Genomic DNA, 70822 nt, shown 5'->3' with positions numbered 1-70822 from the left:
GAGTCGCTAACTTTATCTAAACGTCAGCTTTCAAGAGCTTCATCAATGAAATGAGACATAAAAACGCACCGAGGAAGAATCCCAGAAAACAGACGTGAGCGGAAATAAAACAGGCGAATCTGGATGAAACAAGCTGCTTTTAAAGGATCCAGAGTCCAAACAGACAGTCTGAACCGGATCAGGTCTGGAGCCGCTGTCGGACCCGGCAGGGCTGCGTTCAGGATCATCCTCAGGCTCCAGTGTCAACAAACCTCATCACTCGTAGTTATTTTACCTCTTAAAAACACAAGCCGAGCAAATATTTGACTGTCAAGTTCCACCTCAGCGCGTCGCCTGCAGGCTTCTTCTGTAAACTGTGTGAACGCTGGTCTGAGGTCAGCGTGAGGCACAGTCCTCTTTTAGAAATGGCAGTTTATGGAGAGTAAATGATGTGTGCATGGTCTGTGTGCAGGTACGGGTTGCACACCTGGTCCAGGTGTCAGTGTGGTTCGTTCATTTCAATGAAAAACAGGTCGACATTTACAGTTTTTATCTTCTTGACTCTGAAGTTCGATCAGGTTCATGATCACGTTTCCACAAACATCCAGCGGTTTACACTTCAAGGCCACGCCAGCTGCTTCCTGTGAGCTTTTCCTGGTCACATGACGTTTTCCTTTACCTGTCGGGGGGCCGATCGCTCACCTGAGGCCTGTCAGTCCCAGCGTGCAGAGGAAAAACTTCCCTCAGTTATTCGGAGACAAACTTTCCTCGAGTTCACGGCTTCTTGTGATTTTCTTAAGTAGACAAACGAGCGATGTTTTGATTCTGAGATCTGTTGGTTTCCCGTCTTTTAACGTACGGTGAAACATGAATTATCCAGGAAGAAATGGGAGAAAATGTCGAAAAATGAGCAGTTTAAGACATTTTCATTTATGAGAAAAACAAAACAAATTCATTTTCAGCTTTACAATTTTCTTATTGTCTGCTCACGTAGCGCACCATCTGGCTGCAGACAAACTTCTCTGGTTTCCAGTTGACAGTGTGGGAGAGCGACGAGGCCTCGGCAAGTTTCCTCCTCGAATCACAAAAATTTATGTTCTGATGCCACGTTAGGAGCGTTTCTTTCTGCTGCAGGAGAGGTTTGTTCTTCCTCCGCCGAGAGAAAAATAAGAAACAACAGCTGGAAGAGGGCAGAGAGGAGGCACGCACGCACGCACACACACACACACACACACACACACACACATTATCTTTCTTCCTTCATACTCACAGTTTTTTCTCTTTTCACACACACACACACACACACGCACACACACTGCACTCAGTCACACTTTGCATCTCTTTCACACACAAATTCACACGTTTGTCATTGTCACATTCTTTGCCTACACACACACACACACACACACACACACACACACACACACACACACACACACACACACACACACAAACTCTTCCATTTTTCTCAATCTCACAACATGAACACACTCTTACTCACTCGACACATCATGCACACACACACACACACTCATTTGCAGCCTCTTGGCAGATGCTGGAATGTCCCGGGGGAAGGGGGGGGGGGGGGGGGGGGAGATGTGGATCTCTCTGTCTCTCTCTCCTTCCCACCCCGGGGCGAGCAGGGGCCGACCTGAATCTCTAAAACCTGATACTGGACGTCCAAGTCGAGTGTGTGTGTGTGTGTGTGTGTGTGTGTGTGTGTGTGTGTGTGTGTGTGTGTGTGTGTGTGTGTGTGTGTGCGTGCGTGCGTGTGTGCGTGTGTGTGTGTGTGTGTGGTGTGAGGAGGTTCTTACACTGAGGACAGTATCTCTCTCACACACACACACACACACACACACACACACACACGCTGCCTTTGTGTGTATTTCGTGGACTTTTCCGTGAGACTCGGTTCGTTTTTCGTGGAGATGATCCAGTTTCGAGAGTTTTCCAAAGAGGCGAGATTCTGAATCAACGCAGCACATCTCACCTTTCCTCACACCTGGCTCTGACATGTGATCACCTGCACCTGCTTCATGACGTGTGATCGCAGGTGTGTTCTGACGGAGAGGGAAGACGACCACGTCAGCTGTGTTTCACTTCACGTAACTCTGCGATGAGAGGAGGGATACTCACAAAGCTTCCACACCTGACTGCAGCCACCTGACAGCCTGCTCGCTGCACCACCCGGCTGCCAGCTCCACCTGCTTCAGGACCACAGGTAAACTCATTTTACCTCATCGGCCTCATTGATTTCTGTAAATATCTGCTTATCGTGAATCTGATGCAGCGACGCGTCTCACAGACTGAAAGATGTGGAACGCTCCAGAAACACCTGTTTGGATCGTTCCGCAGGTAAACAGGCTGATTGGTGACAGGTGAGATTCAGAGAAACTGCACATACAGGAAACATCAACAACATCCAGAAAGTTCTCTGAGACGCACTGACGAGTCCACACTTCAGACTGTTTCTGGACGTCGTGGACGAAGAAGGAAAAAGGATCATCCGGATTGTTCGTGGTCAAAGGTCAAAGGGCAGCATCAGTGAAGGTCCTGAGTGTGTTCGTGCTCACGTTAACCTGCAGATCAGTGGAGGCTCCATTAATGCTGAACGGTCCAAACTGGTTGTGGAGGGACACGCTGCCATCCAGAAGACGTCCTCTTCAGGGACGTCCTGCTTATTCCAGCAAGACGACGTCAGGCCGCCTCCTGCAGCAGCTCAGAGAGAACCAATGTGGTGGAGTGGAGGTACAGCGTGTAGTACAACTCAAGTACAGTGTAGAATGACAGTAAAAGTACCTAAATATCCAGTACTTGAGTAAATGTACTTAGTTACTCAGTCCCACCTCCAGCTGCTCTGAACACTGACCACTTTATTTTTGCCTCCAGTTCAGAAAAAATCGGCTCTGAATCTCTGAACCTTCAGGATGACGATCGCCGTCATCGTCCGTGTTCAGCAGCCTCACGCTCTGATTGGCCCTTTGGAGCAATGAGCTCTCTTATGATTGGCTGCTACGCTCAGAGACTTATGAGTGTGTGTGTGTGTGTGTGTGTGTGTGTGTGTGTGTGTGTGTGTGTGTGTGTGTGTGTGTGTGTGTGTGTGTGTGTAAAACAGATAAAAATGGCAACATGTATGTGTGTCAGTGTGAGTGCATTCAAATAATAGTCGAGGTGGAGCAGAAACTGGATACCCTGCCAGAAAACACACACACACACACACACACACACACACACACACACACACACAGTAACATCAAACGGACTCACACTCCCTCTCTCTCTCCATCAAGGTCGTCCAGCAGTTCTTCACAGCAGAAAGTGATAACAAGCTCAGAGACAAAGAGACGGACAGAAAGCACCACATTCCTGCTTTAACAAGCGTCTTTCCTGCCTTAGTGTCCTCCAGCAACGCAGCAGACCCCAACCGGCTCCTGGTCTGTGCGACCTCTGACCTCCCTGAGTGTGGGTTGCGTATATTTAGACAGCTTATCTACTGAATCTGCAGCTTCGTGTCCTCATATCACTGGCTTCGTTTACACGCTGAATTTCCACCATTATTCCCGATATGACGTATTCTGTCATGTAAACGGCGTTTTAGTGTGAATCAGGCTGAACGCAGCGCTTTTCATGTCGAGATTATTCAGGTTGTAGCAGACATCTGAAACATCTGAAGACTCAGACGTCAGCAGGTTTTTACACATGTACAAATATCACAACGCGACCTTTTCAAGACGTGGTTAACAAATGAAAGAGGGCGGCTGCTCGTGAGTGCAAACATTTGAAGAATATTATGTTACTGCATGCGTCAAATAAAGCCTTCAGCAGCTCCTCAAGTGATGTCACTCGAGTCAGTGTCGGTGACGAGTCAGAAAGAAGTGAGCTGATCCGACCTCTGCGGGCTGCAGGCTACGTTAGCAGCTGTTAGCATTACACAGCCCAGCCTCAGACTAAGCTGTCTGCTGCCCAGTGCATTGTGGGTAATGTAGGCAGCAGACACAGAAGAAGAAGTTATTTGTTAAATCTCCTTTAAAGTCCAGAATATAAACGACTTCTGAAAATGTCTGAGTTCATGTGATTTTACTGGTGGTGGAAGTAACTAAGTGCATTTACTCAAGCACTCTAATTAAGTACAACTTTGAGGTACTTGTACTTTACTTGAGTATTTCTATTTCCTGCCACATTCTGCTTCGACTCCGCTGCACGTCAGACGGACACACGTGACCTCCTGAAATGAAATTCACTAATAACCCTTAAATTCTTTCATCTTTTCTAGAAGCATAAAGTTGTACAAGGTTTCACGAAAGAAAACTGCAGTTTTGTGTAAGTAAACGTGTTTTTTTCTGATTTATTCTGGGACCTGCAGGGAACAGAGAGCACCTGTGTGAAGTCCATCCCTGATTGGCTGATTAGCAGCAGGTGTGAACAGCCACATCAGTGTGTGACACACTGAGCAAACAGCTCTGGATTCACCTGAACGCTGTCTGGCCTCCTTCCTCCAACGAACAGGTAAACTGTGAATACCTGCGCTGCTCCTTTCAGCCTCTGTGTGTTTCCTGTAACTTGCTCTGATCTGAGGTCAGCTTCACACGATCGAAGCGGTCAAATCATTTGTGCAGTTACACCTTTTTCAAGTGGATGTGAGTGTTTTTCTGAGCACCTTAAAGAACAGCAGAGATCAGACTTTCAAGCAAACCAGAACAAATCAAAACTAAATCCAAACCCAGGTGTGAAGCGGCGCTGATGGCTTCGCTTTAAACGTCTATTTTAGTTCATTAACTCAGGAAATAAAGGAAATAAAACAATGAGACGGAAAGACGAAGCGGAGTAAATCAATCAGGTGACTTTTCTTTCTTCTACCTGTAAAAGCAGCAGGAGAGAGCGTCCTCAGACGTACACGGTGTCATTGAACGCATCTTATTATAAACTCAGAATTTAATACTGTTGTCAGAACAGAGGAGAGCAGGCCGCCGCGTCTCAGAATAACTTTAATCGTACAAACAACAAACTAAGTGACACGAGCACATTCGGGCTTTATTTTCCTGTTTGTCAGCCGTCCCCACGAGGCTCCTCAGCTCCTTCAGCTCGCTTCTGTGAAGTACCTTTGACTCGCTGTTTTATTGTTCCTCCTCTAAACTTAATGAAATCAAGCTGAAACTAAATTAAAAGTGAAACGTGGAAATGAGAAAACAGGACCTGGAAGTGTTCAGCGTGTGAAGTTTGATAAAACTTGGTGTCGTTTCGCTTCAGTTTGAGTCCGCTGAGGACGTTTCGACCTTCGTCTGTTTGCTTTTTACATCAGGCGGCAAAAACGTGTTTCATCATCATCATCATCATCATCATCATCATCATCATCATCATCATCATTTGGACTCTGCAGGAAACATCATCATCTGAAATTCAGCCTCAATGCAGCAAAAGCACAAAGGTGGAGGAGCCGCAGCTTCATCTTCATCCTTTTTTCTCGTTTCTGTTTAATTATCTTCAGGTTTCTCTCGACTTAATCTTCATTTTTAAAGAATAATCTTAAAAAATTAGAACAAGACTGAGAGTGTGCAGCTCTGCTCCCAGGAGACGAAATATTACACTTCAGTTACACTTTTTGAAGAATACACTGAAGAGAACACTTTGTGCTGTTTTTGTCACCTTTAAGTGTACTCAAGTAAAGTTTGTAAAACTTTAAGTGCTCTGAAGTACACCAGTGAAACCCAGGAGCAACTTCATTTATATTTAAAAACAACCATAGCTGAAACAAAGTGCTGAACATATATAAAACACACTTGCAGTACAACTGTATTATATGACCAAAGTGTTGGAAATATACTTAAATATACTTTAAATTTACTTCTAAATACACTTTTAAAAAGTTTCTGTCAAACATACTTTAAGCAAAGCACAGACAGTAAAAATGGACTTTTCTACTCTCTGATTATATTTGTAGTGTAGTATATTTGTAGTACGCTGAAGTGTACTACGTTTTCACCAGCTTTGAGCTCAATGCTAACAGGCTGATGTTAAACAGACAGAACTGTCTTTGTTAGCACACTATCATTTGCTAATTAGCGCTAATCAAGAGGCTGCTGGGGGCGTCAGTCCTGCAGGTATTTGGACACATTAAATCATCACCAAAGTGGCTGTAATTCATCCTCTGAGGGCGGATTTTATGTCAGCCCATCAAAAAGTTTGTGGATAAAAGACATTAAACCGGATCAGGATTGATTAGCATAGAGGAACTCAAACTAAACTGAAGGAACTGAAACGCGTCTCTCGTTCGTCTGTTTGTGGCTCGAGGAGGTGAAATATTTGGCTCTCAGTAACCAGAAAAAACCAGACGAACCGCTGATGTCACCAAAGTGCAGTTACGCTCCTGGTTAATGGCTTCGTGTTGACTGATAGATCAAACAAACACACCCAGACTTCACGCAGAACAAAGACCCGTTGGGGCCGACGGTTGCTTTTTTAAGCTTGTGGTATTGAACTCTTCCCAGAATGCATTTCAGGCTGCCAGGGAACCACAGCTGACAGGTAGAACCAGATCTGGAGATATTGAAACAGTGTTTGAGCTCCATCGCCAAAACGTTTCAGGAGCTGACGAGCTGAAGCTTGTTACCGGCTCTGCGTTTCTTTCCTCTGACTCTCTGTATCGATAGCTTTAACTCAGCTGATGGAGCAGAGCCGCGTCGGCGTCCTTCATAAAGGGGACAATTATGGCCTTTTGGTCGGAGAGACATCTGGACACATCTGCCTCTCTGCTCTCATTTCCTCTGGTTTTCATCGACTCTGTAGAGTTAAAGCCAAAGAGAACCGTAAAAGCTTTTAACGCTGCTCATCGCTGCCACGACGACCCATTAGATCCGTCCTTCACCCAAGAGACCACTTTTTCTTCTTCTTTTCCAAAAACCGTGAGCGTTTCACGTTAACCACGTTTTCCAAAGGCTTTCTGGCAGGAAGACTTTGGGCGGACTAAAGGGAACCTCGTGCAGCCGGCGAGGAGCGCGACGCGGCGGCGTCCTGGGCTGAAAACATGGTGGATATTTGTGTTGAACAGCAGAATAAAACTGCTTACAGGTGTTAAGATGTGGTGTATTTAAAGCAGCAGGTGAACATGGCCGACAGGATCACATGACAACACAGAATCAACAGAACCAACAGAAACAACAACAAAACATAAACAGCAACCGGCAAAGGGGACAAAGAGAAAAGAGACGGGGGATGTGGGACTTGTAGTTTCCCACAAAGGGAAAATTAGATGGAGCTTTTTGTTTCTCCAGTGAAGGTGTAGAGGAGTCGTATCCGGGCGGAGCGATAACTGGGTCAGCAAGGAGCGTCTGGCAGCAGCCGGGTACAAAAACACAGCCTCCGTATCTTCGCCCGGCATCTGAAATCACATTCGACCTCCATCGACCTTCATCGACCCAGATACGACGCCACCGGAGGAGCATAAATGTCAGAGGCAGCACGAGGACGCCTTGTCCTCATTTGACGAGTTAAATCGACAAACGAGCCGCTGTCCCGCTGCTTTTATGACTCCAGTGTTTACTGGCCTGCAGGCCGGTTGTCAGATACAGACCAACACTGAGACACATGAAAATCCACAGCCGGTGCTTATCTGATGCGGAGCGTGGAGCGGCGCGCTGCCCCGCTTTGACTCGTCATTGTTCCCTGACTGGAGAGCGAGGCAGCGGGTCTGCCAGCTCGTTGTGCGGCTGCACCATTTTGTTGTGTTCAGATTGTAAATGAACTGTTCTCTCATGATTATCAGATCATGAGAGAGTTATTTTTGGATGTCGGGATAAAAGCTTGTTGTTTTGAGGTCACTTAGTCATTTTCATGTGATCACCAGTAAATAAACTTAACCAGTAGAAAATCTAAAGATGCACAAACACGGACTGTGTGGCGTGTTTCCTCTGGATGAGGCGCGAGGTCACGGCAGCTCAGCTCTGAAGGAACGTTCAGGGACACTTTTCATTTCTGCTGTTTTTATTGAAAGAGGAACTTATGCAGATTTATTCGTTAAAGCTCGTGAAAGCTGTTGTTAACTTTGACTCGCAGACAAAACGACTCGAGTGACATCATCGGAGTGAAGTCTGATGTCGTCGGATTTAAAGCAGCGAGTCGAGTTTCAAAGATTTCACCAACCTCTCCGGGAAGACGTTACCTCGAGCTTTAGCACTGACGTACGAGCAGATGGCGTCTGGAGCACGTTGAAAACAGCGAATGCATCAGAGCATCAAACCCCTGAATGAAGCTTTTTATTATCAGAATTGGATCCATTCAGTCTAGAAGAGCCACATTTTATCCCGTTCATGTGCACAGAAGACCAACAGGAAGTCAATCTGATTGGCCGCAGGAAGTCTCCACTGAGCATGCCCCGTTTTCAGCACGTGCTGCAGCTCACCTGAAGATGGAGGTCGTCCTGTCAGCATGTTGCGTTGTGTTTCTGAATTGTCTTCCAGTGTCTTTTCACAGCTTTAGGATAAACGTCCTCTGAGCTGCACGCCGTCGTCCTCTGGCCCGTTTGATGTGTTGAGCTGTCTGCGGTGACGATGCAGCTGTCACGATGTCGCTGTTTTCGTGACTTTGCACTAATCCCTGACTGAGGCCTCGGCCTGTTTGTGCCTGAACCGTAGGCTTTAACAGAGGACAGAGACGGCGCGCTCCAGCAGACTTTGTCTTCTTACAGATAACGAGCTGCACAGTTAATCCTATCAACCGTGTCATCATTAAAATATACAGCAAGTATGCATCAATTCATGGTCGTCTCTAAACGTATGAGCCGACACAACGTGGAACTGTTCAATACGAATCTGTTGTTGCATTAAAAAGTCGAGAAAATGTTCGGCCAATCACTGTCCTGCAGCGCTTTCGCTGTAGATGTTAAATCTGACGATGCAGGAGCTCTGAATGGTCTTCAGTGGACGCAGCATCGCCAGCCTTTACTAACCTTTTGACAGCAGAGAGAGAGCAGAGGAGATGAGGAGTGTGGCAGACTCCTCAAGAGTTGCCTGAGCAGTGAGGAAGAGGAGGGCAGAGTCGCAGCAGCTGGTCAGATTCAAAGTCAGACCAAAACCTGAGCGAAGCATCGGCGACATGCAACCCAGGATAAGACTCCTTCACAGCGTCAAGGCTCTTCTTTTCTGAGGGCTTTAGTGGAGTGAGAGCTGAGATTACTCTCATTTTGCTTATTTTGAATCGGTGTTGTGAAAGTCGGCTGTGTGCACCTGACTGGAGCCTTTTGTCAGAGCACAGTGTCGCCTCTTACCTCTTCTCCTCCGTCTACTCTGAAATAACCTGAAAATGGAGCGAGAACCAGAAAACTCCTCAGATTTCAGCAGCTCAATTGCAGAAATTTTAGCAGCAATCTCTCTGAAGCTGTGTTGTGGCTCTGCGCAGACGGAGCATTGTCCGTAAGCCATCAGCAGCACGTACTTTGGCGAACACGGCGTCGTGTCTGTCGGCGAGGAGGTGGCGTCTCCTCCGTCGCTGCAGCTCTTTCAGTCATTTGAAGGTTTCAGATAAAACTGCTGCTTCATTCTGCTTTAAGACAAACAATTTAAACTCACTGCAAGGAGCGAGAACTCATTTCCCTTTTTAATTGCATCACAAATTGTTTGAAGAATTTATTTTTTGGTGAAGTGGGTGTATTTTAAATGGAGTGTGAGCTGCTGATCACAAGACGTCCACACTTAATTTAAAGCAACCTGAAACGAGCTGAGCTGAATTAAAAACGGCCCCTTCGCTTCTCAGTTACTCTGAAAGAGAAAATAAGCCTGACAAGCTGAATTTATACTTGGAAAACAAATGTGTGCTTTTGATGATTTTATGTACAGTGTAATGTGACAGAAAGTTCTGGAACAAAGATGGTCTTCAGCTCAAGAGGCCTCTGGGAAATCTGAGGAGTCATGACGACAGCAAGGAGGTCACGCAAAGCACACATAAAACGCCCACACAGCCAGATACAAACACATATTGTATGTATCCTACTGTATGGTCTTTGTTAGCTGACATAATCCGCCAACCGCACAGCGTGACCCGAAATGTCCTCTGGGTCAGTTAAACTGGAACTGACTGCAGCTTTGAACAGCGAACGTTTTGATGTTGAACAGATGTTGAGTCATCTGCCCGCTCTGAAGAAAAAGATCCGCTAAGGATGAAAAAGATCACACTTGCGATCTGAACCTTTAAAGCCGCGACTGGCAGCTGAACTGATTGGCCTCTCGAGCCGTCCGTCAACTCATCAACAGACCTGCGGCCCGCTGCACCAGTGATTCATCTCATATCTCTATAATTAATGTCATGTCTGCCTTTAAATGTAGACGACTGAGGCCTGCAAGATATCCTGTTATCTGGCTTCACGACGTCTAGAGGCCGAAATCACGCGCTGTGGTCACGTGACCAGCTCGGTAAATCAACCCGGGTTTCCTGTACCGAAGAGCAAACTGTATGTTATGGTGGCTTCAGCCTCACTCTTTCAGCTGCAACTCTGGTGGCGTCAAACAAACTTCAGTGCAAATAAGACGGAAACATAAAAACCTAATTTAAAACTTTCATGTAAGAGAGGCTTTGCTGCCTCTTTCCTCCTGAGAGACCCCCCCCATCACCGAGCACCTCCAAGTAATAGTGACGCCATTTTCCACTGGAAGCAGTTGGTCATTTTATACATGAACATCATCTCGAACATCAGCAGGTTACCATGGCGATGTACCGCAGTAAGACATGAACCACCATCATAACCCTGAAAACCCAGGGTAATAATAATATGATAACACTTTATTTGTATGGCACCTTTCATCCAAGAAATGTAGCTCAAAGAGCTCCACAGAAAAAGAAATCACATGCACAGTGCTTCACATCGAGACATGAAAAAGAAAATTCATGCAAAGTAAGATGGAGAATAAAACCCATTTCATGATGACGGCAACCGTGAAAAAACACTTAATTCTAACAAAGTTAAATGTAGAGAACATTTTAAAAGGAGTGAGAGGAAAACTTTCAGCTCTGCATTGAAGCTGAAGTTTCCTCGTTAATCCTGCTTCATGATGCACCTTCACCCTCCGCTGAGCGAGCAGACAGCACAGGAAGACTCTCAGGCCAAATTACTATAATCAGTAGCAAATAACAATGTCCAGTGTCTGTGTAGCATGGTTTGCTTATAGGAAGTACAAACTGCTTCTGAGCTTCCACAGCAGACTCAACAGGTGAGTTCAGGTAGGATAACATACATTGGTGATGTGTTAGCAGTGCTAGCCTAGCATCAGACAGCCAGCTGCTCCGGGTGCTTTCTTTGAGCAGCAGGAACCGAAGGCATGGTGCCCACAGCGCCCCAGATGGGAATCGAACCTGGGACCTTCAGCTGTGAGGTGATGGTGTTGGCACTCGTTCCACTGTGCCACCTTCAACAGCTAACATGCTAACACAGCTCATAGCTGCTGAGCGCCTGTCCTGACTCTAACAGGTTTTAATGCACCAATGAGAACATCACGTTACTTCGACCTCACAGACCGCAGACGTGAGTCACACTGCCGCTACAGGCTGAACCGGGGAAGGAAAACTTGACTGCCGCCTGTGTCGAAGTGTCCTGGCCAGGGAAGAAGTGTCGAGCGAGGTGTCAGCGGTGCCTCACAGACATATTTCAAGTCATTTACTTTCATCACAGAATTTTTAAGCCTTAGGACATAATAGTAAATTTCTACACCTCACTGTGGCGTATGCTCTCAGATTGTCGGCCCAGGCCTTGGACTCCACTCCGATGACACATCTCAGTGGTCAAACTGAGCTGTAGAGGTGTGAGAGCTCTCCACTTATCAGCACAGTCATTACAGGTTTCAGCCGTCATCGCACTGCAGATACTGATCCAACACGCTGACGTTTCTCCGTCTCTTTGACCTCTTCGTGGGGCTGATATTGATGGACAGATTTCTCCTCTCTGGTGCTGCCTTCAGGTCATGTTTGGAAATGTCAGGGTGTACAGGAGTGAGCCAAGCTAAAGGTGCAAACAGGAGGTGGAACATTGATTTCTTGTTCACCTCACACACTCCCACTGTGGAAATAGTAAATCTCACAGTCTGTGAGGCCATAAACAGGTGCAACGCTCCTCATCGACGGTTCAGTTTCATACTGAAGCAGTAACGTTGAATGTTTTCCTGATAGCGAGCTCGGCGCTGGAACTGAGAGCTTTATTTGTCCAAACCTTCCAAGAACAACTCGGTCAGTGGAATCAGACGTCCTGAGGGAGAGGAGGAGCACCGGCCAGTGTTTGTTGATGAAGTACTTTTGGTGAGACATTAGTCCTGTTGTTGTATTTTTGGACGGTGCCCTATATTTCCTCTTGTTGCGTTGCTGGTTTCCAGGTGCGGAGGACTTTTATCCACACAAGTCAAAGACTGTTCCTCCGTCCCTGATCTTTATCGGTCTTCATCGTCTCTGTTGACGAAGATCAGTTTGGGAAACATGAATGTTCTCACAGCTGTGTTTAATTTTACACTCGCTGAACATGTGACTGAATTTATTCTGAAATGTTTCTAAACCCCAGTGATGGTATTCAGATCCTTCAGTAAGTCTGTAAGGACAGTCAGGAAAGTGTACTTCAAGTATTCAGAGTAAAAGTACTCAGGTGGAGTAAAGTGTCCCCTGTGACTGTCCTCTTCTCAGATTACTGTGACTCCTGCATTCACGTCAAACTGTTTTATAAATGAAAGAACTTTGGAGGCTTCAGGTAAACTGAAGGAAGATCAGGCTCGTTGACGTCCTTGCTTTACTCGGGATGATGCAGAACGAACGTGCAGAACGTTTTTTAAAACGTCCGTTTTTTCCATCATTTAATAGTTTTAAGATGTCTTTTATCTCCTAAACTATCTGCTGCTGTGTCACATGTGAGCTGCTCTTAATCAATAATCCAAAGCTCGTGTTTCCGAGCACCAGCTGCCGGTGGAAGAGTTCTCAGAAGTAAACGTAGTAATACCACAAAATACGTCCTGCATTTGAAGTCAAACGTCAGTAAAAGTACAGAAGTATCGACGTCTGTTTCAATCTGACGTTTTTAATAACTAATACTGAAGCTTCAGTGTCACAGCAGCTTCTTACTGTTGGAGCTTCTTTCAGCTGCTCCGTCTGCAGTAAGCTGGTTTAGTCCAGAGGGTCCAACTCAGGGTTCGACCCCCTCCAAAGGGTCTGAAGACAAGTCTGAGGGGTCGAGAGATGATCGATGGGAGGGGAAAGAAAACTCTGATTTACAAACAGATTTTAGGATATTCTGCTTTTAGTAAAACATTCAGTTTGACCTCTTTGGCTCTTGACCTGGAGTCCCAACCTTTTTTCTAAGAGGTCACGATCCAAAACGTTCTGGTTCAATGCGTCGTCTTCTAGCAGCTCGTCATTTGTTGCATTTCATGTAAAGTGAATGTAAAGTCAGATAAATGTCATGGAGTAAAAAGCCCAATGCGTCCCTCTGAGATGCAGCGCAGGTGAAGTGCAAAGTTGTGCAAAATGGAAATACTCAAGTTACGTACAAGTACCTCAAAATTGTACTCAAGTACGCTGGTACTGTACTTGAGTAGATGTACCACTGTTGAAAACCATCTGAGACGAGCTGAAGCATCCTCCATTCAGCGGCGTACAAGAAAGGCTGTTCAGTAATTTGTGAAGAGCTTGAATCGGGTCCTTTATGAGCTGACAGTAAAAGTCTGGTCGGATTTTAAGTACCAACATCCAAAGAGGAAAAATATTTCAGTGGCTGCGTTTGAGGTCGCAGGTTCAAGTTTCCTTTCCAATTCTTAATTTGCAAATGTGTTTTCAAAGCTTACGTGTGGTGAAAATGTTGAAAAGCTTTAAGAGAGGAGGTTTGTGCAAAGCATTAACTCAGTGCAACACACAGCTGCACTGAGCCGCGGCGTTTTTTGATTTGACACACCGCTTTGCTTTTGACAATCAAGAGACGGCATCTAAAGGGAGAAACTTGAAAAAGAGCTCGCACATGAAGACTCAATGGCTCAATCAGCAAAGCAGATAGGTTTAGAGGTGATGGGATCGAGTCACGTCTCTTCCTCTAAAAGGCTGTTTGAAAGCCAAAAACAGTGTAAAGACTGAAAAGATGCCAGTGAAGCAGCTGCAGAAGTCTTAAGACTGCAGTTCAATCAGCTGATAACACCGAGGCTGCGGGTCTGAGTCCCATTTACAGCCTCAAACTCTGAGGAAGTTTTCCAACAAGCAGCCGGAATAAAGGCTGAAAAGCTCAAACACAGCGTCTTCTATTGTGAGGGAGAGCTGAATGTCTCGAGATGTGGAGCCGCAGGTTCGATTCCTGCTCCGTCTCCAAGAACTGATGCACCCAAAACATAAAGACGCTCTTCAGTCAGGTACCAGGAAGACCTTTGATGACGGGGTATTTTAGATGAAAGGAGAAATAAATTACGCCTCTGGGGTGCAGTGCAAGAAGCAACACTCTCACCTCACTGTACCCTGCACAGGCTTTTGATTGGTCCCTGACTCGCATAACAAAATCACTGTTAGCTGAGGGCTGTGTTACGAAATGTCACCCGAGTTTTTATTAGAGAGCAAATGACCAAAAGCAAACTGCAGTTTAGCTTCTGGCCACCGGTGGCAGCGCTGAGCACAATGCTGGAGTACGGAGGAAATCTTTGATTTAACGCGATTTCTGTCGATGTCAGCATTTGTTTTGATCTGATGAGCCTTTAACCTGAAACTGTATTTCCTGGAAGACTTAACACAGCATGAAGCATCGAACGCAGCATCTGGCCTCAGAAGCGTCCATTAGTCACATTTACTTAATACAGTTTAAGTTGTTTTACGGCATTTTTCGTGTTTCACCAGCCTGGTCTCAACGAATGCGTCTGCATTACCTTCAATCATTTTCTGTGTTTATCAGAAACTGTTTTTTGGTTTTCGTGTCAATTTCTGTTCAAATGTAAGACAAAAATATGTTGCCATAGTGTAAAGAGCAAGAGAGTCTGGAGGAGGTTTAGGTCAGCGTTGACTTATTTCAGCTTAAGTTAATAAAATTAAAATCAGTTATTTGCAGACGTTTTATCCAAAGTGACGTACACATGCCTTCACACCGATGGCGCAGCATTGGGACAGGTCTGGAGTTCGGTATCTTGCACAAGGATACTTCGGCATTTGGACTGCCGAGGCAGGAGATTGAACCACCGACCTCCTGATTGGTGGACGACCGCTGTACCTCCTGAGCCACAGCGTAAGTAGCCACTAGCTCACGTAACATATTTAACTTCACATACGTAACACAACTTTAACCCAAACCATCTTTTCTTAAACCACGTCTGACCGAACAGCCACTGTTTCCTAACGTTAACCACGTGTTTATCATTGTTACCATGACGACAAAGGTCACCTGACTACCACGATGGACGACGGTCGCTTGGCTTCGTCCTTTCCTGTACATGAAACTCAACGTGAATGCTGAAAATGCGTAGACATGGTGAAATGTCTGCGTCGTTGACGCATTATTTAGACGCCATCCCGCGAGGTTTCCACAAGCATAAACTCAGCTGTGCATTGAGACGGTGACATGTTACGGCTGCGCTTTAACGTGATAAATGTGTGAATGAATCCAGCTGCATTACAACATAAAACATAATTAAAACACAGTATTTATAATCTGACTGAACGGAGGTTTAAGGGGTCTCCCTGCTTCCCTCCCTCCTCTCTCATCAACAACAAACATGGAAAAACTAGTTTTACTGTGTGAAATGCATAATTAATTCAAAGCTAATTGCCAGTAAATACAGGCATTTACATGAATCCACAGGCAGATTTCGCGCTTCAGAGGCACAAGCTGCTCCTGCACAACTACAAGCTGTCTATTTAAAACGCCTGCATCAGCGTTCAAGTCAAAAAACCTGCGACAGCATCAAATCTCTGCTCGGAACAGTGTCACCAATCTGTAAAGACGACAGAGGAAACCATTTTTGTTAACAGCTGCAAGCAAAGTACAGTTTGTGATGAAGTGTGATGGAAACTGTGGCAGCTGAAAGTCGATCTGTTGTTCTGTCTCATCGCTAAGATGTCGTCCTTCCATCCGCTTTGCCTTCTCAACGTTCTGCCTGAATCTGTTTCCTCAGCAGGCCGAGAAGCTGCTGGAGGGATTCTGTGCGTCCCATCTGGATCCATCAGGAGGAGCTGACGCTGCCGAGGTAAGCAGGGGGAGATGGATGAATGGATGGATGGATGGATGGATGGATGGATGGATGGATGCAAGGGTCGTGTTTCCATCGAGGGGTTTCTGAGCCGCAAAATTCAGAAAAAATCCTCAATTTCTCAAAGAAGTCTTTACGTTTGAGGTGGTTTTTGCCTTTTTCTAAAGTGCTAATGTTCAAATGGGAGCATCACCTTTGCTGAATGCCGTGGGGACAAAACTCACGACTGATCAGCTCTTAATCTTCACGAAAGATCAATCACAGCGTTCCCAAACGAATAACTTCCTGCACACCTCTCTCCGTTTCCCTCTAACTCATGTTGCTTCCGGGGTTGCGTATAGATGGAGGCGGCTAACGGTGATGATGATGTGCTTTGTGTCGCCAGTCAGGCTACAAACAATGAAACAATGCTTCTTCAAACAGTCTGACACAGTGCAGAGCAGCTCGCGTTAGCCTGAATGCTGTTACCTGTTCCCACCTTCTGCTGCTGGGATGAATGTGAGGTACAGTTTATCTGAGTAGACGCTGTCTGCCAAGGTCAGTATTAAAAATGAAGACAATCACACACTTTTTTTTACTGATATCTGCACTTTTCTTGTTCAGGGTTTGTCCTCTGTTTTCAGTATCTGCAGTCTTTTCATGTATTTGTTAAACTCCACCAGCAGCTCACCTGCTTCAGCTGTAATACAGTATTGATCAGGTATTGTCTGAACATGGATCAAAGCTGTGATGAAGACTCCGTTAGAAATCGATCGCTGAGCCTGTTGTTAGTGAAGATGTTTTTATGATTCATTTCACTTTGAGTCCTTCGGTGTGTAACGCAGATTGTGTGTTTTCGGCATTTTGAAGAACCGTCACCTTCTCTGAATAAATAAAAGCTGAGTGAGAATATATTTTCCTTTCAAACCTCCATCAAACGTTCCTAAAGAATATCAGAAAGTTTAGATTTGACAAACAAAGCGGATCCTTTAACCTTTAATTCAGCTTTAGTATCACACAGCTGCAGCGTTTAATGGATGTCCTCTAATGTGTGTGTGTGTGTGTGTGTGTGTGTGTGTGTGTGTGTGTGTGTGTGTGTGTGTGTGTGTGTGTGTGTGTGTGTGTGTGCGCGCTCTCTCTGTTAGCTGGACTGATGTTTTTACCACATGAACTAACCCACCACAGTAATAACGCTCTGTCCCTCGTCGGGGATCAAACCGGTGACAAACGCTGCTGCTGAGCGTCTCAGAGCTCCGCCGCTGCTCCTCTTCTTCTGTGGTAAGTCAGTCATAAAGCAGGGCGTCTTACATGGGTGGGGTGTTGATTTCTTGATGTGCTTAAAGTATCTGGTTTATCTGGTTTTTCTCTCTGAAGCTTTCTCCGCTCATTGTTTTGAGCATCTGAGTGCGAACAGACGAACGTCCAAACCACAGTTTGATTTTCTCTTCGTCCGTCAGCTTCCTCTTCTTCGTCAACAGCACAGAGCTGATTCCTCTTCAGAGCTGTTTTACCGATGTACAGATAGTTCTGCATTTGGAGACACATCTGCGTTAAAACATGCACATTCGCCACAGATTTTGCCAGTAATTTTAAGATTTATGGAAATTTAAAGGCTCCATACGGCCTTTTAAAGGAAACATGCTGCTGCAGCGCCACCTTCAGTTTAAGCACGATGCCACCAAAGAGTTATGGCTAACAGTGATCGAGCAGCAGTTATATCAAAATATGGACCAAAGGTGGTGAAACAGGCAGGAACTACACTGACAGATTAGTCTTGAAATAAGTACTAAAAAACTGAAAATGAATCTGCACCAAAAAAACAAACTTGCCTGCTCCTTCATCAGTGACTTTCCTCCAAATACCTTTAATTTTGACAAGGTCTTTGCTGCCATTTATTACACAAAAGGGACTAAAAAACATAAAATGCCTGTGATATTTTTTGGATCTCCGTTAGCTTCTTGGGATCCAAACAGCACATAATTTGAGCGTGAAAGCTGATTCTTGAGCTTGGAAATAGTGAAATAACTCGACGTCCTTCTACTCACTCTTTCCAGAGGTTTCAACCACATTTCATTGTTTTCATCCACAGTTTGGAGACTGACTCAGCGTCAGTTTCTCCATGACAACTGAACAAACTCCAACCACTGACGAGGTGGAAAGGCAACAAGTGGATCTTGAGGTAAGTGTTTGTGCAAAGGAAATAAATGAATTCATTATCACTGAAAAAGAGAAAAACCTGCTCGACGTGTTCTGCAGAGCTGGAGGTTCTGTTAGGAACCACAGACGTTTGTTTTACTCACCTCGACGAATCTCAAAAATATGATAAGATCGTTTACCAACACTGATGAGAGCAGTTTGTTTCATCACATCACACTTGAATACTTGGCAATGAGACAATCATAACGTCAATGAAATAAATTAAACTGAAACCAAAAGTGAGATTTTAAAAATACATCAAGTAACAAAAAATAGAATATTACCACCAAATTATCACAACGTCAACATTAAGAAAACAGCGTCCAAGCAGCTAAATGTCAGCAGTCACATGGTCACGACGTATAAAATGAGCGGGAAAATAATGTGGAATGAGCGGGAAAATGATATGCTATGAATCTGTAGCTTTATGGAAGTTTTTGTGAGTTTCAGCTTCATCAGTCCAGACATGAGTTTGTGTCATCTCACCTGGTGTCGCTTCACATCCTCAGGTGGGGTAGTTGGAGGCTCTGGTCCAGGTGTTGAGCTGCTGTCATGTATGCTAGCTGAGGAAGCTGCTGCAGCGCTAACTTCTGACAAAACTACACTTTGTGTAGCCCAGTTTATTCGCTCCAAACTAGTTTATGGAGGTGCGTCTGATGTGCATTTTCTTTGTTTTTTCATCTTTGCAACATTCTAAAATTTAGCTTAAAATTCATTCAAGAACAGATGGAAACAGCTGACGGTGATGATGATGTGTTTTGCGTAGGAAGGTAGGATTGGGAAGGTAAACGTACCTGATGCTGTGAGTTTATCACATGTTCCTTTAACTGAGGAATCTGTTTGCAAATGAATAGTTTTACTTACGTATTTTTGAATACATGTTTCATGCATGTCATATATTGAGTATTTTGGGGGCTTCTGAAGCTCATTCGGACCCGTGCGGTCAGGGATTTGATTGCAGTGGAGTTGAGATTGTGCACCACCTCCTGAGAGGAGCTGAAGGTGGAGCAGCGTGAGGTGAAAGGCACAGGTGCACGCAGGTGTTCCTTACAAACAGCATGAAGGTAGTTATCGTAGCTCCACCCTTTGATTCAAGCTGCAGCAGTGACACGAGACATTTCCAAACCCTGTGACGGTGCTTTACCACCCTCAGCGCCCGATCGCTGCTCTTTGCGCCAAACACAGACGTTTTAAGTTTTCTTCAGTATCCAAGTGATCCGGTGATAGTTGTACTTTTAATTGTTCTTTTGTCTCAAAATAATAGAAACTTAAACTTATGTCAGATCTCCCCCCTGGTGATCTGGTGGTCAGGGGCTGCTGGGATTTCTGAAATCTTTGCTGCGGCCCTACTAATTGATTCTGATGCTGTTTGCTAACTTATTACAGACTATGGAAGCTAAACACTGAGCTGCCAATTTATTCCTTTTCACACCAAATCAGCCCAAAGCCCAGCCATCTAAAGGAATCAAACGCGACCAGCAGATAAACTTTACAAATGTATTCTTGTCAGAACAAGACGAAAACATGTTTTCTCGCCTCCATCAAACTGCTGACAAATCGCGCCACAGCGTGTGTGAAGAGGTGAGGATGAGCCGTGATGAACGAGGCCGACCTCCAACCTGCTCCGTCAGAGTCATTTAAAGCAGCGTCAGGCAGCTTTCATCGCGGCTTTCCAGGAATAGACGGACACGTTTTTGTCACCTGCGTTCATGAGACAAATGTGAACTGATTTGAAAGTACAGTAAAGTGAACTGAGAGGCATCGTCTGACCCCCGCCTGTAGCTCCCTCAGCTCCTCCCCAGGTGAGCCGGCGGCGGGGGAGGGGGAGATATCTCGAGCGCCTCGAGGACATGCTGTAATTTCCTTTGACAACATCTTAAATGGCTGCTGCTGATTTTTTTCGGCTGGTGCAGAGCGTGGAGGGGGTGGTGCTGGGGGGGTGGTGCTGAGGGAGGGGGGGTTGATGTAACCGGGCTGAAATCACAGTCTTAACATCCCAATCTGTCAGAGTATCTGAAGACGAGACATCTGACAGGCTGCGGCGCTGCAGAAGGTGTCAGAAACGGCGAAAAGAGAAAACACACACACGCACGCACACACGCACGCACACACACACACACACACACACACACACACACACACACACACACACACATATTTACTGTGCTGAACTTGCTGATTTTAGAGGTTTTACAGGATTATCTGTCCCATACTGCAGCAGTCATTTCTCTATATTTGGGGATTTGGTTAAACGTCTTCTGCTCTGATCAAATAGCCTTTGAAAACACTTCTCTATGGTTCGTTTCATGTTGCTCAAAGACGACTTCAGTCTGTCTCTGTTTGAGATCAATGGCACAACTTATGTCCCGTAAAATCATCACAATGCTGTTTGTGTCTTTTCTTTGGGCTGAAAGCAAATGAAAGCTCACGCCGAGTGACTAGAAAAACAGAAATATCTTGACAATATAATGTAAAAAAAAGCAGCTTTACCTAAAATATTCGTTTATTGTTGAGACGAGTTGTTCATCAGTGTTGACTTCAGGGCTGTGGCTCATGATTTTGTTCATTATCGATTACATTCTCCAATAACTGATTAAGTTTCTGGTCTCTAAAATGTGAGAAACTGGTGAAAAATGCCCGTCACAGATCCCTAAAACCAAAGGAGGCGTCGTCAAATGATCCAGGATGTTAAGCGAATCATCATATGACGCCCGATCAGGAAGCTGGACTCGGGGAAGGTTATTATTTTTGCTTTAAGATGATTTAAAAGATTCTTTTCTGCTGACTGGCCGATCATGTAATCAATCATTTAGGGCTGAACTTAACGGTGAAGCTGCATTGATTACATGCACAGTAGTTTTAATCACCTCATGATTTAAAGCAGCGACGCCACAAACTGCAGCTTCAGTCAAAGAAAACATCTTTCTGTGGAAACGTTAAGAGTTTTTAATGATTGTGCTTCAGCCGATGAAACAAAGCTGCAGCCTTCAGGACGAGGCCGCCGTCTCCTCTGATGTGTCACAGGACTTCTCCTCTTTTTAACTCTGCAAAGCTTTTTGGAGGCCTTTTGGATGCACCTGCAGCTTTTGTTCGATGCTCAGACCTGAAGTGTCTCCTTCAAACTATTTGGGTCTCATTTTGGATGAAATGAGCTTCGGTGCAAAGATTCAGAACGTCCACTTACATCCAGTCAGTGTCAGAGAGGGGAAACATGTCGCACCTGGACAGAAGAAAGACGTGCTGCTTTTGGGCCCCCGTTGGACCTTTTTTTGCCTGGTTGTTAATCCAGACTCGCTGACTGTAGCCATGAAGTTTTACATGAATCTCACAGTGAAATACTTTGAATATTGCAGTTTTTCTGGACTAAAACTAGAATCAACCTGCAGTCAGATCAAATGTTCAGCTTATGTTTTTGCAGCAGTGGAAGTACAAGCGAGTGAGTAGAAATATACAAGAAAAAGTAACACATCCAGAACGGCCCATTTCACAAGAACATGTCACTGGATTAGAATTACTGATGCATCAGTGTCTGACAAATACTTAAATACATCAAAACGTATTAGCTGATTAGATTTTGTTTTAATAATCAGAATCTGCAAAGTAAATAGAAATACTCAAAGTGCAAGTATCGTAAAAACTGCATTCACTATAAGAGCTTTACATTCCAGTGTGAAAACGCTGCTTAAGCTTCTGCAAACGTTTGCTTTTCAGATTTCAGCTTCGTGTTGAGGCATCGCTGCAGCTGAGGTCTGTTTATGTTCAGGCTCTGAAACCTTTTGGTTAGAAAAAGGTTTGTTTTGCCTTTAAATACAAGTCCTGGTAACCAGAAGTGCATCTCTTTGACACCTGCTGCAGAAGCGTCACGGTGTGGACACGACAGACGAAAAGAGGCCCAGCTTTGTGCTTCGTCTCTTCATCTTCGCTGACCTTCGTTGTCACGAGTAACCAATGACAGACGGCCTCTGAGCCTGTTTGGTTTAGTGTCCTGACCAGCTGTTTAAGGTACAGAGGCTGAGTTTGTTTTGTTTGGGGAGATGTTCATTTTGAACACATGTGGGAAACACTGAGTGAGCCCTGAAAGCCGCTGAACAGACATTTAAGCTGAGAATCAAATGACAGAAACATCCTGAATGAATGATTTTATCATCAGGCAGCATCACTGAGACTGAAGCACAGCTCAGGCCCTGGAGCTCAGGTGTGTTCTTGCAGCACTTAAATGGTCCAACAGTGTCACACTTCACTGTTGGCGCAGAGTTTTCCTGACGCACTTTGGCGGAATGCTCCTTTAAGCACAGCGCGTTTGTCTTGGCGTGTCGAGCCGCGCCCATCTGCTGCCCCGCGAGGTCAAAACAAAGCTGAGAACATTATATAACGTGAGTGCGGCGCACACATCTGCACACATCTGCACACGTGCGCGCCTCCTGACGCAGCGCTGCGCTGCGAGAGTCCCACAGGGGAGTTTGCACGACGACCCGCCGACGCGCGGGGAATGTAAAGGAAAACACGTTCGTCTAGTTAGAAGTGACAGACTCAAACGGCTGCGGGCGGCTTTGATGCGGAGGAGTCAGACAGTTAGCGCGCGCCGCTTCGCGGTGTTAATATAGGTTAATACGACAGCGGCACATAAAGGTATACAGCCGAGAAGAAACATGACAGCCAGACAGGAGGGAGGCGCTGACGCACATGTCCAACCGTGGCCCGACAAGAGGAGCAGAGCTGACAGGAGCAGCGAAACGCACTCACGCACGCACACACTCTTATATATATATATACATGAATACATATACACATACATACACACACACACACACACACACACACACACACACACACACTGAGCGCAGCTCTGAGACTCTGCTGGTGTGACTGTCTGTGACAACACTTTCATTTTCAGCTCTGACCCAAATAGACCCACATGGCTGGCACTGTGTGTGTGTGTGTGTGTGTGTGTGTGTGTGTGTGTGTGTGTGTGTGTGTGTGAAGAGGTTTGCTCAGTTTGTGAGGTCTAGCAGCTTGAGGTTAGAAACAAGATTTGCTTAACATCAAGGTGAAGTGTGGAAGAACAAAATGCACTTGCAGATGTAAATGCAGGGTCACTGTGTGTGCGCGCGCGTGTGTGCGTGTGTGCGCGTGCATCACTTAAAGGTGCACGGCACTTCATTTTCCCGGCGGTGTCCCTTTTTTTGTTCGGTCATCGTTGATTGTTTCAGAAGTTTTGACCCGTCAGATTTGGCTTCACTGTTGATTTTGAATGAAATCTGTGTTCAGGTGAGACTCACACAACACACACACTAAATACACACTATGCACACGCACACACACACACACACACACACACACACAGCAGATGGTGAGTGTGATTCTGCGCTGAGCCCCATTCCTGAAAAATAGCACAGAGGTTTGAATACAGTCTTTGTGCACCCAAGACCTCAATAGCCTCGATACAATTGTGTAACGGACCTCCTTTCACCGAGATGGAGGGAGGGAGGGAGGGAAGGAGGGAGGGAAGGAGGGAGGGAGGAGGAGGAGGAGGAGGAGGAGGAGGAGAGAGATGTGGCACAGAGGAGAAAACAGGAGAATAAGGGAAGGAGATCGATTCAGAGACAGAGGAGAGAGGAGGAAAAGATTAAAACTGAGGAAAGAGAGGGTGGACAAAGGAGAGTGGAGGAGAGGATTTAGAGGAAACCACTGAGGACAAATGGACAAAGACGAGAGACGGAGGGAAAGAAAAAGAGAACCGTGTGGCCAAAAGTATGTGGACACCTGAACATTGGCCTCTCACCAGGAAGCTCACACAGCAAACAACACTCTCTGGTTTCAGTCTTTCCAGCAGAGGTTGAACCTTCAGCAGAGACTTGATCAGCTCTGAGGATCAGGCCTGAGGATCAGGTCTGAGGATCAGCTCTGAGAATCAGGCCTGAGGATCAGGTCTGAGGATCAGGCCTGAGGATCAGGTCTGAGGAACAGGTCTGAGGAACAGGTCTGAGGATCAGGTCTGTGGATCAGGTCTGAGGATCAGGCCTGAGGATCAGGTCTGAGGAACAGGTCTGAGGATCAGGTCTGTGGGTCAGGTCTGAGGAACAGGTCTGAGGATCAGGTCTGTGGGTTAGCTCTGAGGATCAGCTCTGAGGAACAGGCCTGAGGAACAGGTCTGAGGATCAGGTCTGTGGATCAGGTCTGAGGATCAGGTCTGAGGAACAGGTCTGAGGATCAGCTCTGAGGAACAGGTCTGAGGATCAGGTCTGAGGAACAGGTCTGAGGATCAGCTCTGAGGAACAGGCCTGAGGATCAGGTCTGTGGATCAGGTCTGTGGATCAGGTCTGAGGAACAGGCCTGAGGATCAGGTCTGAGGATCAGGTCTGAGGATCAGGTCTGAGGAACAGGCCTGAGGATCAGGTCTGAGGAACAGGCCTGAGGATCAGGTCTGTGGATCAGGTCTGAGGAACAGGCCTGAGGATCAGGTCTGTGGATCAGGTCTGAGGAACAGGTCTGAGGATCCAACAGAAAAACAGATAAAGTGAATATGAATACACACAGAATGAAATTAAGGATGAAAACAGAAACGAAGCTCAAAACCGCGTCGGTTTCGTAGTTTTTGTCGCCTTGTTGCAGAATTTGAATCTTGGATCTGAATCCAGGAGAACACCAAGATTTGTAACCTCAGATTTAATCCAGGGAGTTAATCTTCCAGATTATAACATTATCACAATTATTATATAATATATAATCATGATTATAACAGCATTTCTCTGTTTGTTTTAATGCTGATTTCAGTTTCGCTCTCATTTAAGAAGTTATTGCTCATCCATTTATTCAAAGAACGATCAGGTCTTTTCTTTTGAGACTCCTTCAGGATTCCCGAGGCTCCCAAATCTCACTGCGTGCTGTTACATTAAGATAAAGGCCTTTAAGAACAGCCTGGAATCCAGAGAGAGGTGTCCACATACTTTTGGCCACAGCGGAAGAGGAGAAAAGAGTGAGCACGCAGCAGATACGAAATTATCAGACGCTTGTCTCACCTGGAAGGTGTTGCACTGTAGCACTCTGATTTGCTTAAATAAGTCACATGCTCAGGTGTCTGTCAGGTTTCCCCTGAATAAAACACAGAAAACACCTGCACAACGTAAAGTCAGAAGAAGAGCTCTCTCATGGTCGCTGGAACCTGTTGGGTCGCAGAGAGAGCTGAAGGCTTCAGAGTCTGTGCCAAAGGAGCGCAAATCAGGTTTTGGTGCTCGGATCGAAGCGAGCGAAGCCTCCGATCTACCCACCATTTCACTGAAGCATTGATTTTCAAACCTGTGAGCGGCTTTCAGGGAAATTGGAAGCAGAGGAAACTAATTTTGTCACCTTGTGTTTTGGTTAAACTCTGAAAATCTGAGCGTCGTGTCAGAAAAACAGCCGGCGAGCTGAAGCGAAATGAAAGGTTTGAGAATGAGGGCAGACGGAGAGAGAGAGAGATCAGGTTATAAGACGGGAGGGAAGAGACGAAGGAGCGAGGCGGGAAACAAAAAGAATGCTAATAGATGAGCTATGACTGAACACACACACGCCCGCGCGCGCACACACACACACACACACACACACCCTGGAGTTTCTCAGCATGTTTGAGCTCTTTACATGTCGTCCTATATTGAGGTCATATGTGTGTGTACGTACAGAATGTGTGACAGGTTATCATCCTCCTCCTCCTCATCATCAGCTACAGAAATGAGGAAGTCGAGACTCCGGCTCCGAGTCACCGTTTCCGCTCAGTCGCGTCACCTTCAGCCGCTCCATCAGCCATCAGGTGTCGGTCTGCTAGAGCGTCGAGTTTAGAGACATGTTAGCATCCGTATGCTAACGTCGCCATGCTAACATGCTAATGCGCTGGTGTTTAGCAGATGTAACGTAAATTTAGCACGTTAGCATGTAAACATTTGCCAGCAAGGGCTGATGGGAAAGTAGTTCATTTCGCCTGAATGACGCACACTGACCTGATGGTGGCGCTAAATGCAGCAGACGTTGAGCTACTTTAACCTCCACGCTGAGCCCGGACACCCTGCGGGGGAAACTCATGGTCGCTTGTACCTGAATCTGCCTGAAGCTCGTCATCAGGTGATGGATGGACGCAGGTGAGCTGATGAATCCAGAGCTTTACCTTCAGCAGTGATGCCACCAACCAATGGCAGGCCTGCTGCCGCCTCCCGCTGTCTTACAGCACTTTGAATTGTTAGCGAACGGTGTCGCACAGCTCACCTTTCCTCATGTGTTCACACACGCTTAACAGTCATGTGAACGCGTCAGTGCAGGTCTGACTGGTTCCCAGTTGGTCTCGGAGATAAAAGTGTTTCTATTTAAAGCTGCGGTGCAGCAGCAGCCGACGCGGGGTCGCCTGAGGACACCCGGCCGGCCGGCCGGCGGTCGCTCTCAGCGGAGGATCAGAGTATGTTTGTGCGCTCATGTGTGGCTCTCTGCCTGCATTCATGCATACATGTTCGCGTGGGTGGAGAGTGTGTTTGCTGATGTAGTGACCTGAAAGGCCGAGGTGGCGGGCGGATGGTTTTCAGAGCCCGTGAATAAACCGCAGTGACGGTATATGAAAGTCTCCTGTGAGCAGGTGACTCACTGGCTGCTTTATTTATTTATTTATTCATTTATTTATTTTCTTTCTCGGAGGGTCGTATAGCCTCGGCGACGGCACACGTGCCAGCCGGGGGTGTGCTCGCCCGCTCAAACGTGAGAGCGCTGGCCTGCGTGAGCCGGTGTGTACATTCAGCCACTGCCTGGTGTCCTGGGAAGACCCGTCACACACGCCGGGTTTCCAGCACGTCGCACACACTGCGCCTCCTCCTGCATCGGAGAAGAGCTGATCAGTCAGCTGATGGCCGCAAGCAGCCTGTCGCTCCTCCTCACGCATGACGAGTCCACAGCTTTTAACCTCCTCTTTGGATTAAGAGCTGCATCAGTTTGCTGCTTTTTTTTGGTTTTGTTGTTATTAACTTTGCAAGATGAGGACCAGTTTTTGGTTTTGGCCACAAACAATCAGAAGTACTCAGAAGATGACATCAGCAAAGTGGATACCACACTGTGTGAGCATGTTGGCTCTTTAATGTCGATACTTCATGTCTGATGAAGACTTGTTCTGTCCAAAACACTCACGTCTACCATCAGCAGCTCTTCAGACGCGCCTGTGTGTTTAAATGCTGGATTCTCTCGTCTATGCAGAACATGTAATGATTAAGAGTAACAGACCTTGAGTGTTACCTTAATATTATGAGCAATTATTCATTTTTCGTTCATTTCTTGTGCATAAAAACGTCGTCAGCAAAGTAAAGTATCTGCTAACTGAAGCTGCAAAACATGTCTGGTGGAGTAAAAACTGCATTTGCTTCTGAATTGTAGTCGAGTAGAAGTATAAAGCAGCATACAGCGGAAATACATAAGTAGAAGTACCAAGAAGTAAATGTACTCATTCACCTCTGCCTCACAGCGACTAAATCATCAGCAACTGAACTGAAAACATCTTACACTACATCAACAAGTACTCAGACCCTTTACTTCAGTAGAAGTATTAATACCACACTGTGAAAGTGTCCCCTGTGACTGTTGTCCTCGTCTACCTTCAGATCATTGAGAGGAAACATCCACAGCAAAGATCACTGAAACCATCATCTTTCATTTTCTGTCACTACACTCAGATCGATTCAGCTGAACTACAAGCTGCTCAGTAATGTAGTAAAAGTACTTGAGTAGAAGTACTTAGTTACATTCCAGCTCTGCTGCGGTCGCACAAACCGTCGTCCCTCCACATGTCATTGTTTTCCACGTGCAGAGGTTTGAGCAGGAAGTGGAAGCCGTCAGGGGTCTCATGAGGACGCGGCGGTCCAGCCAACCGATCTGTCAGAGCTGAGGCATCCGAGACAGGCGGCCATTAGTTCATCTGTGTGTGCGTGTGTGTGCGCATGTGTGTGTCGGGGGGGCGGTACACGGCAAATGTTCTCATGTTAAAGGGATTATCACAGAACAGAGGCGGGGAAACACCCAGACTGACAGGTCATCTACTGACAGCCTGCAGGGACTATTTCTCACAGCGGCGGGACACAGACCAATCAGGAATGAGGAGTATTTATCTCCTCCTGAAACGAGGCTCCGTCTCAAGACGAGTCAGGAGGCCGCCTCCCTCCGTCAGCACACAAATCGAGCATGTAAACTTTAAAATCAGGGAGGAGAAAACACAAAAAGCTGCAGGGACGTGGCTGCGAGCCGACAGCGGTGAATTATTTATTCTCATGTTGGAGGGATTACCAGCAAACGGAGGAGGAGGAGGAGGAGGAGGAGGAGGAGGAGGAGGAGAGCTGGAGCACTCTGACAGTTAATAGAAGGCTGGAGAGTTGTATTGTGGAGCGACGGAGGACAGAAATGTCTCGTTTTTTCCCCTTTTTTCTGATTGAATAGATGCAGAATAATGAGAGGTGTGATGCCTGTTAGCAGGTTGCCAGGCGTTGGTGTGAATAATGAGATCTCCTATTTAACAGGGAGATATCCACCATTTGGAAAAAAAGAAGCAGAATTAAAAATAAAACCTTTTTTAAAGGACAGCCGCCAAGTGGAGTCCTTGGTTGACAAAATGACGAGGAAGTGACTTTGTTCTAAAACGCTGTAAATGATTACAACCAATAATTAAGCTCACGAGATGCTTCAGCGTTCACATCAGTCCTTCACCCGCGACACGTAACACGGCGTGACGGAGGCAGGTTTCGTTACACAGGGAGGTGGGCGGGGCACGGCCGGCGCCGCAGACAGTGAACGCAGCACGTGCCAGCCGAACAGAGTTCAAAAACCATCAAAAGTCAAACAAGTACTCACGTCCTTCGCTCAAGTAACAAAACCTCAGAGTCACAAGTTCAAGTCCAGCGTTCGTACTGATCAGCCAGCGAGCGTCAAAAACAAGGAACCATCGAGGAGATAAAGACATGTAGGACAGCTTGGTCCTCTGTCAGCGAGAAGCAGAGTAACATAACTGGATTTACAAGTAGAAGTACAAGTACCTCAAAATGGTACTCCAGTACAGTTCTCGCTACCGACAAGTTAAATCTTTACACCAAACAAATCAGTGAAAATGTGAGAACATCAACATATAAACACACTGTTTGGTAAGTTTCCATGAAACGTCCGCAGTTACTCATCCATCCATCCATCCATCCATCCACTCATCCACTCATCCACTCATTCATCCATCCATCCATCCATCCATCCATCCATCCATCCATCCATCCATCCATCCATCCACTCATTCATCCATCCATCCATCCACTCATCCATCCATTGATCCACTCATCCATCCATTGATCCACTCATCCATCCATTGATCCGCTCATCCATCCATTGATGCGCTCATCCATCCATCCACTCCACTCCTCCATCCACCCAGCCATCCATCCATTCACCAACTCACTCATCCATCCATCCATCCATTAAGCTTGTTTTGTGTACTCTTACAGATGTTGTAGTATTTTTGATTCCACTCACAGGAAATTAAATACTTGGATATTTAACTAATACTTCAAACTTACTGTATTTCGACATGGCAGCATTTGAATTGATATATATTTTATTTATTTAGATTTCATACACAGATATCAGATCCACTCTAATACAGCGGTCCACATTATTCTTACTGGAGGGCTGTTGTGTTAGTTTGAGCAGGGTGTACCTAATAAACTGGCCACATGTATATCAACTCATGTTTTTTAAATTCTCCTGTGTTTTCTGTTGTTTTCTCACCTGGACACTCACAGGTGTGATAAACACATGTGGGTCACATGACCAATGATCAAAGGCCAACGTGTATCAGAGAACATCACACTGTAAAAAGTGACGTTTTTCAAAAACACAGCACTGTAAATATAACAGTTCAAAAAGATGAAGACTGAAATGTTTACTGCGCCATGCTTTTTATTTAAATGTTCACCTGTTAAAGGTGAGTGACCATGTGACCCACAGGTATCACCTGAGGAAGATGGAGGCGTTCTGTGCTCCAGATGTGCTGCGAGCGACCGCCTGAGCTCGTTGTTCTCCTTCAGGCTCGTTTATCTTTGGAAACTTACAGAACAGCGTGCACCTGTACGGTCTCACAGGTGAGTCACTGGCAGCCTCGAGTGTCCGCCTGCACCAAACTCACAGTCTGCTGTTCAATGAGGCCCCAGTTCGCTGTGACTGCAGCACGTTCGCATTCAGACATAAAGAGCGGCGGCTTCGCGTGCAGCCACTCATCCGGCGTGTGGATATGTAGGCCGAGGCAGCGACCGCGGGCACAGGCTGCAGATGCATGAGACGGGCGGGGGGAGGCGGGGGAGGAGAGGGGTGTGTGCGGGGTATAGGAGGAGAGAGAGCGAGGGCAGGGTATAGGAAGAGAAGAGGAGGAGGAGGAGGACAGAGAGGGAGGGAGGGAGGCGTGAGGTGAAGAGAGGAGAGTTGTCCTCAGAATGACCCACAGCAGCAGCAGCAGCAGCAGACAGCCCCCCCTCCCCCCTCCCTCTCTCTCTGTCTATAGCTCTCCATGCTCGCTCGCTCTTTGCTGCGTAATCGGCTGAAAACAGGAAAAAAAGAAAAGCCGGCCGGCACTCTTAAAAAGCCTCTCATGAAAAGGTTCAGCCAGGACCCGCAGAGTTCAGCCCCCCCAACCCAAAACTGTTCACCACGACGAGAGAAAACAGCCGACTTGAACCAGAAACTCAGCTTCAGACCATTTCATACATTTCATACAGATTCGGTGGAGTAGAAGTACAAAGTTGTATCTGGAATTTGTACTTAAGTGCAGTACTTGAGTAAATGTACTGTTACATGCCCCCACTGGGAAACACCCGGCCTCGATCTGTGGACAAAATCCACCAACAAACACCAGATCTGTCGTTTTTCCACTTCAGTTTCACATTAAAAATCTAACACAATCCTCCCAATTATAATCCCAATTTTAATATTATTTATGGTCTGCAGTGAATATGTTTGCATCCTTGTTGCATATTTATTTTTATTGTTTCTTATTAACAGCGGCGGAGTCCGCCATCCCCATGCAGCCGGTGACTCTTTAATCCTGTAAAGTACGTAAATACATGACACATTTCGTCCTCATGTGACATGATACAACAAACAGTTTCTGTAACATTATTAGCAGATATGAGGACATTACGTGTCGACAGTATTTTCAGCAATTACAGCTCTATGAAAACACACAGTGGCCACTTTATTAGGCACACCTGTGCAATCCAAGTACAAAAGCTCTAATTTTTTTTTTTACTAATTAATTCAAAGGTTTTATCACTGAGGTCTGTCCTTTGTTTTACTGGACTGTATTATATTCAGAGGCGTTCCTAATATTCTGTCCCCTCATGGTCACCTTCAGTAATAAATCCGTAACTGCATCCAAACATTTCCAACAAGGTCAACAAATACTGAACATTACAAGCTTTGAAAAGATGGACGTCAGATCGTACGTGTGTCAAATAAAGCGTGTTTACGATCACAGCTGTTAAATTCATCGACCGCCTTCGTACAAATTAACAATAAATTATACGAATTATTAGAAATGAATTGCTCCACCTGTACCAGCTGCAACGTTAAACGAAGAACACATTAATGCACTGATAGATTACTGTTATTTTTATTATTATTATTAAACATCTGATTCAGAAATAGAGCACTTTTACCTGTGCTGCTGTCAGTCAGGCATATTTCTGTGATATTAAATGAATGATGAGTCCTTCCTCCATCACTGCACGTGTGTGCCGAGCACCAGAGAGGTTCAACACACCACCAGTTGTTTTAAGAGTGTGCTGCCAAGATGGAGTGCGTGCGTGTGTGAAGCATTAAACATGAGATTTAGTCCTCATCGACCTGCCATATAGACCGAAACACACACACCAACGCCGCTGTGTGTGTGTGTGTGTGTGTGTGTGTGTGTGTGTGTGTGTGTGTGTGTGTTAGTCGAAGTAGGTCAGTAGTGAAAGGGTTCTCGGCTGTCCTCACGCGGCCTCTGTTCGGCCCCTCACACCGCTCGTGTCGACTCTAATTTTCTCTTCCTCATCCTCCTCCCCCTCCTCTTCCTCCTCCCTCCTCCCCCTCCTCCCTCATCCCTTTCTCTGCGCTCTGATTAGGAGGGGAGCAGGTCCCACCCCTGGTTCAGACGGGTCTTGTGCAGGTTAACTCTTGAGCTGCCGCCTCTCTTCCCTCTCCCTGCTTTTGTTTTCTTGATTTCGTCCTAAAAACGCTCGCCGTCTGTCCGCCGCGAGGCCGGCGGTCTGCTCGTGTTTTCACAGAGGCCCTGCCAGACCATTTGCGGCGTGTAACTGGTGTTTTCCAGGGAGACCCGACGCCACAAAATGGGGCAGAGCTTGATGTTGTGAAGGACATGAATCAACCTTTTCCTCCTGATTCACTGACGGAGGCCCAGAGAAAAAGCAGATAAAGTGGGGAAAAGCTCGGAGCGGCAGCAGGTCTGCAGCCAGCGAACTTCCAGGAAGGCTGGATAATGCCCAGATCCGTGAACAAATGGTGTATTACCTAACCTCGGCCAGCTTTACATGATTTACAGTAGAGCCAGGAGAGGCGGGTGTTTGGGCTCACACTGCCATCTGCTGGAGGAAGCAGCAACAAGACGCCGAGCCTCTCCTTCCACCACACACACCAGCCAAAACGCCCCAACATGGCTCCCGAAAATGTCTCTGCAACCTCACGGACGAACACGCCCCAAACCGGGCCGAGCTCAGCCAGAACGCCAGCAAACCGCCGCCAGGCTCTGCAGCTCGCTGCGTGCAGGCGAGCGGTGAAAAGGTGGAGCGGAGCGTGCAGAGGCAGGGCTTTGGATCCGGAGGACAGCGTGTTCCCTGGACTGGGTGTACTGGTTTCTATGGTGCTGCTGGTTTCTATGGTAGATCACCAGGCGCACTTGGCGATGGTGCTGAATACCTTGAATGACTGCGGCGGCGCAGCGAGCGAACGAGGCTGTTTACAGAGAAACAAACACAAACGAGGCTCAAACCGGAAGAAAAAAAAAAGCTTTTTTTAAACCACAGACTGAAGAAAACCTGTAAACTGGTTTCTGTGGGAGTCCACTTTCTAAGAGCATCACTCACAGCGCAGAGGTCAAAGGTCAGCAAAGGTTCCCTCAACAAAAGTCCTGCGCTCAGAGTGTAGAAGTACTTCACCTTTCATTAGATTAATGGTACTGCTGCATTAAAGCAGTAAACGTACTGTACAATGAAAATACTGCAGTAAATTCATGAAGTTCAATCTGAAACGTGTCATTTCGATTGTCTGTCACAGTTACAGGTTGAAGGAATATTAGAAACACCTGAATGACGCAGAGCAGCACGACCTCTGACCTCAGCGATCACACAGACACGGGTCGACTGTGTGTGTAGTATTACAGTACAGTACTGCAGTAAGTGTACTGAGGAACACAGCGTCCATGTTTTCAGAGGATTCTGCTCCTCTGAGCTGCAGATTTATTTTACTGATGTGAATCCAGACGTGACTAAAGTATGAACCTCGAGTCGATCAGGAATCGATGATCGATCAGCGAGTTCAGTCAGTTTTCAGCTTATTGAAGTGAAGATTTGATCTTTGACTTTTATGTTTCAGTTATTGTTTCTTTTTCGTAACTTTGAAATGTTTTTGCACGTTTTGACTGAATGTGATCAAACGTGGATGAATCCACACTTTCTCCTCCTCTTTGGTTTCAGTCGCTGATTAATCAGCTGATTGATTCAGCCAATCAGCTCGTTTCATTTACACTACAGGTTGAAGGTTCACGCCGGTTTGTCCGCTCTGGGCTTCTGTAGCTCATTCCAAGCTAACGAAAACACAACAGTTCTTATTTCAGGTGACTAAACGCTGGTGAAAAACATCCTAATGAATATTTTCTGCCACAGATCCCATCAGTCGTCCACACATCGACCTTTGAAGCTGCAGCTCCGAACTCATTTATTTACGTTAAAACAGCTTTTTGTTGTCTGAAATGTCATGAAGTTTGTTTTTGTGGAATTTACAGACGTCACATTGGACTCGAACTGGAGCCTGAATTCAATCAATCAAGCGCTGGAAACAACAAGTATCTCCCATTTTTTCCATTTCTAATTTCATTTTTTATTTGCTAATAGTCAATGATTAAAAAAAGAGACAAACAGATTAATTGATTCTGTCAGCACGTTGAAAAAAAGTAAAATATTTCCTTCTTTGTCAATCAAAATTAAGCAACAAGTTTGAGCCTTCAGTGGTTTTTCACTCATTCATCCAACAAACAAACAAACAAACATTTGCTGTTTTTCTTCGTAATTATTGAACATTTTGGGGTTTTAGACAAAACGAGACATTTGACGACGCAGTGAAAATATTTCAAACATCGATTCATCTGCGCCTTATTTTCCATCTTATTTATTAACCATTTTGTCCATAAAATGCCAGAAAATAGTGAAAAATAGGCGTCATACATGTTTAGATAACAAGCACCAACAGTGAAAAACACACGATATTTAATCAATAATCATTAATTAATCACTGTGATATAAACAGAAAAGATGTAAGAAACTCGTTGGCGGCTGGTTTTCAGTTTGTTTCACGATGTTCAGTCAATGAGCTGAAGTGTAAAAATACCTCGTCACAGTACACAGACTGAGTAAATGTACTGCGCCGCAGTTTCAGTGAGTACAAGCAGGAAAGATCAATAAAAAGCCGCTGAATCAAACCTCTTTTTCCACTTTTTATTTTTTGCTTGCAGACAAAAAAGATATCCATGAAAGTCCAGATATAATAAATAAATTAACTACTAAAACCGTTTGGCTATTAAAGCAGTTTAAAGATGGCAGAGAGGCGTAACTGTGCAACACGACAGAGCTCATACAAGGACCCGCGTCGCCGACCAATCGTTGACAAGCAAATCGAACAGACGCCGGTCCGACCGCCGACCCGCTGATTGTTCGTTGATGTTTGCATATTCTAACAGAGTCCTACGTGGTTCAGTAAACACAGGAAGTGAGCAGAGAAAAGCAAAACAAAAGCTTATTTCTTCGTTTTTTTACCCCGCATATGAAAAGTTAAAAAGTTCCCGTGGGAACCAAGTGCTTGTGGTTTCTCGCCCCTAAAATATTGTCTGTAATTCTCGTGGAACACCTGAAGAGATTGTTTGCTAGTTCACCCGTATCTGAGCAAGGAAACGCACTAATAACTATGTCTTCTTCTTCTTTCTTTTTAAAGTGATTCTTACTTTGGCGGCGAGGACAAAAAACAGAAACGCCATCTGAAAGACATAATTATTATTGTGTACTCGTGTTTTCATGCATACAGTATTGAATTCTCCCGAAAAGAAAAACTGTCATAGAGTGTAAATGTCACAATCTTACCGAGTTCGTAGCTTAACTGACTGAGGTAAAGTTGCCTGTTTCCTGAAGAAGAGCACACATGCCTTGTTTTTTTCTTTTGGACACACAAACAGTGTTTGGGTTCATCGTCCTTTCAAGCCGATCGACTCTGACGAGCGTTCGAGAACGCCCTGAAGCCGAAGGCCGTGTGAGAAATGTCTGAAAAGTTCAGTCTGTAACAGAACGTTTTGAAACCTTCAGGCTGCACGTCAAAGGAAAAATCCACCTTCGTGTATCGAGACGTCGTGAGCTGCTGCGTTTTCCATCATCAGCTGCTCCTGCTGTCCCACCAGGTTTCCTACGTTTCCCAGAATGCCTTTCAACAAGCCTCAGAGGACTCACTGACCTCCGTCAAAGAGGAACAAGGATTCACTCTTTCATCACGTGAACAGTGAAGGTTTGACGGAGTAAAACTTTCCCAGAATTCCTGCTGTGGCCCCGTGTGACGCCGTTAGCTAGCTGTTCCTAATAAACTGGCAACTGGGTGCAGACAGCGAGTCCACGTCCAGCCGTCGTTCATCATCGGACTAAAACACAGCCAATGAAATCAGCTGATTTTAGCTTGTCACAGATTCTACGAGCGTTCGCATCGATGATACGAAACAGGAAGCGGCCCAAACGTCAAGCGTGTGTTTAAGGTCATTCAGAGACAGCAGGTCGTCTCTGGATACTGTCAAATGTCCAGCTCAACCTCAAATATCGCTCTAACATCCGTTTGGCTCTTTTCAGCGCTGCTTTTTATCTGATTGGACGACACAAAAATACACCGACTGTTAATTTTAAGGTGGATTTTCCCTTTAAGTGATGAATCGACGTCACTGAAACTGAATGGACCCAAACCTGCTGACGTGGAAATTATCACCATATTCAAAAGAACTCAGAACAGCATAATAAGAGTAGAAGAAGAAGAATGGATTCAGTCCCCATGAATTTGATGTTGTTCAGACTTTAACAAATCACTTGAAAACAAAAAAAATAAAATACAAAAAAGGTGAAAATGTCAACGTGGAACTGATCCCAGCGCTGATTTTCTGATTGACAACAAAACCTTAGAAAACAAATGGCACTAATTTGAGTTGTCTATTCACAAAAAACCAGAGCGGCTTTAAAAACCTTTTCTTTCAGAACAGCAAAACGTTGATTTTTGGGGACGATCCCTTGAGAAAAAGGTCAGATGGTCCATTATTGTGAAAAAGTTTTTATATTGATGCGAAATCCATGCGAGGTCTCACCTTAGAAATGTTTTACTGTTTTTCCTTTATACAAAGTTAACCTTAAAACATTGATTTTTTTTGTTTTTGTAAGAAAAATGACATAAAAGGCCAAAATAAAAGCCCTGTCATTCTCGCCAAAATAAAAGCCTTGTTATTTGTACAGGAGCAGAGCTGGAACTTACTCTGGTGGTGGCGTTTGCTGAGGAGGCGTCGCCCTGCGCGTTGGTTGGTCCCACAGTTCATCGCAGAAACAAACATCCTGAAGTCGTCCGGACGTCAGCGCCGTCGTCTCAGTGCTTCTCAGCTGCATCAGGACCCAAAGTTTATCTCCAAGGCACAAAATCGTCGTTTTAGTGACGCGTCGTCCGTCTGAGCCGTGACTCTGCCTGAGCTTCCCGTGGCCGCCTTTGGGTCCCGACCCGCCAGCTGAGAAACACTGATGTGTGTTCGGTCTCCTCCGTGTTGTCTCGGCAGCGGGAGGAAGGACGTTAATGCTGCGAGTGACAACGAAGACATGAAAGAAAAAACTGACGTGACGTGTTTGGAAATACGACTCAAAGAAACAAAGATCTCAATAAATCCTGATATCAGTCACAGCACGCAGTCCTGGCTGGCTGTGATTGGCTGAGTCCGTTGTCGGTTGAGTTCTGGCTGATTTTCCTTCTTTTATTTTGTAAATTTACTGAGTGAGAGGCAGGAAAACGGTAACGTCACGAGGGTTAATGTCTCCAGTCTGAATGAAGCCAGTTTGACTTTCAGCTCGTCTCACTTTGGTGACTTACGGTTGAATAAGTGTGAGAACGTTTCCATGCGTGACTCTCTGAGAGCTTATTTGGTGTCTTAGACCAATAAAAGACAAACTCTTTTTTCATTTAACCAGAACAAATCAACATTTTGATTTGATTATTGATTATATTTGCTGTCAATCAAGTGAAAGTCTCATCAGTGCTCACCTGTCTCCTCATGTCTGCTCCTGAGGCTGTGATTGGCTGACACCTTCAGATTCCTCCTGAACCATTTTGTCATCCTCGTCTTCCTCCTCCTCCTCCTTCTCCTCCTCCTCCTCTTCCTCCTCCTCGTTGCAGTCATCGTCAGTGGCCTCCTCTCCTTGTTCTTTCACCTCCATCTCTCCCTCGCTGTCCACCTGCTCCGCCGCTCCCGCCTCCTCGTCCTCCTCCTCCTCGTCCTCTTCCTCGCCCTCCTCTCCCTCGGCCTCCTCGTCGCTGAAGGGCTCCTTGCCCTCCTCCGCCCTCCTGGCGGTCTCGGAGAACCAGTCCCTCACCTGCTCGTAGCTCATGCTGGACTTGGTCACCAGGTCGTCCAGGTCTCTCTCGCTCAGGGCTCGATGTTTGAGGTAGTAGTCCTTCAGAAACGCCTTCCCGGACTTCACCTGGCAGAGGAGACGTGACACACCGGCCTCAGAAAGACAACATGCGCACACACAGGAGCACCTTCAATCACGACATCTAACTTACAGCAACATAACATTTACAAGGTTTGTGCATCGATGTGATGGAGCTCCTTCAGGTTGTTCCAGTCACTGCATTTGTGACCTGCAGTTTCCTCTGTCATGACACTGTGACATAAAGCAGGAGGACGCTCCCCTCAGCGTCCTGTGCTGCAGGTGCATCAGCTGAAGTTTAAAGTACCACCAGCTCAGTTTCACTGCAGCACAGAGAATCGGGGGAGGGAAGGTCAGCGCTTCCCCTGCACAACTCGCCGCTGTGCAGCCTTTGTGGGACAGTCAGACAAAAACATGAAAGCTTTGCCGCCTTTGTCTGGAAAACAATCCGTGAAAACCCTGACGGCGTTTGTGACACTTTAACCATGAAACGAGCACCTGACTTCCAGGGAACTCAAGCTGTTGTCTGAAATGTCACGACTTTTGTATGTGCTGACATTTTCACAACAACCAAACCGCAGAAGCTGAGCGGTGAGAAGGTGCCGTCCAGCCCTTCATGTCTGATTAGCATTATTATTACTGCATTAGCTTTAGCTTGCGTACTCTGCATACACTGACCTTGATGGCAGTGGCGCCCCCCTGTGGTGACCGTTTGCAGGGATACGGCCGGCGGGTCCTTCTGGACCAACCACGGAATCGTTTCCTGGACTTCTTCTGGCTCTTGGCTCCACCGTTCAGCGCCTCGTCCACCTTAAATCCATTACATTGATTCAGTCCAAGTAACTGTGAGTCAAAGTACTCTAAAGAGGTACAAATACACTGTGGTTGTTCTTTTAACAGACGCTAACATCACATGGTGCTTCCCTGAAAACAGAATAGCTTTGGACACAGAAAGCGACTTGTTGTATCACTTGTTGTTCAGTAAAGCGCGTTACCTTCCCGCTCTGGTAGAGGTAGTACCACTTCAGGTTGCTGTTCTTGCAGGCGTAGCGCGTGTCTCCGAACCAGTTGACGATGTACGTCCTGGGCAGACCGCTGTCCTCCGCCATCTGGTCGTACTCCTCGGACGTCGGCCACTGCGTCCGGACGAAAGCCTTCTTCAGGATGTGGAGCTGCTCTGGCGTCTTCTTCATCGTCTTCCTGCTGGCGGGTGGAGTGGTCTGCCGCTCCTGAGTGGCGGACGAAGGCGCGGCAGCTGGCTTCGCCTTCTCGGCGTCCCCCTCGGGGTCGCTCTCCTTCGACTGCGCCGCTGAAGGCATCTTCCGCCTCTCAGTGAACCAGGCGTCCACCTCGCGTCGCGTGAGCTTCGTCTCTGCGCGCAGCCGGCTCAGCTCCTCGTCCGAGGGCGTGTCTGATTTCTGGAAGCTGGCCTCCAGGACGAGCAGCTGGTCCGGAGTCTTTTCCTTGAACTTCTGCGGCGTGAAGTCGGGGAAGGCGTGGCGGAATTTGACCCGCGGGTCGCTGGTGGAGCCCGACGACCCCGGGGCGTTGGCAGAAGTTGGGGAGGAATCGCTGGCGTCGTCGCTGGAGTCGATGACGATGGTGGCGGTGTTGTCGCTGTTGTTGCTGTCGTTGAGGCTGCCGCTGCTGCTCCTTCCTCCTCGGCCTCCTCCCGGCGCCGCCGCTCTGCCGGAGGAGGTTTCGCTCAGCAGGACGCCGTGGTAATCCTTTGAGTTCCTCTGGTTGTAGCGCGTGTCGCTGAACCACTTCTTTATTGCTCGTTTGGAGAGTTTGGTGACCTGCATGAGTCGTGATATCTCCGCCTCTGTGGCGAACTGCCTCCTGCCGTAGCTGGCCTTCAGCTCCGCCAGCTGCTCCTTCGACTTCTTTGGTTTGGTCGCCGACGCGTCCAAACCGAGCGCTGAGCCAGCCGACATCTCCGTCTTTGATTCCGACGTCGAAGGTTCGGCGGCTTTGGGCTGGTTGCCGGGGACGCCAGCAACTGTCAGGGTTATGGGGGAGGCGACCGGCACGGCGCTGCCGTTACCCGCTACCTGAGTGAGGACGAGCCCCGGCTGACCGACGATCTGGCAGGTCTGAAAGATGGACTGCAGGCCGTTAGTGGCTGCGGCGATGTTGGCGGGGATGACGGTGATGGTCTGAGGGACGGTCTGCACTGTGCCGTTAAACTTCTTCCTCCTCGCCTCCTCCACCTGCAGGGAGCGGGAACAAAGAGGAGGCCGTTAGATGAAACGCGTCGGTAAGCCTGAAACTTAACGAGGGAGCTGGTCTGCTCTCAGCTGGATCAGCTGATGGTGTCATAAAGTCACTGCACGCATCATTAAAAAACTCATGCTGGCTGCTGATGAAGACCTTCTTTACAAACTGTTTGTGTGTACTGATGTGTACAAGTCTGTACTTCTAAACCTATTTTTTGGCATTTCTGTTTCATTATGGCGGCTGGAGAGAGAGAGGAGAGAGGGGACGACGCGGCGAAGAGGCCGGGCGGGAATCGAACCGGGGCCACCGCGGCAAGGACCCGGCCCGACACGGTCCTCACTTCTAATACATTTTAAGGCGTTTTCAAGCACACTTACAGAACTGAAAATGCTCGAGAAGAATGTACAAATACACTAAAATCCCAATGCTGATGTATTTTCATGATGCATTATGTTGATGTATTATTATGAATAATTATTCTATTATTTTAATAGGCAGTGTGTGTTTAACCTGCTGCTGCAACAAAAGAATTTCACAAATTAGGATCAATAAAGTCTAAGTCTCTATTTGTGAACTTTTAATGTTTGATTTTATGGATTTTATTTTACACTATGAATGTGTTTCAGTTGTACTTTAAATTGAAGGATAGCATGAGCAAATACAAAATACTTCATATATTTGCAGTATATTAAGTACTTAAAATAGTCCCATTTTAGTACAGTTAAGTGTACTTAATAAAAGTTTGACCTTGTAAATAAATTAGTCCAATTCAGCACATTTTACAGTATTTCATATTCTGGATACACGTATACATGCTCAGTATACTAATATTCAGTGTATTTTAGTGTTTTCTTTTCCACTGAGAACAGTTTATGCGAACCAACCAAAATTCATCTGGAGGCACAAAATGGCGAAAGCTGAAAATACTAAATTATGACTAATTTCAAGAAACTGGGAAGAGACGAGCTAAAAAGCAGTGAAAGCAAAGCAGCACTTAAAAAGGTCACGTCATCAATAAAGAGATTATCACATTACGCGAGTCCTCAAGACGGACTTTCACGAAGCACCGTGATGAATGAGTCAGAGTCTGCCAAGTTCAGGCAGATCGCTCCAAACTGAGCCTGGATCAGCCAGAAGAGGACACTCACAGTGGAATCTGACTTTTGTGGGATTAAAAGGTCTTTGAATAACAGGCTGAGTCATGTCTCATTTGATTGGATGATCCGTCAGACTGAACTTTATGTCTGAAGCCAAACGTGCACGTTAGAAGCTGGATGGAGCGGACTCCTCTTCAGGCTTTGTGTCTGCTGCTTAAATTCAGACTGATCACTGGAATAAAGCGTCCGTCTTATTAGAGACACACGAAACGTGGCGTGGCGTGAAAGCACCGACCTCCTCCGGCGTCCAGCTGACTCCGTGTTTCAGCCTCTGAGCAGAGAACCAGACCTTAATCTGCTCCTCGCTGAACTTGGTCTGCGAAGACAAGCCCATGATCTCCGACACCGAGGGATACGGAAACCTGCGGCACAAAGTCAGAGGACGAGCCGTTAGAGACAGAGTTCACGCTCAGCTGACCTCCGCTGACCTGAAGACACACTGAGCAGAGTTTACCTGCTCAGACATACAGACTGCGAGCCTGCAGGCAACGACAGCTTCACAACTTACCTCACGTTGGTAAATAAAAAGAGAAATCCTGACTGAAGCCTTAAAGAACACATGCTCATCACCAGAGAAGAGATCCACAGAGGGAGAGTAAGGTGTTGCCCCGCCCCTCCAGGTGTGCTTACCTGTTGTAGGCGCTGACCAGCAGGACGTTGTTGTCCATGGCCGTGTTGTAGGTAGGGATGCTGCTGATGGGGATGAGGAGCTGCGTCTGTGTCTGAGTGCTGTTCTGCTGGTTCTGCAGGGCCGACAGAACCTGAGCCAGAGTCCCGGGAGGCAGCACGGCGCCGCCGCCGCCCGAGCCGCCTTTGATCTGCAGCACGTTGGGGCTGTTGACCACGATGCTCTGCGGGACGGCCTGGACCTGCACCGGCGCGGAGACGGGGAGGAGGCGAGGGGCAGCGGCGGCGGGGGCCATCGGGGCGGGAGACAGCGTGGGCGGCTCCTTGTTCTCGTCGTCCTCGTCGTCGCTCTCCACTTTGATGACGTCATCGATGGCCACTTTGTGCAAGGCGGTGAACTTCTTGGGTTCTGGTCGGCTCTTGATCCTCATGATGGGGGTCTTGCTGAGGGCGATGCCTTTGCGAAAGGTCTCCTCTGCCTCGTCGTCCTCCACTTTGACGAAGCTGCCGTCGAAGGTGAGGTCATTGACCGTCTGCTGGAAGATGGTCTCGTTGTTTCGCTTCACCATCGTCCGCGTGAAGTTGTCCTCGCCGGGGTGGAGGCGAGCATTGTGGGCCAGCAGCGTGTCGTAGCTACGTGAGGAGACAAAGTCAAAACGATGAGGAGTGCTTCAAGGCAGAAATATCAAAAACAGAACTTAAAGGAGCTGCTCAGATAACTCATCACAACCCTGACGGTGGCCAAACCTCAGGAGCTCCAAGTGAACCACGAGAGAAACCCGGAGGCTGTGGAGCATTCTGGGAATGCTGAGTGGGTTCTGTGTTCAGTCAGAACACGTGACAGGAACTGATCCACAGCCAGTTTGCATGAATTATGACCACAAGCTAGGAGAACTCCCAGATAAGCTGGGATGATGATTAGAGGTGTTTCACCTCGTATCCATTCAGACACCTAAGACATCAACACGTTTACAAACGAGCACGTCTGCAAACACACAGCCGCCGTACCTCTTGGTGTGGTAGTCGCACTCCATGCAGACGTAGGAGGTGTTGATGACGACATCGGGATGCTCTGTGTCCACATGCATGGTGAACAGGTTGAGCTCCGCCGTCTGGAAGCTGCAGTACTTGCACTCGTAGCCTCCCTCTGCCATGTTTGAGTCCACATAGTGGTCCGACACCAGCCGGACGTCCGGGTCCTCGCCGCGCTCCTCCGCCAGGCCACAAGCCTCCGAGGAGACAATCGCCACGCCGTTGCTGTCCTCTGGTTCGGCTGTCTCGGCGACGTCCTCCATCTCCTGATCTGAGTCGACAGTTTCTCGAGGAGGAACCATGCAGGGGGTGGTGGACTTCCTCCTGCTCGCCATCCTGAGGTGCGGTGAGCGCTGTGTCTACCCGAGTGTCAAAGCTGTCTCAGTTCAAGCCGTCCTGTTGTGGCTCCATAAAGCAGGACGTCATCAGTCGAAATGTTTCCTCTGTTCACTTAATCCCTGAAGAAAGACAGAAAGACAGCATGAGCGCACGTGTCTGCAGCACCGACACGTCCACTTTTCAGGTGGTTTTTTAGGGCCAGGTTCAGAGGTTTAGATCAGCTGCATCTCCTTTTGCTCATTTGGTGCGTTCAGGTGCAAACGGACAAAATGAATACTGGTGTCACAACATGACACTTCTGACAGAGATGCCTTCAGCTCACCTTTTAAACAATTATGATTAGGTTTGTTAGTGCTCTTAGGTGGACAAATATGCTTCTAGATGACCTCAAACATGTCCTCTGCGTATCTGCAGACATCTACTCTCGACAGCTGTTTCTGTTTCTTGCTCTCTCTGCTTGTATAAACACTATTTTTAGCCAAACTATGCATTTGTTTTCTAATACTTCTTGATACTGTGACAGTTTCATTTCCCTGCTGCTGGGCCAATAATGATTATCTTATCTTATCTTATATTAACATTCCTGTGGCCACTTCTTATCTGGCTGAAACTTACTAATACGAAAAATCAGAGTGTGCTTTCGAAAGAGTGTTGTGGGTTGCACGTGATTGTGGTTAATTGGACAAACCATAAATAAATAAATAAATAAACAAAAAATCAGGGGAATGATCTTTTAAAGATGAACAGATTAGATGGTAGAATAACTTTTATGAAGCTTGTGTGAAGGTCCTGATGCCTGCAGCCCTGAGCAACATGAACCCACTGATCCTCTGTGCTGTTTATTTTAAGTCCTGCCATCAAATGCACTTCCTGTCCACACACACACACACACACACACACACACACACACACACACACACACACACACACACAGAGAGAGAGAGAGAGAGAGAGGAGAGAGAGAGAGAGAGAGAGAGAGAGAGAGAGAGAGAGAGAGAGAGAAAAGACACAGAAGTGTCCAGATTCCAGCCACAACATCCTGTGTCTTCCCAGCTAAAGCTAACAGGCTGAGAGACAAACGGAGAAAGAGGAACGATCACAGCCTCACAGCCGCAGCAGCAGCGGCAGCATCCTAGCTAACGTTAGCTAGCTGGACGTTGTGTTTTACGGGTAATTTCACCACAAGTGGCAGCGGAGAGGAGGCTGTGTGCGCGAGCGCAGACACCGGCGGGAGCCTGCTGTCAGCTCGGTGTGTGTTTACCTGGTGAATCGGCTGTGGTTTGCCCGCATTTTGCGACAAATAGTTAGCAGGCTAGCGGCTGTAGCTTCGTAGCATCTCTGGTTCGGTCTGTTGATACGCAGTCTTCCGCCTTTTACCCAAATACACCGTGGATCCCATCTGCTTCAGGCACTCACAGAGCCACTCCAACGGCCGGGAGCGAACGAACTACCGCCCGTTAGCCCCGCTTTCAACCGGCCCCGCTGCCTCACGCATTGTTTACTCTGTTGCTTTGTTCATAAAAAGGACAGTTTAATAGAAAAAAGGCACCGATAGTTGGCCGAATCTGGCGATAGCCATTTACCGCCGCTACAAGCAAGCAACGGTCAAGAAATATATCCGGATTGAACATTTCAAAATAAAAGCTTGAACAAAGGTACTCACCAAATAATATAGCAGCATGCTGAAAAACTCAGCCATAATAATAACGGAGGACGATGATGATGGTCATAAAATATGAACAGCAAATATTACATATATGTACTTCATAATATTTCACAACACGTGACTGGGGATAGAAAAAAATATTTCCATAAAACTGCTGTATTAGCTAAAAGTGCTATAATCTAACGTTACTGTAATATTTCACAAAACGTAAATCATTTGTGGCAATTATGGTACTACTATGTTTTTATTATTTCATATAAAATAATTTTAATGATTACAGTACTCTATAGTTCATTTTTGTGAGAAATCAAATTATAAATAGTTTATGATATTCGCGGAAAACAAATAAAACACAGGTTTTTAAACTTTATACTATTTAAGCATATCAGGCCTGGTCCTTTTGTATACAAGCATTCTGTATTTATTTATTCATTTATTTCTATGTATGCAGTATGTTTATTCATGCATCAAGTTCTTGTTTTCCTTTTCGTTATGATTATGGACGTATTGGAATATAGACTTTTGACTAATGGTACATCATTTGTTTATTTGCTTTAATATCTGTATGTAGTAATACGTACATTTTTGTCGGTATCATTCAGTTAAATGAAACACCATCTTAGAGTTTAGATTTTTGTGCGACAATTCCCGGTAATTTATTTTGGAGGTATCCCTGTAAAGCGGAAACGGCCGTCTGTGTACTGAGGTCAACGTGACAGATTTATTTGAAGCGTGCGTCGTTGCGTCATCGACTGACAACAGGAGCGTGTTCCAGCTCTGTACTATCACAGTGAAGTAGGCCAATTCACCGTGTACTCATGGAGTTACGCAAGAAGTTACAGTCACACACTGTACCGGAGTCACTGAAGCCTCCCTGTAGTACTCACAGTACTGAAGTACAATTCAGACCCTTTGCTTAAGTATGACTGGAAATACCACAGTGTACAAATACTCTGGTACAAGTAAAGGTTGTGCATTAAAAAGTTTTTTTCAGCAAAAGTTCATTAGTATTATCAAAAAATATACTCGTTGCAGAATGATCCATGCTAGCGATATATATCCATTCACTATTATATACTATTGATACCTCTTCTAGTTTATACAATACACTGTATTTTAATTTAGAAAAATCGTATTTTTACAGTCAGGTATTTTGTTTGCAAAATGTTCATATGCAAAGTAACTTAACTACTGCTGTGAAATACAGTAGAAAAAAGACAACATATCCCGTGTAATGTATGGATTACAATAAAATTACTCAAGTAAAGTACCTCAGAGCCATACTTCCTCGTACTACAGAGTGCTACCGTGCTGATTATTAAATATGAAAACTAAACGTTTTTAAACCTTATCTAAACTTGGAAAGGATTCGGCTAACATTGACTACAAATATCAGATGAAAAAGTCCCCAGACAAAAAAAAAGGGAAATGTTTTCTACATTTTAGTTTGATTGGCTGTTTGGCCTTTTCAAGGTTACAAACACTCGGTGGGAAACCACATGTGAGCACAGATGGACTGCTGTGAGGGACGCAGCGTGGGAAGCAACGAGCAGCCTGCAGCCTGGTCAAACAAACCCCAGACCAGCAGTGTTCGAGCGTCACAGCGTCCTCAGGTACAGGTGTGTTTAACTTTAACTTCTGTTCTGTCTGAGTTTGCGTCCAGATCAGCAAACAGCAGCACGGACTGAAAATAAGACGATGCTTCAGAACATAAAACACACAAACAACCGTCATAATGAAGCCTAAACAGCACTTTTATTCGTTTTAAAGTTAAATAATACTACACAGTCATGAGGATTACTGCTGTGTGAGCTGCTCACATTATAAATAACAGCTAACAGAATAAATATGGAGGCACCGACACTGTGAACTAATCAACACCTAAAAACAAAATGAGGAGTGAACAACTTCCTGTTTACATGCGCTGAGGTCGTTCAGAGGATAGACCTGGTGTGGGAGATCAAGAGAAGCTGTTGATTTCTTTCCTCATTTCCTGGAAGAAAAAGACAAAAAAAGGGAAATTAAACGACGAAGAGTAAATAAACTCTTCAGGTTTTGGTTACGCCTGCGACGCGCTGCAGAGAGCTGCACAGATTAAAATGAGAGCAAATCTGTTGTGCGAGATGTGTGAGGTGGACGCAACGCAACACGACGTGACGTGAGGTGACGTGATGCGACGCGACGCGACGTTCAGCTGCACCTGAACGAGCTCCGCCTTGTTGTAGTCGTCTCGGTGTCGGTAGATGCACTGAGCCAGCAGGGCGTAAAGCTTCTCCAGCGGCTCCACCTCAGCACCCTCAGTTTTAGCCACCGCTCTGCTGAGGAGATCCTGAAAAACACACAAGAAACACTCTGCTGACTGCGATCATCACAGCTCTAAATACTACTTCAACCACCAGACTACGACCACCACCAGGTCCCCATGGCGGCCTGGTTTCAGACCTCTGAACCTTTGCCCAGATCTGTTCGCTGTTTGATGGACGTCATCTTCTAACATCACTACTGAAGCTGCTGCTGCCTCTCACCTTAACAACACATCACACACAGAATCGTGCACAAACCATTTGCATGCACACAAACACCGACACGCACGCAGAACCTGTCCGACCCACCCTCAGTCTGCCGCGATCCACCACCAGCGGCGGCGTTTCCTCGTCGAGGGTCTCCGCAGATCCGCCTCTGCTGAAGGGCTGGACCCGCTCCGAGGACGTCTTCTCGGCTCTCGTCTCATCCCTGTTCCTCCTCCCTGACACGGAGAGGACGAGGAGGCAGAAAAGGTTTATGGTCGAGCGGTAACGGTGAATCTTGTCAGTCAACACTTTTGAAAACTGAATTAGCATTTTTCGTTGGTCACAACAGGAAGTGGACGTCCACACAAGCTCGGCTCGCCATGTTAAGTTTAAATTAAACTGAATTTGATCTATTTGTTTACTGGCTGAATCTACCAGGTTAAACAGATCTTAAAGGTCCAGTGTGTAGGTTGTAGTGACATCTAGTGGTCAGGCTGCAGACTGCAACCAACTGAATACCCCCCCGCCTCACCCTGCTTATACATCATTTCTGTAAATCCTGCACTCTGGACCTTTAAATCATTAACTTGATGCCACTGTTTGTTTCCTTGGACGTGGAGGTGAAATGATGCATGTGTGTACGTTAAAGCTCCCGAAGCGTCTGAACTTTGCTGCGGCGTCAGAGAAACTGTTCTCAGCTCAGCTTTGTGCCAGTTTGGCTCGATGCCCAGAGATCTGCAGCGCCTCTGAGTCTGAAGCTTTGGCGTGTTGAGGCCTGTTCAGCAGCAGCAGCAGCGGCGGCGGCGGTCTTACTTTCACTCCACAGCAGCGTAGCTTAGTCGCAGTCCAGTGAAGACCAGTTAGCAGAGCGGCAGCGATCACAACAGGCTTCCACCAAATGGCTTTTCTTACGTAAACCGACCTGTCCTGCTCAAACAAACCCCGTTCACCATCGTCTTCAGGTTCCGGGGAGACTTTGAGGTCCGCGATCGATCCCTGACGTTCAGGACGCTCTCAGGTGGCTCTGGATGGTGGTACCCGTTCACAAGGACTCCATTCTGGATATCTGCGACCCCGCCGAAGTCGCCATGACACCCGTTCATGGCGGCTTTCAGGCGGTTCTGCTCTCCGTTGCTGCTCTCTGACGTGGCGGACGAGCCCGCTCTCGTTTCAACAACTCTGTTTTCCTCTGGACCCCATTCAGAGTTGCCCCTGCTGGACATGGAGGAAGAGGAAGACGAGGGAGGGAACGGCGGCTTCTTCTTCTTGGTCTTCTTAATGACGCCGGTGCTCCATTTGGATTTTCTCGGCTGCCTGTAACGTTTTTTCTTACGAGCTGCAAAGAGAGAGCAGAGGAGGGGAGTTAGCGGCAGAGAGAGAAGAGGGAGGGTCGCTGCAGAGAGCAGGAAGTGATGATGAGTGCGATCGAACCTCTTCGTCCTTCCATTTGATCTCCTCCTCTCTTGACTTTTCCATCTCACCTGAACTCTCCCTCTGCGGTCTCTCTGAAGCTGCCTCTTCCTCTCTGGTGGCTAAATAAAGACTTCCTGTCCGTGCAGCTTCTCTTACCCTCACTTCCACTTCTGCTGGACGAACACTGGTTTCAGCCTCGCGGACAAATGACATGCTGAGAGTCTGTTTCTATACATAACTGCTTTCTCCCAAAGCCGTACATCTGAGCAGTAGCTTTAAGATCACCTGCTCTAATGTTTCTGTGCGCATAGAAAAACAGCTGGATGTCGCAGAGGAAGATGTCTGGAGGAGCTTTGCTGAGATGAAATGGACGCATTTCTACAGATAACTTTTCTATCATTCATTTATGTGTTTTTATTGGTCTGGAAATGATCAACTGAACTGGTCCTGAGTCTAAAACACTAGTTTTAACTGTTAAAATCAGTCTGCATGTCAGAGAGAAGCACAGAGGACACGACCTCTGCTTCAGATTACTGATCGCCTCAGTGACGCATGTCCAGTTTTCCCATCGCTGCTGAAGTTTCTCCCTCATAGATGTTAATAATAAAAGACGCAGACTCTGGTGTGTTCAAGAAAAACAGAGAACAGGGACGCTGAGGGCTTCACGTGGACTTACATCCAGGTCTGGGACTGGTTCTGGTGCCCGTGGAGCTGAGGCCGTCGGCCTCCTCTGACGTTGGCCCGGTCCTGCAGGAAGAGGCTGAGGGCAGAGTGAAAGTCCTGGTTTAAGGTTTAGAGGTTTGTGGTGAACCAGCAGCTCACTACGCTCAGCAGAGCTCACTGAGGAGGCTCTCAGGTTATCTGGCTCAGACTGATCCAGTTCAGGAAGCCTCACCTGTCCTGATGCGCGACGCTTTGATGTCCTCGCAGTCTCTCTCAAAGTCTTTGTCAAGCTCAAGTCTGATGATGGCGTGAAGCGTGTCCTTCAGGGAGAACGCACGGTGACGAACGTGACGGTCTGACACGCGCACGTGCGCACACACACACACACACACACACACACACACACACACACACACACACACACACACACACACACACACACACACACATACACATATATACTCACTATTAAAGACATGATTTCCAGTAGTTTTGTCAAATCTGTCTAATGTATTCGTGGTGGTGATGTCTTCAAATGTCTTGATTTGTCCGACTGTCCAAACCTCAATTAAATTCCATTCATAAGTTCATTATCTGCCATATGAATCAGAGAAAAGCAGCCAACCCACAGCTAAGACATGACAAGCTGAGGCCTGACGAGGAGGCGACGGCCCCTCCAGTTTTTTGTTTCCGCCTCATTTCTACAGCGGATCCAGGTGAAGCATCTGCTCCACCTGAGAAGCCGCTTCCCTCATCAAACACAGCCCAGCGCCTCAAACGATTTTCTCTGACGGCTTTACGGTGAACCAGACACAATGTTTGCAAAGAAAGTGTCAGACTGTTGTTGACTATTGTGATCGGCTCTGGGCCTTCGTTCCTCACCCCGGGCGTCACTGTCTGGGTCGTACTTGAGGGCATTCTGCCAGATGAGGGCTGCGTCTGACATGAACTCTCCGACGGTGACGTACTTGCAGTCGTCGATGTTGGCGAGCAGCGTGGAGAAGTCCATGGGCCTCTTGGCGAGCGTCAGGTGGTCCGGGACCTGGAAGAGATGGAAAGGGGGAGGTGTGAGTTTGGAGATTTCTCTGCAACAGCCTGGTTTCCAGTTGAATCCCTCTTTCTCTAAAACAGCAGCCTGTTTGTCTCCTGCAGGGACAGACCTGATCACGCTTCATTCATACCTCCACATCAGAGAATCAAAACTGGAACCGCGGTTTAGGAGGAAATGACATCATGTGACCACTGGATGCTTTCCAGACTGACTTTTCACAGACATGATTGCATCTTCGTCCCTGTTTCGGCTTCCTCTCTTCTGAACACCTCCTCACGTGCGCTCACTCACCTCCTCCGTGTCGACCGGTCTGGTGAAGGTCTTGAAGCGGCGGTCCCGAGCAAGATGCTCGGTGACGTTACGCAGGAAGCGGCGGAGCTCTCGCAGCACCTCCTCCTGCTGCTCCTCCAGGTGGAGGCGCTCCTGCTCTGACAGCTGGCAGGGGGGAGGCGGAGGAGCCGGGGGGAGAATCTCCATGGCCTGACTCACTGAGAGGTGGAGGAGATCAAACATCATAATTCATCCAGAAATCTTTTTCATGTTACAGTGGATTTCTGGACAACGCCGAGTCACACACCTGTCCTTTTACTGGAGGGCGGAGCCTCGGCCGCCTGGCTCAGAATGAGGTCCTGGAAGAAGTGGGTTCTCTCCTGCCGGGTGGGAACACTGATGGTGTACACCTCGCCGTACTCCTCCCGAAACAGAGGCCGAATCTGACAGAAACAGAAGTCTGAGCATGTTTTCCAATTTGTTGTTTTTCCAGCTCAACAAGGCTGAAAAGTTTGACTTCCTGTGGACAAAAACAGCTGAAAACTGCCCCCTGCTGGAACAAACGTGAGAGGAAAGAAGCTTCAAACCCATCCCGTTTCATCTCTGACCCAGGGTCAGTCCGGCCGCTCACCTCTGGGTCCAGCTCCTCGTGGTGGATGCTGCAGGTGGCGAGGAGGAGGATGGGGGAGAAGGAAGGGATGCTGCCCAGCAGGCTGAAGAAGGAGGCCCTCAACGAGGGCCCCGCGGTCTCCCACCACTGCTGGATGTGGGGGATGTAGAGGATGCTGGGAGACGTCCGCCTGGCCTCGCAGAACACCTGAGGGAGCAGAAAACAGAGTTTGTTTCATTTCTCATGCTGTGTCGTCCTCTAAAGGACGTTTTTATGCTTTGTGTTGTTGGTTTCTGTTATTAAAAGATTAAAAAAATCTGCTGAAGCATAAAACTAACTGCAGCCGTCCCCAGAGCGTCTGCACAAAAATCTGCAGTTGCCTGTCATCACCAGCAGGTGGCCCTAAAGTGCATCTTATTTAGGGAGATGACAGAGAAGGAAACACCTCCTTGAAGCTAATTTTCTACAGAGAGGAGTGCAGGTCTTCACTATTTCAATGTAAAGCTGTTTCCTTTACTTGGATATGGACCTTGTTCGATCCCGCTGGACAATATTACCTGAGTCAGACGCCATTTTTAAAACTGACATCCTGCAGAATTGATTACAGCTGCTCAATAACTCAGCATGAGCCTACATCAGTGTGCTGGTTGCTGAGGTGTCACCTGGGCGCAGGCCTCCTCCGGGGAGGTGCTGCTGACTCCAAACAGCACGGCGGAGTCCAGGCTGTGCACAGCGAAACGCTCTAAAGCGTGCAGGACTGCAGGAGCCAGGTGGGAGGTCTGACCGGCACCGGGACGACCCACCAGGAGCATCCTGGGACGATGGGACGTTGGATGCTTGACCGCACTCCTGCAGGTTGGATGACAAAAGGTGATAATGGGAGATTCAGCAAGACAGAGACAGAGGCAGTGGAGTCACACTGGAAATGACCAAACCGGTCCGGATCTTGTCTCAGTGTGGATCAGACTCACCTGGCAAAGTGCAGGAAGTTCCTGCTCTTGGAGGCGGCAGGTGTGGAGATGCTGGACGTGCTGGAGACCTCGTCTCCTCCACACAGGCCGTCATCGAGGACACCAGCGGTCAGATCTGACGTGCAGACGATACGAGGTGAGTAAACGAGGCATTTCATCAGGAGCGTCTCCAGCCTTCAGCTCAGACTCACCTGGCTCCCTCTTCCTCTTCATCCCCTGCTCAGCGTGAGGGAACAGCCTCTGCAGAGCCTCCAGGATGTCACGCAGGGCGGCGCCCAGCAGCGGGTGAACCACCGGTGACAGGGGTTTGGCGGGCGAGGCGGCGAGGCGGTGGGAGGCCGGCGACATCTTCCTCATGGCTGCCACAAAGTCGCAGCTGCTGACGGCAATGGAGGAGACGTCCAGCAGGAGCTTCTGGGAGGTGCCGTAAACCTGCGGGTAGCGGCGGCGCAGAGCGCACAGCGCCGCCTCGGTGCACACGGCCCTGATGTCAGCGCCGCAGTAACCTGAGACACCGAGAGGGAGATTCAGGAAGCGGATCAACCAACAGGTTCGTTCAAGTCACCCCAACCTGCGCAAGGTCAAAGGTCAATGCTCCAGTTCAGAATTCCACATAATAAAAGGTGGCGTGATGAAGCCCGTGCTGTCGTTCCTACCGACACATTTCTCAGCCAGTTCGTCCAGGAAGTCCTCAGACGGAGGAGGTTTCCACTGCTGGGTGTGGATCTTCAGGATCTCTTTACGAGACTTAAACACGAAACAAAGAAAACAAAGAAAACTTAAAACTAAATAAAAAAAACAAACAAACTAGTTCATGTATAAGACATCACCTGAGCCACCATAACAATAATGACGTCACCTCTCTGTCAGGAAGGCTGAACAGGAACTCCCTGTCGAAGCGTCCGGGCCGCCGCAGCGCCGGGTCGATGGAGTCCAGACGGTTTGTCGCTCCGATCACCACGACCTCGCCTCGACTGTCCAGCCCGTCCATCAGAGCCAGGAGCGTCGACACGATGGAGCTGCAGGACGAGACGAGAGCTGACCCGGTCTGAAAATGTAAATATGTTCATTTCTGCTTTATAGAGTTACTCTGTCGTCACCTGTGAACGTGGTCCTGCCTACTGGATCGGACCGGAGCCAGACCGTCAATCTCATCGAAGAAGATGATGGAGGGACGCCTCTTATACGCCTGAGGACGACACACACCAACGCACACTCAGTGCAACGGACGAGATGGAGGAAAGTTCTTACTGTGCTGGTTTAGATGGCTCCTCCCGACCGCAGACGTTAAGACATTTTTTCTGGCATTTTTCAGTCAATTTCTTGCATTTTTCACCCTTTTGAGCAACAACTGTTGGTACTCGATAAAAGCTCCTCGTGGTTTCTCGATTTGATCGAACTGAGCGACCGTAAACGAGACAAAACATCAGCATGCTTCCTATGAAAGGGAAAAGGGTGACGTGACATCATACAAACAACCCAGAAGTTAAACTGGAGGAAAAATAAACTGTATTAATATTTGAAGGAACCAATGATCAGTTATTGATATCTCTTTAACTTTCTGGTTACGAGCAGTCGCTTTTGGAAAAGAGTATTTAAAGCTTAGAGACACACTTCAGGCTTTTCAGGACGCCATCATGACAACGCAGACTGCTTGATGTCTGCACAGCTCCACCAGCAGGGGGCAGCGCAGAGACCTCAGGTGTGTTTGCGTGACCTTACCTGCTCAAACAGCAGCCTCAGCTGGCGCTCCGACTCGCCCACCCACTTGCTGAGGCAGTCTGCTCCCTTCCTCATGAAGAAGGCCACCTTCCTGTTGCCGTGGCTACACTCGTTGGCCAGCGCTCGGGCAACCAGCGTTTTCCCCGTCCCCGGAGGTCCATAAAAAAGACAACCTCTGGAGAGACGGACAGAGACGGACAGGCAAATAATCTTCAGTTATTCAGCTGTATGTCCCGATACGTCAATCAGTGGCTGTCTTATTGTTCTTCCTGTGAGAGCTGGAGCGCTGCCTCGCACGCTGCGTGTCCTCTTTGTCCAGGTGTGTCAAAGCAGGTGAATCATGTCTGTGAACGTGTGAATCATCTGTGTGTGGCACCTGGGAGGCTGGATCTTAAAGTTGTCGAACACCTCAGGGTAGAGAAGTGGGAAGACAACCATCTCCTTCAGAGCTGAGATGTGACCCGAAAGACCCCCGATGCTGTCGAACCTCACCTGAGGAGGGAAGGAAAGGAAGCAGAGAAGGAAGGACGCAGCGGGCGGTAATGAGGTGCCAAGGAAAGGAGAGGAGGGGGTGAGGCAGGGAGAGAGGAAGGTGCCATAAATGAAGGCTGCTGGAGGCCGGCGGCTCAGTTTCACTGTCTGAACACACGACACGTTTAAACTGACCGACTGATCGATGGCCATGGGATCGATGTCGGCCAGACCTGCTCCCGCGTTCATCTTGTCTCTGCGAGTCCCCAGAAGATCGTCTGTACGCAGGCCGAACGCTCGACACCTGGCAGGAAGACGCAGCACGAACACACAGTCAACACGATGACGGCCGACATCAACGGTGACGGTGTGATGAACGCGTGACTGAAGGCGCGACTCGTTAGCTAGCCGTTAGCACGCTAACCTCAGCCAGTCTGCATCTGCTCATAACGCCAGTTCACGTTCTGAAAGGGTTTGTGTTCGTCTCTCAGTGAGGAGCTTCATTATCTGCGACTGACCTTTCAAAAGCGTTTTCACTGGTTTGCACTTCCTCATCAGAGTCGTCTTCATCTGACGGATTTGACCAGGCGCTCTTAGCGGGTCTGGAGGATGACATGAGAAGAAACGAGGACACAGAGGTAAAGGACACCTGGAAGCAGTGACTGCAGACGTCTCCGTGCATCTGGCCTGAGCAACAGGTATTCTTATAAAACATTCACACGCAGACAAGAGACACCAGATCAACATCGTTCATTTCAGAGATCAACATCTCTCTTTCAACTGTTAGAGAACAGAAATAATAAACCAAGAGGCCAAAGGTCAGACGCATCATCCTCTTCCTCAGTGCTGAGCTGGTTATGGAGCAGTACCTTCACCACAGGTAACGCACAATGTCAGCTTTCCTATAATGCCTGTAAACATCAGTCTTTTCCTTTGCTTAAAGAAAAGAAATACAGGCTGCAGGTTGAGCCGGCGGTCTGACCTGAAGGTTCCTCTGTGGGTCCTGTTTGGTCCTGAGGTCCTGATCCTGAAGGTTCCTCTCAGGAAGTCTGAGGAACGTCAGAAAAGCAACATCAGAACGATAAACCAGAGGTGGACGTGGAAATCCAACATACCAGAAGTGAAACGTTTAGCAAAGGCTGTGCTGAAAGGATCGACGTCAAATATTACAGTGATTTCCTCTGAATGGCAACAAATTCTTGAAGTTCATGTGAGGAGTTCTGGATGGTCACTGGGACCGTGTCATTGCTTTTGGGTGGGTGGTGGTGGGCGGTGCTGACCGCCGCTGGGTCCCTGGTGCAGCGACGACACTCGGCTCAGTTTGCCGTCAAAAGTCTGGTTCGCGCTGCGGCTGCTGTCATCGTCCTCGGCCGCCGCCTGGCCGCTGTCCTCGTCACTGACTCCACCTGATACACAGTTTACATAAGGAAACACACGCGGAGACGTTTCAGAAGACAGACGCGGCGTCGTAGATGATTCACGTCCTCCTGAGCGCTCATACGCACCGCTGTCAGCCTCACTGTCACTCAGCGCTCTCTGCGGCGCCGCTGATCTCCTCCTCCAGACGCTCTGCAAAACCATCGACGTAAAAACACTGTTAAGACTTTCAACACCTGGACAGTTTATCTGCATCCTCCTTCACTTCAGATGAACAGAATATAATCAACACGTTTGCACCGGCCTGCAAAAACAGACAGCCTACAAAATATTAGAAACTGGGACTGTGGAGGTGACAGACGTGCACATTTACCAAGCAAACAGGGCCTGTCCAGTTGCATTATGGGAAGTGTAGGATTTAGCATGCTGTGTAAGTTAGTGAAGTTCACATTTTGACTGGACACAAAGTCAGTTTGAGAGCAGCGGACATAAACTGTGTCATCTGAGTGAAGACAAAAACAAGGGCTGGTGCTTGTCGGCCTCTCACGCGTCTTCCAATATGGTGGCAGCTGATAGAGACGTCGCCCCCTCCCCATAACCCACGGGCAGAGGGAGGGAGGCAGGGTGCAGCTGGGTGCACCACCCTCACGGCGGCCTGATAAGAGAGGCAGCGCCCAGTGAGACGGCGTGCGAACGTGGCTTCATCTGTTCCTGAGGCCGCTTCCTCGTGTCTGGACAGAACAGCTGCAGCCTCACGTCGCTGAACGCTCGCTCTCCAACAGGCCGCAGTCAGAGCTATGTGACGCAAAATGAGCACTGAACTTCAGAGGGTTTGTCACGCACATCTTCTTTACATAACTGAGGGACACACACTCTTTCACTGCCAACAGACTTCACTGGAGCTGAAGACATCGTCCCCGTTACTGCTGACTTCTGGACGTGACCTGTCAGCGTGAGGCGTTCAGGGTGGAAGTGTCACATGTCAGATTACTCACTCCTCCTTTGTTGACCCAAAGCCGCCTCCTCTTCCTCATCCTGTCCATCTTCTTCAGGACAGACCTGGCCACGCTGCCGAGAAAAGAGCGTGGACTTAAATATTCATTATCCACTTTAAATCTACTTTCTACTATGGTGATGTCATCAAATGGCTGAGAGCCAAAACCTAAAAACATTCAGCTTCCTGTCGAATAACACGAAGACAAGAAGATTTTCCCCTGAAATGACAAACGCTAACGTGCTAAAGAGATTGATCGACTATAGAAATATTTGATTCTTCAGTCAGCTGATTAACTGATTATTGATTTCAGCTCTAATAAAAGAGTCTTCTGACGCTCTGAGCTGCTGTCTCACTTGGTGCCGACGCCGTCGAGCACGCTGGAGGCCTCGTATCTGCTGGTGGGTTTGGTCGGCCGGGTGCTTCTCCTCAGCCCACTCCTCCAGCCACCTGGGCACACACACGCGCGCACACACACACACACACACACACACACACACACACACACACACACGTTTCTTTGTGCCGTAAAATTGAAAATTTACCTGCTCACCTATCAGGCTGCTCAAAGCCTCTGAATCAGCGCCATCATGAGAAACTCCAACACATAAAAGCAGACAACAGCAGGCAAAAGAGACTCATTCATTGACATTCAACAGCCCAGTGTTTGGTCTGAGCCCACCCATCCCACACGTCTCCTGAGCTGCTGTCAAACGCTGTTATTCTACCCAAACTCTCCAAACCTCCCCGATGTTGCCGGCCGTAATGCTTACTGCTAACGTGACTGTTGGCACACGCAGAGTGTTGAAGCCGTGGAGATTTCCTACGAACACAAAACAAGGTTGAGCTTCAGAGTTGGAGCAGGTGCAGCAGAGTGATTGACGCTGAGTCACAGCACAGGTGGACAGATACTAGATGGTTATTAACGACTGATGATCGATCAACACTGATACTTGTCTGTTAACTGACTCATCAATTAATGGCCTCATTCAAGCAGTGAGGGTGGTTATCAATCATTTATTGGTCGTTTTGGTCCAACCTGATGGCGGCTCTCGCTGTTTTCCCATTTTTACCGCCATGCGTCACAGAACGGGCGTGAGTGGGTTCATCTCTGGCGTTAAATCTCTGAAAAACACGTCAAACATGCCAGAAGTTAGTCTGAGAACCAGCGCGGTCAAAGCTCCACACCAGGAGGTCGCGACCCTGAGGCCTCTAAAATGTACAGCCGGCCTTTATCTCAGCATTTCAAGCTGAAAAGCACGGAGCTTTAACCAAGGAGCAAACAGAACGATGGCCGAGTGTCACGGAGAAGAAAACACTGGTCCAACAGAAGCCTATTCATTACACATGATTGTTAAAAAACACACACATACATAAAAAATGTCAGGAAAACTGATCTGTGATGCAATATTCACACGAAATAATCTGCTCTAAATTCATCCAAATCACTCATTTTACACAAATGTCAGTTCTGTTATTGTTACTCATTGAATATAAGAAGAAATATCCATAAAGTGTGCGGCTTAGTCAGCAGGCGTCAGTTCACAGACAGAAGAAAAGGAAAGAAAAAAACACTTATAATAATACTAATAATAATGTGTATAATATCAATCTATGTCTGCTGACTTCTGGACTGCTGCTTTAACCGTCCATGTTGGTAGATGAACCTGTTTTCCATCTTTTAGTTAAAATATAATTAGAAACCAACCTGTATCGTCCAACACTGAGAGCTTTAAATATTCATCAAGTTACCTGAAATTTGGGTTTTCTTAACAACTGAATCTATCGGGAAGAGCATTTTAAAACAACTACAGAACAGTTTCAAAACATATCTTTGGCTTTTTTGTACTTTGATTTCTTGTCATTTATCAGCCTGATCGATTGATCAGTTACATCAGGCGTAGCTGACCTGATCCCAACGGCACTATTGTTTGTTAGTAGTTATTCACTGTGAGCATACAAGCACTTATTAACACTTCTATATTATAAGAGGGCAGGAATAATTATAAGTGCTGTAATAATAATAAGAACAATAATCATAACAATCAAAACAATAATAATAGAGTTAGCTCTGAGACCACAGTGGCTCTGATGTGATTTGGTGATTTTGTTCTTTATATCAAAACGAACCCCAATGGGCCATTGTTTCCCATTAACATACATGACAAAGTTACATTTGATTAATTCGATTTTTGAGTAATTCAGTGATTGAACTGATGTATGAACGCCCTCGTCAGTCTTAGTTTTATTCAAGCTGAGCGCTCATACTGACACACATCACAGGTCAAAGTGAACAGATAGCTCCTAACCTAAACACACTGACTCACGCTGGACAGTCCAGATTCCTCCGGCCGGGTGAACGCGCTCCCTCTCCGGGTCCCTGCTGGAGTCCGCGGCGGGGACTCGGAGCTCCTGGACGGTCTCCGCCGCTGCCGCGGCTGCGGCAGCTCCGCGTGCCCTGTGCCTCTACCGCGGAGCGTCACCATGGTAATAGCGCTCACACAAGCTAGCACCCAAACGGTTAGCTTACCGCTGAGCTCGCACAAAACGTAAAAGACACCAGAATGAGGACAGACGCGCTGTAAAATGTCTCCCGGCCTGCTGCTCCATGTGTTGCGGCGGAGCTCAAACACAAACACAGCCAGCACACACGCTTTTTAAACGGGGACACAGTCCACCGTCCACCCGCCGTGCGGATTCAAAAACGCTGCTCTGTCGCCGCCTGGTGACGTCATGCCGTACTGTGCGTGTGTAAAGAAAAAACAATCACAGTAGATGAGCTGAGCGTGAAACCTAGAGGTGCACTCACCTCTATTTCAGGTTTAACGTGAGTTTCAAAGTTACGCTGCCTCCTTAAAGCGACTTCCACCCAGGAACATGAATTCTAAACCTGCAGACTGTTTCCTGCACCGTTAGCTTCGTTATCAAACTCCATGTGTCATTTGCAGACCTCAGGATTGGTGATGGATGTATTATTAATGCATATATTAGTCTGCACAATCCACAGCAGAAAATAGTCATACAAAGAAATGGAAACGGATGACTTACACACATACAGCTTTGCAGCAAAAAATAAGAAAAGGAAGACATTGAAACAGAAATGTAATTTCCAATTGATTTGATTTATTTCAATTTTATTTGTGATTTCTTTTTATTTTCTGATTGTTGATTGATTTCATTTTAGGATTGATTTTACTTTTTCTGATTGTTGATTGATTTCATTTTAGGATTGATTTTACTTTTTCTGATTGGTGATTGATTTCATTTTAGGATTGATTTTACTTTTTCTGATTGTTGATTGATTGATTTTACTGTTTCTAATTGATTGATTGATTGATTGATTGATTGATTGATTGATTGATTGATTGATTGATTGATTGATTGATTGATTGATCGAGTGAGTGAGTGATTGAATCACCCAGCTGAACACTGTGCTATGAGCCGACCTGAGGCTGGTAGCACAGTGAAATGCAGTTTTTGTATTAATGTTGTTGTTGTTGTTGTTTGCTATGAAAAAAGCCGGTTTGCTCGAAGAGACCAAATGATTACTCTTCAAAGCAAATTCTGAAGCAGACAATGAATGGCTTGGCCATGGTCTTGAAGACAGATTTGAAGGATCTTTTAGCGGATGTCTTCTCTTCTGGTGTCAGCAGGTGCCTTTTTAGAGTCTGAATGACATATTTGTTAACCAGTTCATCCTGCAAGATCAGGTGTGCTTTCACCAGCCGTTCAGTGCCAAATCTCTTGCACAGGTCCTTGGTCACCGCCTTGGCTATCCTTTTAAAAGACTCGGCGGTTGGTTTGAAGGCAATGTCAGAGTCTGCGATCTCTGCCCAGAGCATACTTCGCAGTGTTATGACAATGGCTCTGAGGGTATCATGGGGCACATCAAAGCATGACACACTCATTATCCGACTAACCAGAGTCAATGCCATCTTGGTGCAGTCCATTTCGTTCCACTTGTGGACTAAAGGTGCTGTCTCCTCGCATGTCGGTTCATCAGCTTTATCATGGACTGCTGGCTCATCAGCAGTAGCAGCCGGTGCTGCTTCGTCAAGCATAGCTGGCTCTTCAGCAGTAGCAGCCGGTGCTGCTTCGTCAAGCATAGCTGGCTCTTCAGCAGTAGCAGCCGGTGCTGCTTCGTCAAGCATAGCTGGCTCAGTGAGTGCTGGCATATTTACTACTAGTCCCTGAATCTTCCTCAGAGTCTCAGCCACTAGGTCGCACTCTCTTTCATGCTTTTGTGCCTGCTCATCGAGCCACTTCATCAACAGCTCCATGAAAGAGTCCATTCTGATCCGAATCTTGACCAAAAACTTCTTCTTTTGTGTCTGGGTGAGATGGTGTGCTAAGAACTTACTCTGCTGTTCCTTTGTAGCTTCATACTTGCCGTTGGAAATGTCACTGGCGATTCTTTTGTAGAGGCACGAGTCATCTGCATCCTTTGATGAGACCATGTCCTCCACCATCCAATCCAGCATATCTAGAATGGGCTTCAGAGAAGTCTTTTGTTCATTTGGCTGGAGGCGGTGAAGTTTCTTCCTCAGTTCTGCCACAGTGTGAAGGTATGTCTCCTTCGCAAATCTGCAGAAACAATAGGCCTTGATCATATTCTCCACCTTTTTCCAGCAGGATGTTTTGACAGATTTGGCCTCTGAGCCGGTCTCCATTTCGGGAGTGCCGTTTGTCTCCAGTTTGTGTTCTTCCATTATGACTTTCACAAACTCAAACGCTGCCAGCTCTGAATCGATTGAGTGATATGACTTCAGGACTTCATGTTCCTCTTCTGTAAAGTCATTGTACTCAATGCCAGCAAACTCATTTGCGTGTTCCTCCAGAATCTCTTTGATGGCTTCAGTGAGTGAATCTAGGAGGCGTTCACCAGAAATGGTTGGAGGTTCGTCCTCTCCCAGAGGGGTAACGGGTGTCTGCCATGACGTGTCCTTTTGCGTTGATGCTTCCACAGACACATCGGTTTCATCCATTTGACGTGTGTTGTCGTTAGGCGACCTGCATCTGCATGTCATCGAAGCCGCGCATCTTTTAAGCAGTTTCACCACATGCTTGACCATGGACTGCAAGTTTTTGTCTCTTTTGGGCAAAGACTTGGGGTCCTGCAGTGTGCTTCCTCCGCTGGCGTCACTTCTTCCACATCTGTTGGAGAGTTCCACGTTTACCATCTTTGTCACTTCTTTCACCAGGAGCTTCGTCAGATTTTTTGTGCTCTGGCAACTGGTGTCCTCTTGAACTCCTGTCACCTCCGCAAAGGTGCGTGGAACAGCGTCACCCAGACACTGGTGGACTTCTTCTTCTGTTACAATCATGCTCTTCTGTGGTCCATCAGATCCAGAAGAGGTTTTGGGTGATTTCGGAGGACTTTGTGTCAAGTCACTCCTCTTTTTCAGGCTGCTGATGAATGCCTGATACATGTATGTAGATGTAATCTTGATGATACTCACACACATGTCTGTCAGTAAATCTTCTGTCGCCTTGTCAACAGATCCTGATTCCAGCTTGCCCCACTGAACCTCCGTCAGCTTGTCCAGGAAATTCTGGATGAGGCAGCGAAGATTCACCGTGGCGGCAGCTGGAAGGGCGTGCATCTTGTCTCTCGTTGTTGTGTCCATTGAATTGCTATTGGTTGTCGCTATGTCTCCGAAAAATGTTCAGTGTCTCTGGTAAACGCTCTGAAGTGAAGTTGAAGTTTGGACTGGGGTGCTGCAGACGCTCTTTTATAAATCAAAGGAACATCCAGTTGACTTTGATACTTTGATCCAGACATCTCACATTAATGACTTCAAAGCAAAACTCCGCCCCCAACAAATGACTATCAAATAGTTGCCTAGCAACTGCAATGTTTTTTTTTTCTTTGATCCTTTGATCTAGTGACATCATCACGTGAAATACTTCAAAGCAAAACTCCGCCCCAACTAATGACTGTTCATTTTTTTTAATAATGTGTAAATGGTGTAAAAATACAGTCATTTCTTGTGTCAGTTAATATAATGGAAAATGATTACATAATAAGTAAAGACTTGTTAATCCATAGGATTTACAGTCCATCCACAAGGACTCCCCATTCAAGCACAAACACAAAAGAAGTAAAATTACATTCACATTTGTAACATCAGAGTCTACATGTGCTGTTACTAACATACTGAATAACGCCACAGGGTTGTGACGCCTCCTTTGGTTTGGTCGTGTCTTGCTCCGCGGACATCCACAGGAGGACCTCTCTCAAAGACCCTCAGTAACGAGTCGGTGCTGGTTGTGCTGTCTAAGGCTTACAGCTCCTGTGTGATGAGTGAGCGTAGCGCCGTGGAGACCTGCCGTTGCGTGGTCGATGTCCAACACTGCAGAATAACCTGCGGAGTGAAATCCCCACTCTCTGAGCTGAGCAGCTAACCGGCTAACGGCTAATCCTGCTAGCCGCTCCGCCCGCAGCCCCTCACGTTACACATGATGTCCGTTAAAGCACATTAGCTGATGGCTTTTATTTTATGTGATTATGTAGTCTGTTTCCTGCAAACTCCTGTTAAATATGAGTTTATACTGTACAAAAATGAGATCATGTGATAACAGCAAACAAAAGAAATGTAGTTACTTTACATAACCATTGCTTTCACAGTAGTTACAAATACACACACACACACACACACACACACACACACACACACACACACACACACACACACACACACACACACACACACACACACACACACACACACACACACACACACACACACACACACACACCACCAATACACATATATACATCCAACTGGCACCAAGATGAGGCATCTGTTCTGGTCTCATTCCACTTTCTTGGAGTCCATGGGCAAAGTCTCCAGCCTGCACCAGATGCTGGTCCAGGGGTGCTCTTCAGTGATGGTGTCCTCTGTGGTGTGTTGTCCACCCTGGCTTCTGATGTGTGCTCCCAGCAATGCTGTCCCGAAAGCCCAGAGCACCCGTGGATGTGAACCTCCCTCCACCCAGGATACATAAGACAGTGTGTCGGCAAAACTATACATTATCCACTTTATTATTATAGTTAATATTTGAAGGCAGGAGAAATGATAGGCGTCTGGTTTACGGGTACATTTCCAGGTCTTTTCAGGTTTGCCCACAAATCTTTGGACCGTGTAGACCTCAGCTCGCTCAAACAGTCATGGAGAGTTGAAAAAGTGACACACAAACTTTAAAGATAGTCAAAAAACGCATCAGAATACAGAAACATAAAACATGATATTTTTGTTGTCAGCGTTCAGTTTTTCAGTGGTGATGCAACTTTTTCCCAAACAAGCTTTGCGTCTTTTCAGCTGAGCTTTTCTTTTCAAAGCCTGAGTTCTCGTCGCTGTCCTGGCTCCATATTGGCCAACCTTCAGGGCAGAGGGCGAGTCCGTGAACTGCTGCCACAACTCAAGTTTTTCACCACAAAACTGGTTCGACTACGATTTTATACTTTGCTTTATTTAAGTGTGCATGTTTCAAACAAGATCACTGACAAAACGATACGATTTAAACATTCATCAGGTAATAAAACAAGCTGCAGCAAGAACAAACAACAACAAAACAACAACAACATTATTTTGATGTCTGTCCTGGACTGTTGGCACGTGGATTCAGAGCTGAACATTAACCACTTGGAATAATTTCAACGTTTTAGCTGCAATTATCAGACATTTATTTACATTCCTCTATTTTACAATGCATGTCATGTGTTTACAGACACATTTCCTGACAAACTGACATTGTTTTCTTAATATTATATAATATTATATTACTAATATTATATATTCATACTGATGAATATTTTTCCTGGAATAACTTTCTCATTTTTATGATCTTCGCCATCAGCCTCTTCTTCTACACTGACCACTGATTTTCTGATTTCTCAGCAGTCTCCCTTTAACAACGGATTCTTCTCGACTTTCTTACAGTTCCTGCTTGCTTCCATCAGGACGAACGCACAGTGACGAATGTGACGGTCTGACACACGCACGCACGCGCACACACACACACACACACACACACACACACACACACACACACACACACACTATTAAAGACATGAATTTCTACAGCGGATCCAGGTGAAGCATCTGCTCCACCTGCGAAGCCGCTTCCCTCATCAAACACAGCCCGAGCGCCTCAAGCGATTTTCTCTGACGGCTTTACGGTGAACCAGACACAATGTTTGCAAAGAAAGTGTCAGACTGTTGTTGACTATTGTGATCGGCTCTGGGCCTTCGTTCCTCACCCCGGGACGGTGGATTTCTGGACAACGCCGAGTCACACACCTGTCCTTTTACTGGAGGGCGGAGCCTCGGCCGCCTGGCTCAGAATGAGGTCCTGGAAGAAGTGGGTTCTCTCCTGCCGGGTGGGAACGCTGATGGTGTACACCTCGCCGTACTCCTCCCGAAACAGAGGCCGAATCTGACAGAAACAGAAGTCTGAGCATGTTTTCCAATTTGTTGTTTTTCCAGCTCAACAAGGCTGAAAAGTTTGACTTCCTGTGGACAAAAACAGCTGAAAACTGCCCCCTGCTGGAACAAACGTGAGAGGAAAGAAGCTTCAATCTCTGACCCAGGGTCAGTCCGGCCGCTCACCTCTGGGTCCAGCTCCTCGTGGTGGATGCTGCAGGTGGCGAGGAGGAGGATGGGGGAGAAGGAAGGGATGCTGCCCAGCAGGCTGAAGAAGGAGGCCCTCAACGAGGGCCCCGCGGTCTCCCACCACTGCTGGATGTGGGGGATGTAGAGGATACTGGGAGACGTCCGCCTGGCCTCGCAGAACACCTGAGGGAGCAGAAAACAGAGTTTGTTTAATTTCTCATGCTGTGTCGTCCTCTGAAGGACGTTTTTATGCTTTGTGTTGTTGGTTTCTGTTATTAAAAGATTTAAAAAATCTGCTGAAGCATAAAACTAACTGCAGCCGTCCCCAGAGCGTCTGCACAAAAATCTGCAGTTGCCTGTCATCACCAGCAGGTGGCCCTAAAGTGCATCTTATTTAGGGAGATGACAGAGAAGGAAACACCTCCTTGAAGCTAATTTTCTACAGAGAGGAGTGCAGGTCTTCACTATTTCAATGTAAAGCTGTTTCCTTTACTTGGATATAGACCTTGTTCGATCCCGCTGGACAATATTACCTGAGTCAGACGCCATTTTTAAAACTGACATCCTGCAGAATTGATTACAGCTGCTCAATAACTCAGCATGAGCCTACATCAGTGTGCTGGTTGCTGAGGTGTCACCTGGGCGCAGGCCTCCTCCGGGGAGGTGCTGCTGACTCCAAACAGCACGGCGGAGTCCAGGCTGTGCACAGCGAAACGCTCTAAAGCGTGCAGGACTGCAGGAGCCAGGTGGGAGGTCTGACTGGCACCGGGACGACCCGCCAGGAGCATCCTGGGACGATGGGACGTTGGATGCTTGACCGCACTCCTGCAGGTTGGATGAGACAGGTGATAATGGGAGATTCAGCAAGACAGAGACAGAGGCAGTGGAGTCACACTGGAAATGACCAAACCGGTCCGGATCTTGTCTCAGTGTGGATCAGACTCACCTGGCAAAGTGCAGGAAGTTCCTGCTCTTGGAGGCGGCAGGTGTGGAGATGCTGGACGTGCTGGAGACCTCGTCTCCTCCACACAGGCCGTCATCGAGGACACCAGCGGTCAGATCTGACGCGCAGACGATACGAGGTGAGTAAACGAGGCATTTCATCAGGAGTGTCTCCAGCCTTCAGCTCAGACTCACCTGGCTCCCTCTTCCTCTTCATCCCCTGCTCAGCGTGAGGGAACAGCCTCTGCAGAGCCTCCAGGATGTCACGCAGGGCGGCGCCCAGCAGCGGGTGAACCATCGGTGACAGGGGTTTGGCGGGCGAGGCGGCGAGGCGGTGGGAGGCCGGCGACATCTTCCTCATGGAACGTGGACAACACATTTAAACTGACCGACTGATCGATGGCCATGGGATCGATGTCGGCCAGACCTGCTCCCGCGTTCATCTTGTCTCTGCGAGTCCCCAGAAGATCGTCTGTACGCAGGCCGAACGCTCGACACCTGGCAGGAAGACGCAGCACGAACACACAGTCAACACGATGACGGCCGACATCAACGGTAACGGTGTGACGAACGCGTGACTGAAGGCGCGACTCGTCAGCTAGCCGTTAGCACGCTAACCTCAGCCAGTCTGCATCTGCTCATAACGCCAGTTCACGTTCTGAAAGGGTTTGTGTTCGTCTCTCAGTGAGGAGCTTCATCATCTGCGACTGACCTTTCAAAAGCGTTTTCACTGGTTTGCACTTCCTGGCATCGGAGTGGACGATGCCCTCATCTTCCTCCTCCATCGAGCCCTGTCTCACCTGGAGTCACCTGGGAGCTCTGTTCAGGTCCTTTTCCTGGACCTCAGCAGTGCTTTCAACACCATCAGGCCAGCCATCCTGAGGAACAAGCTGGAGCTTTCAGGAGTGGACCAACACCTCACATGCTGGACAGTGGATTACCTCTCCAACCGCCCACAGTATGTGAGGACACGGGACTGTGTGTCAGGGACTGCCCCCTGCAGTGTGGGGGCCCCCCAGGGAGCGGTGCTGGCACCGTTCCTCTTCACCCTCTACACAGCTGACTTTTCCCACCTGCCACCTGCAGAAGTTCTCTGATGACTCTGCCATTGTCGGCCTCATCACAGATGGGGACGATGGGTCATACAGAGGACTCATCCAGGATTTTGTGGACTGGTGTCAACAGAACCACCTGCTGATCAATGCGGATAAAACCAAGGAGCTGGTTGTGGACTTCCGCCGCCGCCCGCACTCTCCCCCATCACCAGTGAACATCCAGGGAAGGGACATTGAGATGGTGACATCTTATAAGTACCTGGTTGTTCATCTGAACAACAAACTGGACTGGACTCATAACACCACTGCACTTTATAAAAAAGGACAGAGCAGACTCTACCTGCTCAGGAGGCTGAGGTCTTTTGGGGTGGGGGGGGGGCACTCCTGAAGACCTTCTATGACTCTGTTGTGGCCTCTGCCTTGTTCTATGGTGTAGTCTGCTGGGGGAGCAGCATCACAGCAGCTGACAGGAAGAGGCGGGACAAACTCATCAGGAAGGCCAGCTCTGTCCTGGGATGCCCTCTGGAACAGGTGGAGGAGGTGGGGGAGAGGAGGATGACAGCCAAGCTGTCCTCCATGACAGACAATGACTCCCACCCCCTCCAACACACACTCACTGCACTGAGGAGCTCCATCAGTGACAGGATGCTGCATCCAAAGTGTGTGAAGGAGCGTCGCAGGTCCTTCCTTCCTGCAGCCATCAGACTTTACAATAGAAACTGCTCCAAGTAGGCGGTACAATACTCTGCATAACATTCTGTGCAATAACTGAACTGAACAATTTTTGGGGAAACAATCTGTGCAATAATCTGTGCAATATTTCTCTGAAAACTGTGCAATATTTTAGGACATAAAAGTCTGTAAATACTATTCCCGGTACACCCTTTTGTATATACTTGTGTTAACTGCATGCACTTTGTCTTTTAAATATTCTATTCTGTTATTGATGCTGCTGTGAAATTTGGAATTTCCCCTCGAGGGACGAATAAAGGAATATTGAATTGAATTGAGCTGCTGTCTCACTTGGTGCCGACGCCGTCGAGCACGCTGGAGGCCTCGTATCTGCTGGTGGGTTTGGTCGGCCGGGTGCTTCTCCTCAGCCCACTCCTCCAGCCACCTGGGCACACACACGCGGGCACACACACGCGCGCGCGCGCGCGCGCGCGCGCGCACACACACACACACACACACACACACACACACACACACACACACACACACACACACACACACACACACACACACACACACACACACACACACGTTTCTTTGTGCCGTAAAATTGAAAATTTACCTGCTCACCTATCAGGCTGCTCAAAGCCTCTGAATCAGCGCCATCATGAGAAACTCCAACACATAAAAGCAGACAACAGCAGGCAAAAGAGACTCATTCATTGACATTCAACAGCCCAGTTGAATCTTATAACAGTATAATATCAATCTGTGTCTGCTGACTTCTGGACTGCTGCTTTAACCGTCCATGTTGGTAGATGAACCTGTTTTCCATCTTTTTAGTTAAAATAGTTACCTGAAATTTGGGTTTTCTTAACAATTGAATCTATCGGGAAGAACATTTTAAACCAACTACAGAACAGTTTCAAAACATATCTTTGGCTTTTTTGTACTTTGATTTCTTGTCATTTATCAGCCTGATCGATTGATCAGTTACATCAGGCGTAGCTGACCTGATCCCAACGGCACTATTGTTTGTTAGTAGTTATTCACTGTGAGCATACAAGCACTTATTAACACTTCTATATTATAAGAGGGCAGGAATAATTATAAGTGCTGTAATAATAATAAGAACAATAATCATAACAATCAAAACAATAATAATAGAGTTAGCTCTGAGACCACAGTGGCTCTGATGTGATTTGGTGATTTTGTTCTTTATATCAAAACGAACCCCAATGGGCCATTGTTTCCCATTAACATACATGACAAAGTTACATTTGATTAATTCGATTTTTGAGTAATTCAGTGATTGAACTGATGTATGAACGCCCTCGTCAGTCTTAGTTTTATTCAAGCTGAGCGCTCATACTGACACACATCACAGGTCAAAGTGAACAGATAGCTCCTAACCTAAACACACTGACTCACGCTGGACAGTCCAGATTCCTCCGGCCGGGTGAACGCGCTCCCTCTCCGGGTCCCTGCTGGAGTCCGCGGCGGGGACTCGGAGCTCCTGGACGGTCTCCGCCGCTGCCGCGGCTGCGGCAGCTCCGCGTGCCCTGTGCCTCTACCGCGGAGCGTCACCATGGTAATAGCGCTCACACAAGCTAGCACCCAAACGGTTAGCTTACCGCTGAGCTCGCACAAAACGTAAAAGACACCAGAATGAGGACAGACGCGCTGTAAAATGTCTCCCGGCCTGCTGCTCCATGTGTTGCGGCGGAGCTCAAACACAAACACAGCCAGCACACACGCTTTTTAAACGTGGACACAGTCCACCGTCCACCCGCCGTGCGGATTCAAAAACGCTGCTCTGTCGCCGCCTGGTGACGTCATGCCGTACTGTGCGTGTGTAAAGAAAAAACAATCACAGTAGATGAGCTGAGCGTGAAACCTAGAGGTGCACTCACCTCTATTTCAGGTTTAACGTGAGTTTCAAAGTTACGCTGCCTCCTTAAAGCGACTTCCACCCAGGAACATGAATTCTAAACCTGCAGACTGTTTCCTGCACCGTTAGCTTCGTTATCAAACTCCATGTGTCATTTGCAGACCTCAGGATTGGTGATGGATGTATTATTAATGCATATATTAGTCTGCACAATCCACAGCAGAAAATAGTCATACAAAGAAATGGAAACGGATGACTTACACACATACAGCTTTGCAGCAA

General features: G+C 47.2%; 3 protein-coding genes across 3 annotated transcripts; all 3 read right to left on the bottom strand.

Annotated features, from left to right (window-relative positions):
* Positions 1–35068: 35068 nt before the first annotated feature.
* On the bottom strand, positions 35069–43750 carry LOC139346085 (zinc fingers and homeoboxes protein 1-like). The gene is made up of 7 exons (XM_070984986.1): positions 43285–43750; positions 42280–42909; positions 41885–42011; positions 39268–40485; positions 38951–39082; positions 37884–38320; positions 35069–37424 (listed from the first exon to the last, which is right to left on the bottom strand). Exons 1-6 carry the CDS (start codon positions 43641–43643, stop codon positions 37892–37894), a joined length of 2895 nt encoding a protein of 964 aa, XP_070841087.1. The 5' UTR covers positions 43644–43750; the 3' UTR covers positions 35069–37424; positions 37884–37891.
* Positions 43751–47051: 3301 nt separating this feature from the next.
* Positions 47052–59940, bottom strand: LOC139346293 (ATPase family AAA domain-containing protein 2-like). The gene is made up of 28 exons (XM_070985300.1): positions 59693–59940; positions 58405–58490; positions 58139–58188; positions 57722–57815; positions 57389–57439; positions 56500–56597; positions 56275–56400; positions 55977–56043; positions 55513–55596; positions 55190–55298; positions 54900–55015; positions 54524–54698; positions 53902–53990; positions 53661–53820; positions 53458–53548; positions 52993–53307; positions 52802–52916; positions 52493–52679; positions 51852–52037; positions 51528–51663; positions 51242–51438; positions 50782–50941; positions 50132–50254; positions 49913–49996; positions 48746–49159; positions 47926–48059; positions 47514–47642; positions 47052–47306 (listed from the first exon to the last, which is right to left on the bottom strand). The coding sequence occupies exons 1-28, from the start codon at positions 59849–59851 to the stop codon at positions 47274–47276; spliced, it is 3768 nt and encodes a 1255-aa protein (XP_070841401.1). The 5' UTR covers positions 59852–59940; the 3' UTR covers positions 47052–47273.
* A 4240-nt stretch (positions 59941–64180) lies between these two features.
* LOC139346069 (ATPase family AAA domain-containing protein 2-like) lies at positions 64181–67274 on the bottom strand. Its single transcript, XM_070984971.1, has 6 exons — positions 67118–67274; positions 66927–67041; positions 66619–66805; positions 65978–66163; positions 65669–65804; positions 64181–64314 (listed from the first exon to the last, which is right to left on the bottom strand). The coding sequence occupies exons 1-6, from the start codon at positions 67272–67274 to the stop codon at positions 64181–64183; spliced, it is 915 nt and encodes a 304-aa protein (XP_070841072.1).
* Positions 67275–70822: the final 3548 nt, after the last annotated feature.

This window comes from Chaetodon trifascialis, chromosome 17, assembly GCF_039877785.1.
Source record: "Chaetodon trifascialis isolate fChaTrf1 chromosome 17, fChaTrf1.hap1, whole genome shotgun sequence".
In the NCBI taxonomy this organism is placed as follows: Eukaryota; Metazoa; Chordata; class Actinopteri; order Chaetodontiformes; family Chaetodontidae; genus Chaetodon; species Chaetodon trifascialis.
The sequence above is the reverse complement of the archived record's forward strand: the minus strand, read 5'-3'. Positions and strand labels throughout refer to the sequence as shown.

Coding starts and splice junctions, on each gene's coding strand:
- LOC139346085 (XM_070984986.1), bottom strand. CDS start 43,643: ATGGCGAGCAGGAGGAAGTCCACCACCCCCTGCATGGTTCCTCCTCGA. Junction 42,012..42,279: donor CTGGTCAGCGCCTACAACAG/GTAAGCACACCT, acceptor TTTGTGCCGCAG/GTTTCCGTATCCCTCGGTGT. Junction 38,321..38,950: donor GGGGCGCCACTGCCATCAAG/GTCAGTGTATGC, acceptor CTCCTCTGCCAG/GTGAAGTCCGGGAAGGCGTT.
- LOC139346293 (XM_070985300.1), bottom strand. CDS start 59,851: ATGGTGACGCTCCGCGGTAGAGGCACAGGGCACGCGGAGCTGCCGCAG. Junction 55,016..55,189: donor CCATGGCCATCGATCAGTCG/GTCAGTTTAAAC, acceptor TTCCCTCCTCAG/GTGAGGTTCGACAGCATCGG. Junction 52,038..52,492: donor CGGAGGAGGCCTGCGCCCAG/GTGACACCTCAG, acceptor CTGCTCCCTCAG/GTGTTCTGCGAGGCCAGGCG.
- LOC139346069 (XM_070984971.1), bottom strand. CDS start 67,274: ATGTCGCCGGCCTCCCACCGCCTCGCCGCCTCGCCCGCCAAACCCCTG. Junction 67,042..67,117: donor GAAGAGGAAGAGGGAGCCAG/GTGAGTCTGAGC, acceptor TCTGCGCGTCAG/ATCTGACCGCTGGTGTCCTC. Junction 64,315..65,668: donor GCCCTCCAGTAAAAGGACAG/GTGTGTGACTCG, acceptor CTTTCGGGACAG/CATTGCTGGGAGCACACATC.